This window comes from Dipteris shenzhenensis, chromosome 13 (genome assembly GCF_047967505.1).
Source record: "Dipteris shenzhenensis isolate YYH24624 ecotype China chromosome 13, Dip_SZ_1.0, whole genome shotgun sequence".
NCBI classification, from domain to species: Eukaryota; Viridiplantae; Streptophyta; class Polypodiopsida; order Gleicheniales; family Dipteridaceae; genus Dipteris; species Dipteris shenzhenensis.
In genome coordinates, this window is record NC_141608.1 from 50,341,576 (window position 1) to 50,413,664 (window position 72,089).

At 42.1% G+C, this 72,089-nt stretch overlaps 1 protein-coding gene across 2 annotated transcripts; it reads left to right on the plus strand.

Annotated features, from left to right (window-relative positions):
- Positions 1–897: 897 nt before the first annotated feature.
- LOC147895536 (uncharacterized) lies at positions 898–24,918 on the plus strand. Of its 2 annotated transcripts, XM_087384105.1 has the most exons (3): positions 898–1,011; positions 1,045–1,074; positions 24,587–24,918. In XM_087384105.1, exon 3 carries the CDS (start codon positions 24,593–24,595, stop codon positions 24,767–24,769), a length of 177 nt encoding a protein of 58 aa, XP_087240231.1. In that variant the 5' UTR covers positions 898–1,011; positions 1,045–1,074; positions 24,587–24,592; the 3' UTR covers positions 24,770–24,918. The 2 variants fall into 2 exon arrangements, with proteins under 2 accessions (XP_087240231.1, XP_087240232.1); XM_087384106.1 differs by lacking the exon at positions 1,045–1,074 and having other exon boundaries at positions 898–1,010.
- The last annotated feature ends 47,171 nt before the right edge of the window (positions 24,919–72,089 follow it).

The window sequence follows — 72,089 nt, forward strand, 5'->3', positions numbered from 1 at the left end:
CAGGATGAATGTTCAAAGAGGGTAGTTGGCGTGTTGCATTCGTCTCAACTGATCAGTGTGTGATTCATTTCCTCGTCTATGCCCAACTATTCTTTTCTTTCTCGAACGTTAGAGCTTTTGATGCAAGATCGCCTTTACTTACATGAACTTGTATCGCCACATTATTCGACTACTTTTGTACAATATGCACCTATGGCCGTTGTGTATTAGATGAATCATTTCGTTGTGTATTCATTCTGTTGCGCTCGTTGTGCGCATTTCGTAGTTTAACTTACATGATTTTAATTCTAGCGAGGCCGTAAGGAGCCTGTGTAGGCGTTTCACCAGGAGATAAAATCATGAAGTTGAGCAGCAGAGAATGCGAAATGTCCAAATCTTAGCATTGGGAAGGTTTTGTCCTCATCAATTACAGAGCTCCCGCTACGCCCAACATTCGCTTGGAGCTTACCTTACCCTTTTGTCCTCATCACTTGGGAACAAGCGTTATGTCTGTCCAAGAAATGTCTCTTCAGCATCCAAGCAAGCTGTTGGTCGTGCTGCGAATCACTTTGGTCTTGTTTGAGGCCTCCCATGAGTTGTTCGAACCAAAATTTGGTTTACAAGGGCATTTTGGCCTGCCACGGTTTCAACCACAAGCTTGACACTACCTCTCCCTATTCAACTAAAGAGATGGTGGCGCGATTCTCTGCAGAGATCAACAAGCTACAGAAAAAGATGGACGGGGGAGAAAAGATGGACAAATACCCCTTTGCAAAAAGCAAAGCATCCTTTTAGGATCACGGCTTTAGTTAGAATGACACTTGGCTCACAGCTTGAATTAGGTTGCCACGTGGCTCAACCACGGCTTGGCTTTTGAATTGATCCCGGTATGTTGCCTACCTAAAAACACTCGACATATCCTTGGTCGAATGTTTCTGAGGATGGCGTTGGGACGGTCATGTTAGTAGGCCACGTCACGAAATCTTAAACCTGGGTCTTGTTCTACGTGGAGAGGCTTTTTCGGAGGACAAGTAAATCTGCTGCCCTCAACTGAATTTCCTACGTTTCGCTTTGCCGATTTGAATTTCAATCCAGGCATGTGCTTGCTCCTTCCATGTTCGTATTTCTTCCCTCCTTGTGTCTTTCTTGGTTCCCGTTGTTTCTTGAATGACATCGTTTTGCTTTACAGAGAGGAAAAAAAGAGAGTTTTATGAAAGTTAAGAATTCTCTGCGAGAACATGACCCGATCGGCTTGTGGGCCACTCCGAATGTCGTCGAGATTTCATTCTATCAGGCCCTCTAAGCTAGGTTTTGAGAGTATAGATTTGTTTCGTAGAATTTTTCCAGAACTGCCGTTTGTCACCTCAAGCTTTTGGAAATCCCGTGGAAAGAAAGAGATTTTGAGCGCTTGATTTGGTAAACTCCGGTGAATAAGAAAATAGATAAGCAGATTCATTTCAAAATTGGTACGTGGTCATCCGTCAACAAGACTCTTGCCTTTTACGATTGAAGATGAAGAGGGGACTTAGGGCGAGTTCAGACCAAAAAGATGGAGTTTCGACCACCCGCGTGGTCCCAATGGATGAAGGGAACCCGCCGGACTGGGCGGGAGCAAAAAGTTGTCAGGCTGGGGGAATCCGCCGAAGGCTGCTGGGCGAACTCAAAATATGGCGCGAAGTGCCCTAATTGGGGACCGAACGTCAAATGAGATTCTCTCACCACCAAGCCAATCAACCTTTGCAGCACTCATTTAAATCATGTCCACCCATGGTGTGAACTGCGAGACCCGGGGTCCATCTTCCTCCCCATTTTCTTCGTGGGCGGGCGGGTGGGTTGGTGTGAACTCGGCCTTAGTTGATTTAAAGCCTAACAAACAGGCAATGGTTGAGAAAATAATGCAGGTGAATAATATTAATACTGGAGGGGTCAGCAAGTAAGCCACACGGAGGCGGACGATTTGAATAAAGTGTATACGACTTAGTTTTTGAAATCTGATCTATCTTGCCTTTGAATTATTTGCGTATCTCCACTGCAACTGACTTTGCCTGGGCCTTCAGCAGAGTTGCAAGCTGGAGTCGTCTTGGGCTCTAGTGAGCTTCTTTGCTTGCCTGGTATGACTGGGTGAATGGCTGCTGCTGTGATTGCTAAAGTTGCTTCCTGTAGGCCACTTCTTTAAAATTGCGGTTGTGGTGTCTTACTAAGCTTTCACGAAAAGCTTAGCCTCCCCCTCTCAAAAGGCAAGATGCTAAAGAAAGGGTGCACGGCCTCTTACAAGACACAATAATGCAATTCAAACCCCCCCAGCACCCGTCCCATCCCCCGCCTCCCCCCATCCCCAATTCATGTCAATACCGACGACTAAAGGAACTGGTAGATACGTAGAGGGTCTTCCAATCCCCCCCCCTCCAAAAAAAAAGAAAAAGAAAAGAAAAACTCTCTCTAAGGTCCCTGGTTTGTGCCACAACGTTAGAGTGCATTTTAATGCTAATCAAAAGCAGTCACCTCGAGTTTTCTTAGAGGGTTTACTTAAGAATCCAGGTAATGCGCACTAGCAAGGTATACAAGATATGAAATTGCTATTGCGGTCCGTTCTTGATCCTTAAAAAGATCAATGACGCGCGGCTTACAAGCTGCAATTACCTTATAGAGTTTGGGTGCATCTAGTCTTTCACCTCAGTAGACTGAAAGAGGTACAAGGTGTTGGAGAGAACTTGGTCTTTGAGGATGAACTTGAGGATTTGACCACTTATGTGCCCCATGAACCACAATGTCTTTTGGACTAAAGGGACTGACAGCAGTTGGAAGGCAAGCCTTGTGTGGGTCTAGTTGCGTTTGGTCATGTCTAGGTCAAGTGAGTGTTAGGTTAAAGCAATTGCCAAGTGGCACTTATGCATGAAAGCTGCATGGCGCGTCTCTCTTGATTATGGCAAGATTCTGGCAAGAGTTTATGCTGTAATTGAGGTGCCTGAGGCGGTGTCTTGTGCTGCTCATATACAGTCTATGGCAAGAGGCTACAAGCTAGTGTTCCTTCCGAGATGTAATCCTGCATGCAATACGAGTTTAGATTCCATTGATCTCTTCCATGTTTTGTTTCCATTCTGTTTGTGTAGTGTGTTTGTGATTATTTCAATTCTTTCAGTTTAGGAACATGGTTGTTCCAGAGCTGAAGGTTAAGTGGAAAGATGGCTCAGAAGAGGATAGTACTTGGGAAGATATTGATTCTCTTCGGCTCCAATTCCCCAAAATATGTCTTAGACCTTCTCTCAATAAGGAGGGGAGAACACGTGTAGTAACTAGTTATGGAAAACCAGAGAAACTAGATAGCATGCATAACAGAAATAGGAAAGAAAAATAAAGAAATCTCTCTTACTAGGAAGAGACGAAATGGGATTCAGGCACCTCCCATGTGCTGGCTAGCTCAAGTCCTTGCATTTACAGCCATTCAAGGCTGATGCTTGAAAGCACCAAACAGTGGTAGATTCAAAGTTGAATGTCTTTTACAAGTACAGCTGAAGCCCCTTTTAAGGGCCTAGGTAAGTGGGCCAGTACCTATTGTATGCACGATTATTGAACAGGGATGCCACATGGCTTGCCCTCATGAAAACCCTCTAAAAACTCCTATACAAATATACTGAAGAGATTACAATATAAAGTAATAGGGCCCATTATCGGACTGACTACTAAACTCAAACTTAGAACTTTCAGAGTCCCCTTGTAGTTATAAGAATTTTGTCCTCAAAATAGAAAAAGTCACACAATTGAGTAGAAAAGAGGATATATATGTACAATAACTAGATGTGGATAGAAAGAGATCCAACTTGGCTCATCAGATAGGGAAACTCTTGAACAATAATCTCAGGCTGCCACGATGAGTTCTCTTCTAGAGTATTCCACAAAGACTTTTATGTTTGTATCCCAAAATCGTTTCTGGTATGTACTCTATCTGCCCTGATTCATCCATGGGAGGTAATTCTGCAGCATCTTGAACATCTGCTCTGTCATGCTCTTTAAGCAAGGACACATGGAATACATTGTGGATCTTGGTAGAGGAAGGCAGGTCCAACTTATATGCCAAATCACCTACACTCTTAAGAATTTTGCAGAGGCCATGGAATCTTTGAGCCAGCTTATTGTTGTATTACCTTTCTATGAAGCGTATCTATGTGCGTGCAACTTGAGATATGCCAAGTTTCCTTCTTGGAATTCCATATCTCTTCTCTTCCGATCTGCATACTCTTCCATCCTGATTGCGTAAATTGTCTTTGGCCAGCTGTTAAGGCTGCATGCATTCTGTTGAGTGTCTATCTCATCCTTTGCATGTTGATTAAGGAAAGTTTGATCTTTGACTGTAGAAGGTAGCTTAAGTTGACATCCATATAAGGCTTCAAATGGGAACATCCCTATGAAGTGTGCGTTGTAGAATTGTAACAGAACCCTGCCAAACATAAGCACTTATCCCAATTCTTGAAGTGTGCGTTGTAGAATTGTAACAGAACTCTGCCAAACATAAGCACTTATCCCAATTCTTTTGTGTTTCCAGCCACCTATTTACCCTCTCAGTTGACCATCAGATTGGGGATGGTAAGTGGTAACTCGGTACCCATTTGAGAAAACAACTTCTTCGAAAACCCACTCATAAAATTTAGCATCTCTGTCACTAACTATCTCTTGAGGGACACCATGCAACCTAAATCTATATTCCATGAATGACTGGCTGCTTGAGAAGAAGTATAAGTGATTTTAGTTGGCACGCAATGGCTGTCTTTGTCAGCCCATCCACAAACACCATGATACTATGATACTGCTCCACCCCGTTTGCTGTGGTGGACAACCAGTTAGAAAAGCCATGCCTATATGAGTCCACTTACCCTCTGGAGTGGGCTGGGGATGTTAGAAAATAGGAGGGAATCACTCAATCCTCCACCCAAGATCTCTCCAACTCTCACACACTCAACTCAGATAGATGATCACAGAGGCAACAAACACACACTCAGAAATATAGACGGAGAGAGAGAGAGTATATTCATCCACCGGATGGTGGGCAGAAAATGGCTCCAAGGGAGCAATACAAAACTCAGCAGGGTGCTGGAAAACAATGATGAACTCTCTCTCAGAAACTGCTCCAGATCTGAGTGCAGAACACAGCCTTGGAGAGGGGCTTTCAGTTTTGCACTGGATGCTGGAGTGAATGGAGAAGTGGGCCTTTTATAGGCACTGCCCGGGCCCCTTCAGATGACCGACCAGCAGGGTCGGTACCCTGTCTGGTGGCCACATGGGCCCCATTAAACCGCCCAGGGTTGGCCCTGGTCAGTGGCCCTGGTTGGGCTGACTTGGCCTGCCACAGGCCCCTATATAAGGGTGCCCTGTGCAGCCAGTCTGCGCTGCTGCAGGAGCCTCCACGTGAGGCCTAAAGCCCCTATATACCTGCTGTTGCAGACAGCGACCAGCCCGTGTGCTGGTCGCCTATTTCTGCCATGCTGTCCTCCCTCTGTATCTGGCCTGAGTCTCTCTCCCAGCCCTCCTACCTCTCATTGCCCCTTGTTCCCTCAAATCGGGGGCTCACAGGTGGGCACAGTGAGAATCTAACACCCCCCCTCAATGTCACAACTGTGGGCCAATCCCCACACGTTTGATGAGGTGCTCCATCTGTTCTCGAGAGAGTGCCTTCGTGAAGAGGTCGGACAAGTTGTCGGCGGTCGGGCAGTACGTGAGCTCGATCACGTCGTCGATGATGAGCTCTCGAACAAAGTGGTAATGAACTTCAATGTGCTTGGTCCGCGCATGGTACACTGGATTCTTGGCAATGGCTATGCAACTCTGATTGTCGCACATCAGCACTGTTGCGCTCTCCTGACACACGTCCATGTCCTCCAGAATCCACCTCAACCACCGTGTCTCACAAGCTGCTGTACACGCAGCTCTGTACTCTGCCTCTGTAGATGAAAGGGCCACTGTGGGTTGCTTCTTACTCAGCCAAGAGATGGCACTAGATGCAAGTAAGAAGCAATACCCTGTTGTTGATCTTCTGGTGTCAGCATCACCCGCCCAATCACTGTCATAGAACCCGCCTAGTTCTATGCCTTTGGTATAGGTGATCCCATAGATGCAAGTACCCTTTAGATACCTCAGCACCCGTAAACCTGTATCCCAATGACTCTTCCTGGGAGAAGCAAAGAACTGGCATAATAGCCCAACTGCATAACAAATATCAGGTCGAGTATTGGTAAGGTAAAGCAAACTTCCTACCAATTGTCGGTACAAAGGATATCGACCGGCTGGGATGTGTCGTGAACACTTAGCTTGAGCCCGACCTCCATGGGAGTTACTGCTGTCCTGCAATCCTCCATCTGGAATCTCTTCAGAAGTTCTCTGCAATATTTCTCCTGTGAAATGAAGATCCTGTCTTTGGCCTGCTTTACTTCTATCCCAAGGAAGTAGTGTAATAACCCAAGGTCAGTTATCTCAAACTCAGACATGAGTAGCTCCTTGACCTGAGAAATCTTCTTGACATGGTCACCTGTCAAGATAAGATCATCAACATAGAGGATGAGTACCAATCGCAACCCCTTCTCAATGAACAAGTAGAGGTTTGTCTCATAAGGGCTCCGACTTAGCCCTATCTTCTGAAAGAATACATCAATCCTTTGGTACCAAGCTCTGGGGGCATGTTTCAGCCCGTATAACGCCTTCTTCAACCTGTAGACCTTTAATGGGGACCCTGGATCTTGAAAGAGCAGTTTTGAAATGTCAATTATAGCCAGCAAGCGCATCCCTCTCTATCTGGTTTTCAGGTTCAGGCGCTCTTTTCTCTTACTATGCCTTTGTAGTAAGAACACTGCCTACTCTTTTTGTCGTGATCGCATTGTCGACTACATAGCATCTGTAGGAAATATGTCACTCCATCGAAGCTTTGTGATGGTATTGTGGACTCTTGGAATCACAGGTACTCATTTGTTGTGCATATATCTAACAGCAACATGAAGTGCAAGCCACAACTTTCTACTGTCTTTGTGATCAATGGTTTTTAGATTCTTCGCTATACCCAACAAAGATACATTTTTTGCTTCGGGAATCAAGCTTGGCCCTTTCTTCCTTGTGCACATGCACCCATGCGTTAGAACCAAAAATGCGAAGATGAGTGATAGAGGGCTTCTTACCATAAAATGCCTCATATGGAGTCTTGTCCTTGACGGCCTTCGTCTTGGTCCTGTTGAGAATGTGTACTGTTGTATTGACAGCTTCACTCCAATAGGCTTTAGAAAGGTTCCTCCCTCGGAGCATAGCAAGCCCCGTCTCCGTGGTGGTTCTGTGCTTCCTCTCGGCTACCCCGTTCTGCTGAGATGTATGTGCCGTGGTGAGTTGTCGCTTGATCCCATGCTTGCGACAAAATGTGTTGAACTCATTGGAGGTGAATTCTCCCCCCTTGTCTGTACGGAACATCTTGACATTCTCCCCTGTCTCCTTTTCAACTCTGGCCTTAGGCCTTGAACTTCTTGAAAGCCTGTGACTTTTTAGCCAAGCAATACACCCAGGTCAGTCTACTGAAATCACCCACAAAGAGAAGTGAGTACTTGGATCTTGCCCATGATGTTGTACACATTGGGCCACAAATGTCGGCATGAACCAACTCAAGTGGTTTGCTGGCCCAAAACGAGGCCTCTTGTGGGAACTTGTCCCTGTGTTGCTTGCCTTCTAGACAAGCCCTATATAGACACCATCATTGCCTGTAATAGGTGGAAGTCCATCCACCATCTTCGATTTTGACATTTCAGCCAAGGTTCCATAGTTGACGTGACCGAAGCGCTCGTGCCAAAGTTTGGACTTTCTGTTGTCTTCATGAACCAACATTGCACTGAGGCGGTACAGTCCGTTTTCTTCAACTCCTTGGGCCACCATCTTTCCATTTGCTTTGGATGTCACGGTGACCTTGCCGTCTTCAAAGAGAACTGACATGTTGTTCTTGTCCATCTGACTTACAGACAGTAAGTTCTTGCAAAGGTTGGGTACATAAAGTACTCCAAAGATATTCTTCTCTTCACCCACAGTCGTAATGAAAGGAATGCTACCAATGCCCTTCACAGGACATGTCCGGCTATCCCCGACAGAAACTTTGGAATCCGGGTGTGTACTTTCGATGGTTTTGAACCAAGTCTTTCTGTTAGACATGTGCTTTGAAGCACCGCTGTCAACATATCAATCCTCTTTTCCTTAACTGACTGCATATGCTGAACAATGTTCACTGATTAAAAACAACTGTCCAGTCGTCACATTGGCAGAATCATTCTTAGGCTCTTCTTTGTTCCTGGCTTCTCTCTTCCGCTTCTAATCCGCCGCCTTCTTTCGGCATTCTTTGGCGGAGTGGCCAAGCTTTTTACAGTAAAAGCACTTCATTTTCTTCTTTCGGTCAGCGTCCTCTGACTTCTTGAACTTCTTTGGCTTGCCTTTTCCAGGCTTGTCTTTGGCCACTAATGCCTTCTCGTCGGTTTGCGTAAAGAGTTTCTCTCGAGCCTCCTCCTGAAGCAGGAGTGGGCCAAGCTCCTCAAAGGTGATTGGCTTAGTCCGTTGACCCGTAGTGACCGTAGTCACAAAACTTTTGAAACTCCGTGGCAACTTGTGGAGTGTGAGTAACGCCAATTGACTCGAGTCCACCTTCTGACCAACCGCTGCAAGCTGGTCCTGCACGACTTTCACCTTTGTCAGATGGTCATGCACACTATCACCCTCATTCATATCAAGATTATAAAGTTGATGCTGAAGAGTAATGATACGGGCTGTATTATCGGTTTCATGCAGCTCCTTCAGTATGGCCCACACCTCTGAAGACGTAGAGGCCAACTGGATATGAGGAATCACAGCATCTGCTGCCGTGCCAATTAGCATTGCTAAGGCTTGAGCATCCCTCTCCTCCCATGCAATGAGCTCATCCACATCTGCTTCAAATAGAACATCACCTCTTGTGTCCACAATGTCCTCCGGCTTCATCTCGGTCCCAATCACTATCTTTCATAGCTTCCGTGCCACCAGATGGCTTCGGATCTTGACTTTCCAAATTGGATAGTTTGTCCCATCGAGCTTTCCAGCTTCACCAAAATTGGGAATGAATGAAGAAGGAAGATGACTGGAAGAGGAGGAAGGACGAGCAGTGGGTGTAGAGGCTTGTGAACGCTGATCCATCTCGGTGAATAGCAAACTGAAAAACTGAAGCAAAAGTTACTGACCTCCCGTGCTCTGAAAACAGAATCGCCTTTCTGCCAAGGGACTCCTTCCTTCAGAGAGTGCTTTGATGAAGAAGAGTTGAGAGCCTATGGCTCTGATACCATGTTAGAAAATAGGAGGGAATCACTCAATCCTCCACCCAAGATCTCTCCAACTCTCACACACTCAACTCAGATAGATGATCACAGATGCAACAAACACACTCAGAAATATAGACGGAGAGAGAGAGAGTATATTCATCCACCGGATGGTGGGCAGAAAATGGCTCCAAGGGAGCAATACAAAACTCAGCAGGGTGCTTGGAAAACAATGATGAACTCTGTCTCAGAAACTGCTCCAGATCTGAGTGCAGAACACAGCCTTGGAGAGCGGCTTTCAGTTTCGCATTGGATGCTGGAGTGAATGGAGAAGTGGGCCTTTTATAGGCACTGCCCAGGCCCCTTCAGATGACTGACCAGCAGGGTCGGTACCCTGTTTGGTGGCCGACCACATGGGCCCCATTAAACTGCCCAGGGTTGGCCCTGGTCGGTGGCCCTGGTTGGGCCGACTTGGCCTGCCACAGGCCCCTATATAAGGGTGCCCTGTGCAGCCAGTCTGCGCTGCTGCAGGAGCCTCCACGTGAGGCCTAAAGCCCCTATATACCTGCTGTTGCAGACAGCGACCAGCCCGTGTGCTGGTCGCCTATTTCTGCCATGCTGTCCTCCCCAGCCCTCCTACCTCTCACTGCCCCTAGTCCCCTCAAATCGGGGGCTCACAGGTGGGCACAGTGAGAATCTATCAGGGGATGTAACAGACCTGCTGGATGAGTATTGTCAATCTTGTTTTGCTGACACAGCATACAACTTTTAACATAGTTTGGCAACTATGGCACAGCCTCCCACAACCCATGCCAATAGAAGCTCTTTTTTACCTTCTCATATGTCGGTCCCAAACCAACGTGCCTTGACCGGGAGAATTATGCAACTATTTGAGAATCAGATTCTTGAAAGAAGAATGTGGGACCATATTCAGGGCATACTTTGGATAATCCATGCAATGTGGATCTTGTAAGGCCACAGAGATTTTAGCAGTCTCAGGATGCTCCATATGTTCTTCTTGAATGTCATGAATCCAGTCTTTGTAAAGGCTGGAAACCACTTTGCATTGATAAGACCATAATCTGAACAAAGCATCAACTACTACATTTTATTCTCCTCTTTTAATATTGAATATCAAACTCATACTGAAACAGAACCAGCCCTAACTCTGGCTATCTCTAACTATTTCTGACCATTAGCTAATCTCAGACTAGGCCACTCCAACAGTAGAGCAGAAATGGCCAGATCTAGCAGGGAGTTCTAGTGCAGCAGCTTCATTCATTAGTTTAGTTTATAGTTGCAATGCTGACATAAACAGAGTACCTTTCAGATTTGGGAGAATATAAGTCATCGGCTGGACCTACCACAAGAACTTGTGATGATGGGCTGCACAAGGATGGTAAATTCCTTTTGAATATCCAGCTTGAGCAGTGAGCTCTGCTGTACAGTCCAATTTCATTAAGAGGATGGTAATAGAATCTAACATAGGTACAAATGGGACAGCCACATCTTTTATATAATTAAGGTGGGCTGTTTTAGAACTGTTTATGCGAGATAATACTCAAAAAGTGCCACATGGCATTACCTACTTTGCCTAGATTACATAGCATTAATGATAAGGCCAACTAACTAGCCAACTAAATTAGCCCTTTGTAAAGTCCACCCCCCGCCCTCAAATTTTAAGAAGTCGCTGGAAAAGTAAGGGAAAACAATGACAAGGATAGATGGAACCGCATCATCTCCATACAGCAATGATGATGCTACAACGTCCCACATAGTGCATCAGCTGAGCGAATAGGGATATTGCTCCACAATGGATGATGAATGCCAAGAAGACTCATCATCTGGAAGGCCCGTCTACCTGATGTAGTACTCCTCGTATGATTTTATTTTTGAGTACATGGTCTTTGAATCCAATAATTTTCTCTAGAATGTACAGGATGTGACCTTCCCATCCATGGGAGGAACTGAAACCGGCCTTTGGGAATACCAGCTGCACTTCTATGCATGCTCTTTCCCGCTTGAGCTCACGCACTCGCAGAGCCTTAGATGATGTCACATGCACCCCTGCACTTGGGTGCAAGGTGACAATTGGCTTCTTCGACAAGGTTCAAATAGTTCCTATGATAGGATTTTTTGTCATATGCCATGACCCATTGTGAGCTCTCGTCCAGGGACAGTCAGGCACGAGCTATGTAGGTCGGTCTCTCAGCCTTAGCCTTTAGGTCAAGTCAGAAAGTTAGTTTTTGTTCACTAGTACCCACTGGAGAACAGTAGGTAGTTAGTGTTTCCATCTTAGGTTAGGTTAGGTCTACGTCTTAGCCTAGGATAGGAGCCCTAGAGGAGCCCCCAAAGGCTGACCATGGACCAAGAGGCAAGCAGGGAAGGCAGCCTGCAAGGGCTGCCTAGAAAGCCCCCTGGCAAATGAGCCGTTTTATAGGCAAGGGGCAGCAAACCAGAGGCTGAAACCGACTGCTCAGTTGGTTCAGCCTGGCTGGTTGGCTGGCTCCCCAGCCCCTATAAATAGGGCCCTTTGCTACCCTCTTTTGGCATTCAGCTCCAGCCTTCTCCAGCAACTCTTCAGCCCTCTAGTGCAGCCCCCAGAGATCCCTGCACAGCAGCAGTGCAGATCAGCCTCTAAGGGAGGAAGTACACATAGCACCACTGCAAGGCAAAGAAAGGAAGGTTTAGTGTCTGTTTCAGCAGCTACAGTTTTCTTTTACAGTTTACTCAGCTCACTTCGCAGCTCTTATCAAACAGTTTTCACTCAGTTTCTCAGCTCTTTCTTTGCTTCCATTATTCTCAGATTTCCGTCTTCCCTTCATCTCGAACACTTGCGCAGCTCTGCGGGGACAGCACAAGCCTCTTCAATAGCTTTGCATGGTGGTCCTCATCTTGTGTGTGGGCAGCATGGTCTTGGTTGAGGTTTGGGTTGCTTCTCAGGCATTCGTGGGTCAGTTCTCCGTATCGAAGGGTCATCCTCAGAGTTGTCTCATGAGCTCGCTGGAGTGCCAGTTGTATTCTTTTGCAGTTCTCCAAGTTATAAAGTAAATTCTTCCCCATTTGAGGAGGGGGGCCCTCAGTGGGTACAAGGACCCATCTGGTGTCGTCTACATTCTCTCTCAAAGCGTACTCTCTCTATATCTCTTATGGTGCATAGGCATACGCCTCGCACAAAGGTTTAAAGGTCTTGCTGTGCATTACATGATCATTCACCGTCGCATGTTACATTGGTTTTAGAGCTTCGGTCTGTAATCCAACGTGACTACCGCGAGTTGCATGGTCTCGTTGAGATTCGGAAAGGACACACAGGCCAACATCATGGAGCAGCAAAGAGAAGAAGAGTAGAGCTTCGACTACCAGGAAGAAAAAGTAAGTACGTGTCCGCCAAGCACTCAAGCAATGTTAGAGAAGCTCATGGAACAGAACAAGCTCCTCCTAGCCCATCTTGACGAAACTCCATGGGAGTTGGGCGAAAATGACAAGCAGCTGGAGGAAACGCAGAAACAGCTCGAAGAAAAAAATACTACAGAGGAGGATAAACCTCAAGGGACTCTTAGAATTCGAAAACTACTCTTGCTAATGCGCGAGGAGCGCAAGCAAGAGGCGGCACTTCGGTGTGACGAGATGGCCTAAGCTGAGAAGCATTACTGACTCGACCGGGAAGCCATGTTGCTCCAGTGCAAACATATGTTAGCTACTATGCAGGCTAGCATGAGCACTGCTTCCTCCTTGGGTTTGGCTGCACCAAAGGTTACTCCACTCACGTGGTCCACTCCAAATTTCACGAAATACAATGGTAAGTGCGACCACTCAACCATTTTGCAGTTTATTCATCAATTTGTAGCTCATTTTCCGTTAGTTCGTTTTCATGACGAACAAGACAAAGTCCATCTAGCCACCCCGAAGCGGTGACCATTGGTCTAAAACTTACACGAATCCGACCACACAAGTCACTAGTTTTAAGTAGGATATGTTTGTGACCGACCTCAAAGCTCGGTTTTTGCCGTGTTTTAACATAATTGAGAATGGTCTGTGAGTATTAACCTATAGTAATAAGGCTATTACCTTGGCCTAGCAGTTAGGTGTGTGTCTGACACCAATGAGCTTAAGGAATTCATTAGGGGGTTGGACTCTAGCATTCGATTCCCAGTCCAGAATTTCGCCTCGTTGACTTACGAGCGTGCACTTTTCCTAGCTCTGTTAAAGGAAATGATGTTGACCGAGGGAAAGCCTAAGCATGTCCAACTAGCAGCCAAAGCCCCGCAGCAGTCCACAAAACTAGCGGGGGTAAAGGCCCTCAGTCAAAGGACAATAGCTTTCAGAAGAAGGACAACCAACAATCAGCTCGTCAAAAAAAGGAGTCTAAGCCTAAGATGACTTCAGATGAAAAAGCTAAGGTGGGCATCATGGGAGGATAGTTATAGCTCGACGAACAAAAGCAATACCACGCGGAGCACTGTTGTTTTCATTGCCACCACATTGCTGGGCATGGAAAGAAGGATTGCCCCAAATGGTTGGTTGAGAAGGTTGTGAAAGCGCCAACTTCTACCGTCGCCACTGCTTTGGCACTTCTAGCTCCATCTACAACAACTACAAAGGCAGTTCTATCTGCTTCGAACGCCGTACCCTCAGTGGTCTTTGAAGGGAAGAAGGAGGGCATGCTCGACGAGCAAAATAAAGCCCTCATCAGAGCCTATGGCACGGTGAAGGACAACGATTTGTTGTCTTATTTGCCTCTGGCAAAGGAGTCCTCTTTGCATGCATAGCCGACATAGAGGAATGGTCACTCTCTGACACTGTATCTCTACCCCTCTTTGCTGCCAGTGATTGACTTGAACTACCTTCCTTGTCATTCGATGGCTCGGTAGAATTTGAATCTTTCAAACGCTTCGCCTCCATTCTTCAAGGCTCTCCTTAACATCTTGAGGGACATAGGGGCGTAGCCCTACGTCTTTGCTTGGCACATGGGCAAGATGGTCCTTTACACGGATGATACTTCCCGTTTTTTCCATTCCACAGAATTTGCATTTCCACTTTTTAGAACCACTAGACTCCCTCATAGCTCCCCAATTTCTCTACATGTTTTCAAAATGCATCCGGAGTCCGAGCCATGTAGGCTGAGGGTAGGGGCTGAAGGCAAAAGCTGAGAGGACAACAAGGAGGACAGGAGAGGGCAAGGGTTGAGGAGAGCAAGGAGAAGAGGGTAAGGGCTGAGGAAGGAGAGGAGAGGGCAAGGGATGAGAGGAGAGCAAGGTGGACGGGCAGCCGGTTGAGAGGGGGGCTGTAGGATGAGAGGAGAGCAAGTAGGAGAGACTGGAGAGGGGGAGAGCTGTAAGGCTGAGAGGACTGAAAGGGTTAGAGGGCTGAGAGGGTTGAGAGGAGACGAGCAGAGGGTGGAGGCTGGAGCGGAGCAGCACATGGGAATGAGGCGTGGCACAGGGAAGGTCGCAGATTTGGCCCCCCCAGAAACGCCGTTTTCGGTTTTGAAAACGGTACGCTGTAACGTTTCGAGTTTCGAGAAATACCGTTTTTGGGCACAACCAAGTTTGTCTTGGCATCTCTAAAAGAGTCGTGGCAGGATAGAAACCAGCAAAACAACCAACCTTGGCTATTCCTAGCGGTTATCTGCAGCAAGGCAAAAGCTTCTGAAGGTTCTGATGCCTCTGTTGGGCTCATAGGAGGAAGGCGTCTATTTAGGAGGCTTTGGAAACCCTGGAACAACTTCAGTCAAGTAGGCGATTTCTCTTTTGGCAGCTTTCAGGCACCCCACCATAGATGGTGAATCTTCTTGTCTGCAACCAACAGCCCTGCAACTGATTGTGAATCACCTTAGTTGCTCCCTGTTTAAAAACAAATTTCCTTGGTAGGTTCCTAGCTGAAAAACGAAATTCTCTGGCAGGTCTCTGACTGAAAAACGAAATTCCGTGGCAGGTCTTGACTGAAAAACGAAATTCCCTGGCAGGTCCCTGACAGAAAAATGAATTCTTCTAGAGGCTCTTGGCACAAAAACGAATTCGTTTTGGAGCTTCTGGTAGCCCTGGCAGCGTTCAGGCACCCCACCATAGATGGTGAATCTTCTTGTCTGCAACCAACAGCCCTGCAACTGATTGTGAATCACCTTAGTTGCTCCCTGTTTAAAAACAAATTTCCCTGGTAGGTTCCTGGCTGAAAAACGAAATTCTCTGGCAGGTCTCTGACTGAAAAACGAAATTCCCTGGCAGGTCCTTGACTGAAAAACGAAATTCCCTGGCAGGTCCCTGTCAGAAAAACGCATTCTTTTGGAGGCTCTTGGCACAAAAACGAATTCGTTTTGGAGCTTTTGGCAGCCCTGGCAGCTCTCAAAAAGCTCACAGACTGCTCTGGTAGTCAAAAATCAGCAAGACGATTGACCCATGGAGCTATTTTTAGAATTGGGATTTTTACCCCTCTCTTGCTGCTGAATTTTGTGCCTTGATCCCATGGAAATAATTACACTGAACTTGCCTTTTGACATTTAATTCATCATAAGGCCATGATATTCACCGTAAATTACCCTAAGGTTCAGAATCTCATGTCCTGGTGACAAGGAAATTCCTCAAGGACTTGCCTCAAAGGGCCCAAGTATTTCTTCAGCAATGAGACATGGAATACATATGCATTCTAGAAGATGGGGACAGTTCCAATTAGTAAGAAACTTCACCAACTCTCTTCAGAACTTTGGAAGGGCCATTGTACTTGTGAGCAAGCTTAGTATTAGTGTTTTTCTTCAAGAAAGCAAACTGGGACTTGTGGAGCCTGAGAAACCCCAGAAGGCTGTTATCATCCATAGGGCTGACTGCTGTTGAAGGCTTGGTGCCAAATTGGCCAATTCCCAGATTCTCATCCTTCAAATTGTACTTGGGCGCATACAATTCAGTCAGCTGCATAGTCTCCTTGAGATTGCCTTGGATGAACAAAGCTAATTTTCAGCGCTGTCTGATATAGTTTTGTAAGCACTGGGTCTACCCAAGAGATACCGGAATCTTTCGAAACCCTCAAGTAGAGCTCGTGGCATTGCGATGTTGGGATTGGGATCAGTAGCTTCACTTCAAAGTAAAGAGCTTGCGGGCAACAATCAGGTTTCTATGGAAGCTATCCGTGTTTTGTATCATTTGGTATCAAGCTTGTAAGATCATCATGAGAAAGCAGTCTGGTAGATAGGGGATATTCGTTGTGATTAACGTGGTTGACGAGGCTCCAAAGTTTGAGTTGGACCGTGAATACTGAGCCCTTGGCTCATACTAGCACTGGCATATCATTAGCGGTTAGCTCTAACTTCAGGCATTAATAGAGTAGCTTTACTTTACCCTAATTAGCTCTTCTAAGTCCAATCCACAGTATCTAAACCTTGTCCACACCAGCTCGAGACTCAACCTTAGATTAATCCAAACGGTAGGTTAGACTACGTTCTATCCCCAGATCCAACACTAGATCTTAGGTTAGCCTCTGCTTGTACATCCTAGTCTGTCCAATCTTGGTTAGCTCAGTATGACATAACATTCTCCTACCTTTGAAATAGATTTATGCTGGCATAAATCAGGGTAGGAAAACTAATACGTGATCCTCAGACCACTTCTCACCCAAATCAGATTCTAATAGTAGTATATGTAATGTAATGTTTGTAATGACCTTGCATTCCTATTAGTTACCATATTAAGTAAATTGAGAAGGAACCCTTTAGAATCCTCTGAGTAAACTCAAAAACTGATCATGGATTGCTTACTCTATCCTCATTCGAGAATTGAGTAGGCATATGTGTGTGTGTGTGTGTGTCTTTTTGGATATCTTCATTCTGATTCATCTTAGAATCATAACAATTTTCTTATCAAATAGTATTAGTGTTGTAATCATTTAATATCATGTGAGAGTTCATAAAACTAGTTCGGTTCAGATTTGGTTTCAATTTAGTATCCACAGGGTAGTATCTACCCAAACCCCATAGAATCCATAGAGAAGTATTAGGTTATTATGCACATAGAAACTAATTACTACACTCTTACTAGTTTTCTTAATAGAAAGATAAATAAAACAATAGTGACAACCTTACTAAATATTCATGACTATTCAGTAAATCCTTGCCGAAAGGCAAACCAGGATACTATAAAGTATCAAGAAAACAAATTTCTCAACCAAAATTTCTTTCATAATCACATTGCCTTAGTAAATTGATCAGCTCTTGCAATGAAGGAGGCAGGGGCTGAATTGGTGAAGGCCAGAGATGGCAGCAAAGGGGGAAGAGGAGAGGGGAGAGGAAAGGGGAGAGAGAGAGAGATAGGAGAGAAAGGGGGAGAGGGAGAGAGAGAGAGAGAAAGGGAGTGAGAGGAAGAGAGATGGAGAGAGGTTGGGAGAGAGAGTGTAGGCAGCACGTAGGAGGAAGGAGGTGGGAGTAGATAGGATTAGATGTCACATCAAAAGCTGTACAATGAGTGGTGGATGGAGACTTATATAGTCCCCCCACATGTCCCACCTGAAATCCCTTTAAAGGGCCTCTAAATTAGCCCATTTCTCCCCTTCATTACAGCCATCCCTTCCCATAGAATTTTGCCCACAAATTTTTACATCTTGGCTGTCCAAATGGTGCAACTACTAATGAGCCCGGAAGGAGATAGGGGTGGTCTTGGACAATGCATCCTGGCTGTCCAAACGGTGCAACTACTAATCAGTCCGGAAGGAGATAGGGGTAGTCCTGGACAATGCATCCTAGCTGTCCAAACGGTGCAACTACTAATCAGCCCGGAAGGAGATAGGGGTAGTCCTGGACAATGCTTTCTAGCTGCCATGAATTTTCATCCTCAGGGGACCTTGCCATTTGATAAGATACTCTACGTAGATCTTGTTTTTGAGCACATGGTCTCTAAAACCCATGATGCACTCCGGGGCATAGAGGATGTGACCCTCCTCATCCATAGGTGGTAGCTCAGGAAGAACTTGGACATGCTGTCCTACATGCGGCTTCAGCAAGGACACATGGAAAACATTGTGAATCTTGGGGTAGCTCCAACTCATATGCGACCTCTCCAACTTTGCGGATGATCTTGTAGGGACCGTAATACCTGTGAGCAAGCTTCGTATCGGTGTTACCTTTCAGCAAGGCATAACGATTCTTATGGAGGCGTAAATGCACATAATCTCCTTCTTCAAAAGACAGATACCTCCTGCGTTCATCTGCATACTTCTTCTACTTGGCTTGGGCATCCTGCATATTCTTCTTAGCCAATTGCAGCAGGGCATCCATTCTTTCCAAGTCATTCCTTGCTTGCTGATTTTTCACAGCTATGTCTGCCATTAATGGCGGCAACCCAACCTTGCATCCATACATTGCTTCAAAAGGGCTCATGCCAATGGAAAGGTGTTTGGTACTATTGTAGCAAAATTCAGCCAAAGCCAACCGCTTATCCCAGGTTTTGTGTGTATCATGACAAAAGTGCGTCAAGTATTCCTCCACCCATTTAAGCCATGATGCTTAAAAACATGCTCAATAAATTGCCAAGCAACTTGTGATGCTGAATACCGGGTCTTAGTGGGTATGAAATGAGCCTGTTTTGTCATTCGGTCCACCACCACATAAATGCTATCCCATCCCTTCTATGTAGAAGGCAACCCTGTGATGAAATCCATAGCGATATGAGTCCATTTGCCTTCTGGAATAGGGAGAGGCTGTAAGAGACCTGTGCCGTGCGGGTAGCTGGTTGTCCACCTTATTCTGTTGGCAAGGCAAGCATGCAGAGCATATTTAACCACATCCCGCCACATGCCATACTAGATGAAACTTTGTCTGATTCTTTCATATGTCTTAGTGATACGAGCATGTCCTGCTGTAGGAGATGAGTGCATTTCCTACAAAACCAGCTGTTTATGCTTTGAATTTGGCACAAGATAAATTCTGTTTTTGCAAAACAACAGTCCATTATGAAGATTAAATTCAGCATGCCCTTGGTTTGAAGGCTCTTGTAACTCCCGAAATATGGGAGCTGCCTTTGAATCCTGCATATACTCTTCATGAATCCCACGAATCCAATCTTGATAGATGGTGGAAATGGCAGACAGACTGCAAGCCCACATTCTAGACAAAGCATCGGCAACCACATTTTCTTTCCCCTTCCTGTACTTAATGTCAAAATCGTAGGACTGGACTGCAGCCAACCACCTCTTCTGCTTCATGGACAAATTGCGCAGTGTAAGGAAGTACTTGAGTCTTAATCCTGCTACCGTACATATAGTGGTGCCATTTCTCGAAAGCATGTAGTATGGCCAGCATTTCTCGAAAACTATAACTCCATGTTGCTGTCTCAGAACAGCCCCTAGGCCTTTGCCACTTGCACCCGCCTCTACAATGAAAGGGCGTGAAAAATCAGGGCACACTCATACAGGTGCATTACTCAAGGCATGTTTGAGGTCCTCAAAACTGAATTGTGCTTCTCCTGACCATTTGAAAGCATCCTTTTCCAACAAGTCAGTGAGAGGGGCTGCCCTCTTGGCAAAATGTTTAATTAATCTCCTGTTGAAGGAAGCTAAACCCAAAAAGCCTCTGAGTTGGGTGGGATTTTGCGGCTGTGGCCAGTCCCTTATGCATTTTACCTTGGCTAGATCCACCCGAATTCCATCCTTGCTCACAATGTGGCCAAGATATTTAACCTCTTCCTCCATGAAAGTGATTTGCTGGATTTAGCATAAAGTTGATGCAATCTCAAGATTTCCAGGACTTGTTTGACATGTCTGATATGTTCCTGCTTGTCCTTGTTGTAAATCAGGATGTCATAAAAAAATCCCAGCACGTATTTGTAAAGAGGAGGCTGCAAAATCTTATTCATGAGTGCTTGGAAAGTAGCCGGTGAATTGGTCAATCCAAAAGGCATAACTTTGAACTCATATAAACCTCTTTCTGCGCGAAAGGCTGTCTTGTGCTCATCTCCTTCTCTCATTTTGATTTGATGGTAGCCTGACATCAAATCAATCTTAGTGAGAAATCGAGCACCCTTGAGTTCATCCAACATGTCATCTATCGTAGGGATTGGAAACCTGTTCTTGATAGTAGCCTTATTCAAGTCTCTGTATGAACCGTCTTTCTTCTTCACCAGGAGCACTGGGGATGCAAAAGGAGAAGTGCTATGAGAGATAAAATTCTTCTCAAGCAATTTTCGCACCTGTGTGGCCACTTCTTCTCGTTCTACCTTCGAGAGACGGTACAGAGCTTTATTAATTGGCTTGCTACCAGGCTCAAGCACTATGGCGTGATCAACATCTCTTTGTGGATGCAACTGTGAAGGCATATCAACAAACACATCTGTAAATTCTGAGAGCAATTTTTGCATATCACAATCCTCAACTTGGGAAGTGCTACCCTCTAGAGAAACTGACACATTCAGTGCATACATGGCACACTCCCTCTTGAGCTCTCTAGCCAGCTGCTTCGTTGAAATGACCTGCAATTTAGGGGTTGCAATACCATGCAATGTTATAGATCTTCTGTTGTGAACACAGCTGAGTGACAAGGCATTTAAGGATTTCAGCCAATCACAGCCCAGGACAGCATCGATTGGGCCCATATCCAATGCCAAGAGATCACCTGCAAAACCGTAATCATCCTGGAACTTGATCATTGCATCCTGGCAGCTATATCTGCTATCCATGTGCTGTCCATTTGCCACCTCTACTCTCAGCCCCCGATCGATTTCGGTAGCAATCAGTCCCGCCTTCTGTAAGGTTCTGAAGTTAATAAAACTGTGAGTACCACTGCTGTCCACCTACACGTGAAGTCCTGCCATTAATGATCCCTTGCAATCTGATAGTTTCAGCACTTTTGGCACCCATCAAGGCATGAAGAGAGATGGTATAAAGTGTTGGCTGGGTGTCCCAATAAATTTCTTCTTCGTTCACAAGAGCATTTCCACGAGAATCCTCACGTGCATGAAAATCCTTAGCAACCTGATGCTCCATAAGAAAAGATGTAGGTCTACGACCTCGTATGCCACGAGTGGGCTGAATGTCCAGTGATGGCATATCATGAATATCATGACTAGTTGCACCACCTGGATCAAAAGGGAAATCAATCCCCTTTGTGGCTCCATTGTCAGGAGCCTCATCCGCATCATGTGATCTTGTTGTCTCATCATGAGAGGCATCGAATGAATATGTGGCATCAACCAAATCCTCATCGTCAGAGATTTCAACGATCATACTGAGCTTGGCTGAACCAATATTCCACATCTTGCAAACATCTCGATGCTCAGGGGTCCATTTCTCCCCACACTTAAAGCATAAGTTTTCCTTTTTTCTATTGTCCATTATGGCCCTGGTATACTGCTTAAGTTCTCTGATTTTTCATTTCCAGCAGTAGGTTTAGTTCCTGGGTTGGCATCTAATGGCTTGTATGGCCTGGCATAGGGGTTTTTACTACCTGAAACAGTAGGAAACATTGGAAAGGGCGCTGCTGCAAATTTTTTATCATGCCAGTCACCCATCTTAGGCTTCATCTCAGCCTCATATGCAGCACCATGTATGCTGCGTCTTCCACAAAGTTGTACAACTGAGTGGTGGATGGAGACTTATATAGTCCCCCCACATGTCCCACCTAAATTCCCTCTAAAGGGCCTCTAAATTAGCCCATTTCCCCCCTTCATTACAGCTTTACTAAAAACCCAAGTAACCTTAAATAACATTTAGGGAGATACCAATCCACCTAAAAGGTATTAATTGAATTTGAGGGCCCGTTGGTATTGGCTTCACACTCCTATCATTTAGGAAGTCCGGTGCCTCCATCAATAGTATGTGTAGTGTCCCATGCCACTATAGACTATCCATCCGGATGACCTATCTGGGTCATCACAAACATAGACCTTTGTAGGCCCCAAATCTAAAATGAAGGTCTAGACAAATATATCTTGGACTTGTGAAATAGTGAACCTACTGCTGGATTCTAGAAAATGTTTCCTGACTTTCTCTTCTCTTCCCACAAAATAATAATAGGGCTGCCCAAACTTGTATAGAACCAAAATACCATGGCCATGAGAGAGTCATAGGGCTGGAAACCTAGTCAAGTACGCAGCTTGACTTCTCAATGTCCATCTTGACATGAGATTCACTCAATGCCTATTTCCTGACATGAGTATAAGTGTCTACAAGGTTTAGTCTCATAAGAGTAATGTTAGCCATATGCAAATCTAACGACTTTATGCACACCAAAGTAAATTTTTTTATATTCTTGTGAAAATTGGCTCTAGCATGTAATGTGAGCTTAGCATATTTTCATATTTGGAAAGTGAACCTTAACTTAGATCTAGCTTCTTGCAATCTGTGCTTGCATTCACAAAGCATAGGAGACCCTTATTAATGTAGGGTTATTTATAGCCTAGGCATAGCATATAGCAAGAACTCCATAATTCATCTACTCAACATTCCTTTACTTGGTGCTCAGTCCAAAGTACCAGAGGAATTGAGAATATGTATTTTCCCTCAATTTAGTTGAGGCTAGAGTGAATCCACGCTCCAAAGCACCAGCTTCAATTGAGTCCATCACAGAAATAACGCAAGCACGTCACCTAAGTCTTCAATTAAGTGGTTTATCCCCAAGGTTCTCTCGTACAGTGGGTTATCCAACCACATATTGTTCTGTTGTCATTACCAAAGTGATGCAAGCAGCCAATTCCATGACTGACCTATTAATTCTTGGAAAACCAAGTAGTAACTAAACTAGACTTTAACCACTGTCGGGCGCTGATGACGGGGATGTCATAGTAGCTAGTCCCTGCTATGCACGATGGAGTTTATGGTTTTCAACCTTGTGAGTGACTGTCATGAGATTGAAACTGCACTATGTTGTGTTTTTAGAGGATGAGTTTGGGAATGCTCCTGGATTCAATCTAGGTATATATTTAACCTCAGACTTCCTACTTCCTAAGCTGAGCACATTTTAAATTAAAATACTTAAAACCTTTACTTACAAGTCTTCAATGAATATGGAAGAAAAGATTCAGGAATAAACATATGTGAAATATATATATAAAATATGTAGTGGACAAAATATTCTCCTCCTACCAAAAGGAGACAGATCTACACATGGCAGTAAATTACCCATTCATGGGCTAACAGTTCAAAATGCTCCGAGACTAAACGAAGGGGTGCTAATACAGCCCATCCATCTTGTGGATGTTGTACACCATCCTTCCAAGTTTTCTGAAGGATTCTTGTTGTTCAGCCAACGAGTGCTTCAGATCCAATGATCTAATCCTTGATCTCAATCAAAGATTGATTTAATGATGGCATAGTATTGCTTACACAAACTGCCATAATCCCCTTTGGAACAAGTGATTAGAACGTGTCCAAAGATCACCGTTTCAGGTCTGAAGAGAAGCTGAAATGGATGGAGGCACTAATGAAAGGAATCAGCTGAGCAACACCAGCTTCAGAACTAAGAAACGCTAGCTGGACTGAAGCGAAATCAGCAGCATCTGCTGCTGTGCAAAGAAAGCCATGCATGCAGCTGCATCTATGCTTGCATGCTCATGCATATGCATGCAGCTCTGTATGTACATGCATGCTCTGTGAGTTTGCATGCATGTACATACAGAGCTGCATGCATATGCATGAGCATGCAAGCATAAATGCAGCTGCATGCATGGCTTTCTATCCCATGCATGAGCATGCAGACATTGAATGCAAACTGATAGATCTTCATGCATGGCTCTCTAGCCTCATGCATGAGCATGCCATCACTGCATGGAAGCGCAGATAATCAATGCATGCTACCAAGTTAGACTCTAGCATGCACATGCAACTCCATAAGCATGCAGGCGTACCAAAAATTTGAAGTCCCAATTAGGTGAAAACTTGCAAAACAAGGTCTACAAGGTACCTAGGTGCATGCACGTGACTGACAATGTTTGGAAACGTTTTCAAATGTTTGATCTTAGGAGGCTCAGCTCATTTAGGCTTAAAATGACACATTAGGAGAACTTCTGGGAGTCTCAGGATGAATGCCAGCTCATCATTGGACTTAGCAATCATGCCGACGCCAATTACTTTTTTTGATTATCATCGCAATGGTTGAAGTTATAATTTGACAACAAAGAACATGCAATTAAGGATTAATTTTGAGATTTAAACCCAACTTTGAATGTAATAGATGCTGCAAGCACATGCATATTATTTAGTTAAAAAAAAGAAAGGCAGTGTGGCTGTCTGTGGATTTAGCACTGTTAGAAGTAGTTCTGGTCATCGAGAAGTCTTCTGCTTGCTCTTTAGAAAGAGAAAATCAAAATTGACAGTCTCTTTGCATTTGTTCAATCAATGCTCAGGTCCTGATGGAGGCCAAGCCAACTGTGGCTCTACGGGCAGCAGCAGCAGGGGTTTTGGCAGTTTTTGCCAAAATGGCTGCTGCAATAAAAGCTACAGGGGGTGTAAAGCTAGGTGCTGCAGCCGCAGCCATGACTGCAGCCACCACTGCAGCAGTTGCAGTTCCCAAAAAAGAGAATCAGTAATTTAAGAGGAAAGTTAAATCTAGTCTGCTGTATGTTGGCTACCTTCTGCATATGGATAATTTTCATGTTGAAGAGGCACATTGGAAAATGTATTTATTTCAGAAAATGCTAAGCTCTCGTCTGGAAAAAAGGTCTTTAGGCTTCTTTTATGGACGCAGTATTGTTTGGAAAGTGTGTGCTGTTGAATAATACGAGTCTGTTCCTTATAATTGGGAAAAGTGAAGACAAAGTTTGGATTCAAACACACATGTCATAAGTTTTGCTACCTTTATCAACAAATATTTTTGCGATCGCACAATTAGAAATCTGAAGAAATTTGATTTTCCAAGCTTGCTATATGACCATGCATATTTTTTTCAGAGAAACACACAATCATGGGCTTAGAACCAAATAATTGTTTGTCTCCCTCTCCTTTCCCACCCTGAAAAGGCAGTTTCAGCTGGTGATTGTTTTGTTGAACCTTATTCATGGGACCTTATTCACAGTTTATATCGATGAATTTATGATGTAATTCAAAGAAAAGAAAGCATCTTGTTGTTTTGGAAACTTTTGGCCAAGCTACCCGATCGACGCTCCCCCCTGCGCCCGCTTCCCCCAAACATAAAAAACAAAAACACTCTCACCCTTTCCTCACCGTTTTCTCCTCTCCCCTCCTTGTCCACCTTCCGCTTCTTCGTGCCTCAGGTGCTCCTTCTTGCCTCCTAACTGCCCTTTGGGCACATTTGTAGCTGCGCCTTTGGAGGCCCTCCAGCCGCCGGTGATTTGTCTGAGGCTTGTTGCATGTTGGAAGCTGCTCGCGACTGCTGATTAGAGGCCGCCTGCAGCCCTTCCAAGGTTTGGGTGTTGCAGGAGCCTCCTTCGTCCTTTCGTGGCTCTCCTTTGGTCCCCCTTCTGGCCATAGGGGTCCCTAGCAGCTGGCTGTTCATGCAGCTTGCTGCTCATGGAGTGAGCCTTTTTCCCAAGGTCGCAGGTGCCCCTGGAGCTGTGCAGCTGCTGGGTGTTGGACAGCCTGACCAGATTCAGCAAGGTGCGGTACCTGCGTGGGTCGTTTTGAGGCCTTCAAGGTGTACTTTGGGCTGCTTTTCGAGTCCAGGCTGCCCCTTTAAGCGGTTCGAAGCTACAACAGGTGGTTTTTTCAGAGCTGTCCATTCAGCATAGCTGGTGCCTCTTGGGTGGCTGTGAGCTCTCTCTTTTTCGGCGCTTTGGGCAGAGGTTTCCGGAGGCTTGTGGCTTCCTATATTTGTGGGCAGGCTGTTTTTCGAAGCCTTTAGAGCATCTGTTAGCTGCTCCGTGCGCAGCCAGCGGATCTTGGACCCTCTATTGAGGCTGGACGGCAGGCCCTCTGGAGAAGGGCTTGCAAGCTCTTTTGCAGCACTTTATTTTCAGCTTCCGCAGGCATTTTGTTGTTTCTTTTCGCCAGGCCACTTAGCTTTTTTTTAATTAATTAAAATAAAATAAAGGTGTGAAGTGGCTGGCTTTTTTGTTTTCTGCTTTTCCTTCCCTTCCTCCCTTGCAGCCGTGGACAGTTTATTGCTTTGATTTGGAGGAAAAGCGACCCTCGAATCCCCAAGCCGTTAAGGTTCTCCTTTCTACAGCAGACAAGCAAATAGGTGAAGCAGGAAGCTTAGTCACTCCAGGACAAGACAGTAGTGGGTGGAATAGCTTAGTCACTTTAGGACAAGACAATATTGGGTAGAATAGTTGGCCACGAGGAGACAGGTGAGAGATGAGATTCAGCCGAGCTTGTCACTAGATTGGGACCGCATTCAGGAGGTCTCTATGGGAGAGGGGTCTTCCTCCTCCAATTGATCTCCTCTCCCTCGTCACCGGCACTTGTGGAGCAGAGCTCCATTCTCCTCGGTCATCATATGGTTTACCTTTTTCCCTGGTACCAAGTTTCACAGTGGAGGACATGGACTTGATGCACCATGTCCCCTGCTTTCCGGTGATGCACCGATTCTCAGGGCTCCCACAGGAGTATAGAGCCATCCTTCCATCGGATAGGCGTTTGGTATTGTGCTGGAGTCCCCCACGGAGTCTACAGCTTCAATTGTAACAGATGATGGTGTCCCGTGGCTCAGGATGGTCGTGGAGAGGGCAGAGTCCCTTTTAGAGGTGATTCTTCTTGAGACCCTTGAGGGAGAGGAATGCTCCGACAGAGGCTAGAAGTTTTCGGATTACCAAGGCAGTGTCTTCAATGCAGGCAGATGAGTCACTTAATTAGGGACTGCACTAGCGGTTAGAGTAGCCCCCCCCCCCCCCCCTCTCTCTCCCCCCAGGATAGACAAGAGACAACAGCAAGAGCCCCAGGCGGATAGGACCTAGAGGTCTCACAATCAGTAGCAGTAACAGGACTCCTAGAGCCCTTGGGTGGAGCCCTTCGAGGGAAAGTGGATTAAGGTCGAGAAAAAGAATCCTAACAAGGAGACCTTGAAGAACCGTAGGCAATGGGCTAATCGCAAGAAGAGAGCGCAGGTAGCATGTCGCTCCTAGGAGGATCAGGTAGGGAACCCCTCCCTTCAAGATGGCCCTCACCTCCAGAGGGCGTGCTCGTTGCTCCTCCAATAGATCCCCTCAACATAAGTAGTTTATTGGAGCTAGGAGAACTTGGTGGTTGTTGCTCCTCCCTTCCGTCCCACCTCCATTGTAGGGGAGATTCAGGGCTCTAAGCCACCCAAGTAGCAACAATCCCCTCACCCCCCGTCCCTTACATCCCCTCATCCCCCCCCCGTCGCCTCGCCTACTGTTATCACCCTTGTTATCTGTCCCTCGCCTCTTACCTCCCTACCCCTGAAGTAGGTTCACCTGCTTGTCCCTCCTCCCGTGCTTCCTCTGGATCCAGTCTTGATCCCCCGCTCTCAAGCAAGGGCAAGGCCGTTCCCTTTTCTCTTCCTCGCTTCAACAACTCATTTTCCCTCCTCTATAGGACATTGCCTCTTCGGGGATGCTAGGGGGAGGAGGATCGTCTTCCCAACTTTCAGCTTTGAGACTACTTGATGGGCTCTCTCTATCGAGGGATTTTTGGAGGCTGGGGCTATAGAACTATCTTGAGATCAAGACTCATATCCCATGGCTTTTGAGTTTACAGTTTTGATCCTGCAATCCTGTAAAGGGGGTTCTAGTGTGGTTGCATCCCTTTTGGGGTATTCAGTTTGCCTTTACAGGTGTGGAGAAGTGGACATCAGAGTTCTTCTTCAATTTATTTTCAGCTTGGTTTTACCCAGAGAGGCCGGGCTCGGTTTTGATAGTAGTGGTAATTTGCCTGTCGTCGAAAGTAGTGCTTACTCATCCACATTATTGGACGCTTCAACAGTGCGCCAAGTTGCTTGGGGTATATATCTCCTTCATGGTGCAGCAGGTATGGAAGGTAGGTATTGAGCCATTTGTAACCTTGGTACACTGGCACACTACAGATTACTTGCCCTTCAAACCCCCTTTAAAGTCACAGAGGTCTGGTTTTCAGGAGCAGGCTCTTGCTCATAAGTTTTGTCGAGCTTGCTCATAAGTTTTGTTTTCTTCCACCCCTTGCTCATAAGTTCCGGTGAGTGGATTTAGATCGTGCATGCACGTAGTCACAATATCGATACTTTGACAAGAGTTGCAGAGAGCAGTGATAGGACGAACAATAGATTCTCTTGATTCAGGAGCACATGTTTTCAGCAGAACGGAGATGTCGCTATCACCTCCTTGGAAGGAGTCGAGAGGTTTGATCTTCAGTAGTAGGATGGAGTGGAGGGGTTTGCATCTCAGTCTCCCAGGTAATGGCCTTGAGATCTTTGATCAGGGCGAGCTCATTACAAATCGTGCAGTTTGGATGGGTCTCCGTGCAGGAGAGTCCAGGATTGGGATCGTGAATGTGTACGCTCCCGCTTGCAGACAGCACTGCTTTGCTTTCTGGAGGCGGTTGACAGAGAATCTTCTAGATGTTGACTCTTGGATTGTTGAAGGTGGCTTCAACAATCTAGAGTTCGCGGAGGACAAGTAGGAGGGAGTCTCTTTCGTTGAGATGCCTACAGTAGAGAGGAGCATCTGGGAGTAGTTATCTTTGGGATTAGTGGCAGAAACTCTTGGATCAGAATGAGAGTGCACGGCTTGACTTGCAACCACAGAGGTTCATCAAGCCGAGTTCTCATACCACTCCTCTCGGGCCAAATGGGTGCGGGAGGGGAACATGATGATCATGTAGTTCTTCCAAACCACGGGGCTATGATCAGCAGGGACTCAGCTTAAGCAGTTGCGGGACGCGTAAGGGCAGATGCACATGGACCCTCAAGAGGTCCTTGAGTTGATCTTAGACAATTGTTTCATTCTGAGGAGTTGCCTGCAACTCTAATAGCTCGAGTGCTTTTGGTGTTTTTGGGAGCTTATTTGCACTCTGTTTAGGTGAGATTTTTGACTAAGGCTCCCTTTCGTAGTCTTTGAGTCGAGTATGATTTTGCTTAATCTCAAAGAGGGAGGGGGGGATAGATTCGACATTGTCAATGGAGATTAATCACTCTATTGGATACTGCTTACAAGCCCTTGGCCAAGGTCTTAAGTTTGCGGTTGAGGCCCTACCTCCTACCTAGGAACGTCGTATCCTAGACAACATCACTTTTTGGGAGGCAGTAGATTGGGCCATGGAGTCGTCACAGCCTCTTGCCATCCTTCTCTTGGATTTCAAAAGGCTTATGACAGAGTGGAGTGGTTTTTCTTGGAGGGTACCATGCAGAGATTGGGATTCTCGGAGTGGTGGATTAGAGGGGTCTCAACTCTTTATGTAAAGAGTTCACATGAGCGAGGCCTTACCTCTTTCTCGCTTGGTTCGGCAGGGCTGCCTCCTCCCTCCCTCCCTCTTTCTTTTCGTAGCGGAGGTGCTTGGCTTTTTTATGCGCTCTCAAGTGATAGGCCTGAATGGGATAAGGCTTGCGATTCAACAAGAGGAAGAGTTGCTAGACTTTGAGTTTTCAGATGATACAGTCTTGTAGTGGAGGGATTAGCTGTGAGCCTTGAGATGGTCCGAGGACCTTGGCTATCTATTGTTAGGCATATGTGGATCATATCTAGACCAAATCTATTTGGCCTCTTCATGGGCATAGAGGAGGTCTTGATCTGGGGGGTTTCTTTGGGCTTTCAATGGATTCCGCGAGGACAGACAACGAGATACCTTGGTTGCCAGGTGGGTGTAGATATGTGAGCAAAGCAGTACATGGCCTTGAATCTATATAGGAGCTAGGCGAAACTCTCCCTAGCAGGCAGAGTGCTAGTAGTCAATCAGGTCCTCCTTGCCACTGCTTGGTACATAGCCTCTTGTTGATGCTTCCACTGGGGATGCATGGGGCAGTTGTGATGTTGATGCATAACTTTCTTTGGGCAAGATGGAATGGCGCGCATATAGAGAGCTAGAGTTGCATGGCAGACAACGATCATGCCACGAGCACGAGGAGGATTGGGTATCATTGATGCAAAGATGCAAAGACAAGTCCTCCTGGGGAAGTTAGTGGTACATGCTGTCACCCTAGGCGTGCCTTGGAAGCTTCTGCTCCAATGGGGGCTTCTGGGGAACACTCCTGGCACAGGCAGACATTGGCAACAGTCTCACAAGTGATTTTTTTCAGAGACTCACTCTAGCAGGAAAGGACTCCCCACTTATAAGGAGTCTTTAAGGGGTTTGACAATGTTTGGTGGAGGGACTCATTCGGGCCAGTCCCTCTTACTGGGAGGAGTTCGGAGACAACCGCTCATATGGCACCTCTGAGGGGCATAGGCTAGGACAACTGACACACATTAGATGGGCGCAGTGGGATAGTGGCCCAGCTAGGTTTCTCGAGGTTTGGAGACAACTCCGGAGGGATATTGAGGACAGAGCGCACGCTCTCTCTCACCTAAGGGGGGCAGGTATTTGGATGGTGGAGATTGATGTAGTGATACTTGCTTCCTGATGAGAAGGGTTACTTAGTCCTTGAACCCCTCATTGCTAGTTTGGGCAGGTCTTGCCGACAGGTGTGCCTCTTAGTGTTTGGTTTTTTCAAGTCCCTTGGGTCGTTTCGTTCGCAGCTTCTACAGGGTGGGGCTAGGAGGACTTTTGCAAGCTGAGACAAAGACCGACAGTAGGGATGAGGCAGCTTTGGATGGTTTGGAGTGGCATCGGATCAGGATAGTGGGCAAAGTTTTACACATTGATCCAGATGCAATCTTATGAGTCCTAGTTTGATGCCTGTGGCTTTGGAAGGGTCGACCTCTCCATGATATTCAATGGGACTCGGATTGCTTTTGGCTAGCTCAAGTAGGACACTTGGACAGAGTAGAGGAGGTGCCCTTTTTCTTGTACACGACTTGCATTAGACGCCGCCTTTAGCTAGAGGTAGTAGCTTGGGTCCCCTCGAGAGAGCGCTACTGGGTTGAGCTGGATGTCTCTTGAGAGTTTGCCTCCCACTTTTGGCCTCGTCTTTGGTTGAGCGTGAGACCATGAAAGATTTCTTACTTCTTTTGGTGGTTGCTAGCTTATGGGGGATTGCCCATTGGCCCTTGGTTAGAGTAGATGTGAGTAGACGACATATTCTTTTAGTACGTAGAGGGAGTTTTAGAGATGATTCCCCACTGCGTGTGGACTGTCCTGCTGCACAAAGGATTTCGCTAGTAGCCTTTAGGATTGTGGCTTGCACAGCAGATGTAGTGGGACTTTACATGTGGGGATGGTAGCATGGCTCATGGAGGGAAGGCATGCGTTCTCGATTGATCCAGTTTCATGAGCCTACGGGATCCATGGATAGTACGTCTCTTGGATAGAGATATATGACACATCCTCGCCTTCTTGTGCATGCTCGACGTTTTCACTAGAGGGCATTTGTTTGAGAGATGGTGTCCAACATCACATTTGTCACTTGGTGTAGTCAGGTGATGGGTGGCCAACAGGTTCCTTTGGCAGCTATCAGTCGCCATCTGGTAGGACATTATCTTTACTTTGAGCACCATTTGGGAGTGCAGTACTTTAGATTCGAGAGCAACCATCGAAAGGCGGGAGTGTTTCAAAGGCTTGGCCTATAGGTGTCTTTTACACCCTTTCCGTGAGCAGCTTTGTTGGATGTATAGACCATCACCCTGGTTGCCAGCCCCTATTTCGGAGATTCCCGAGGTAGTGAGCTAGGTTCTCCTATAACAAGCTCGTCCTTTTTTGACAGCTAGTTTTCTCATTGTACTTAACACTCTTCGCTTCCTTTAGAAGCTGATTCGTATGGTGTTTTTTTAAGCATTAATGGAAGTTCCTTTTTTGGCAAGAAAAGAAAGAAATCATCTTGATTTTAGCATATAGGTACGGTAGTATATGGTAATGTACAAAGCTCTACTTTGTTCTTGTTGGTCTAAAAATGTCAAGTATTTGAATCACAATAGTAAATTAATAAAGTCAATAAAGGACAAGGACCAAATCTTTGAAGCTGCATTGAAAAAAGGCCACCTTATCTTTAGACTATTCAATTTTTGGAAACACTTTTGCAATTAATATTGAGAGATTAAAGTCACCTCCAATAAAATCATCTCATAGGATAGAACCAGTTGGGATAGCTTATTGAGCTAATTGTTTGACCTTATGGTATTTCTCATATTAGGTGTGGGTCGTGAAGGTGTTACCACCTACTTCCAAAAACATTTGAGAGACTTTTCTTTGGATGGCATAAGCTTCAAGAAATGATTGTCGTAGTGGAGAATGGCAAGATGGTATTAAAAAAAGTCCCCTTCCTATCGTCTTGCTTCCTTAGTGAGATCTCTCTCTCAAGAAAGCAAATACGGGAGTTGGTCCAAGCCATATGAAAAAGGTTGAGATTTGAGAGCAATAAACAATGTCTCAAAATCATCAAATAGGTGATGCAACAAGTGTTACTAACACCTTGGCCATTACATGACATAGTACAACTTTGACCAAAACCCTATAACATAACTTAGTGCTACCTTGCAACGTGCATGAGGAAGATGCATCGAGGTGTAACACTAGGCTTGGAGAAGATGCATCCTGAGACATCATTCTCACAATGAGCATTTCTATTGTAGGTCATGTGCCTATATACTCCATTCCATGTAAGAAAGTTGATGTGTACTTTGCATTGCAAAGTTAGTAATGCATACATCATAAAGAGAAAAATAGTGTGCTTGTAACCTTCACCACCAAGCCAATTACCATGGTTTGGCTCTGTAAGATTTCTCCTTGATTGGAATGTAATATTCATATAATCCTCCTTTGGCAATTAACAACATAATGAGTGTTGTGATTATGACCTCCATGTTGATATTCCTCAAGAGACTTGCAAAGGATATTAAAGTTACTCGAAGCACGAACTTCCCCCAATGGGACACTTTGTAGCGCCACAGTGAAGCCAACTATCCATGCAAGGAATATTACAATTTGAAACCTTGCCATTAGCCAACCATGCCTCTCCGTGTCTCATTTGAGCTAATGCATCATCCTTCTTTGTTGCTTAACCATTTTAAAGAAAGTCATATTTTTCTATATGCTGATTCAAACTTTGTTTCCAATGAAACAAGCAAGAATGCTCTTTGCCTTCCATCTTCTTATTGTTTCCTCTACATAAGACCTCATGTATTGTTGTCCAATTAGCTCCTACCTCATTGTTCCTAAACCAAAGAAGTTTGTAGGTTGATAACCATGCTTCAACATGATTTGGTTCACATTTTGCTAGAAATGACTTGGCGGCTGTGGTTCTCTTCTTTGAACTCACAAATTGCAATATCAAAAGCTCTTGGATACTATCTACATAATTACAAACATGACAAACATAGATATATAATATAAACCAACAAAAGAACAATGCTTGTATAAGTGTGCTCCCCTTTTTCCATTTACCTTGGATCATATACATGTGCTCCCATAGTTGCCTAATCGTCAATTCAATGTACACGACCAACATTGATCCAAGATCTTTGAGGAACCCCATTACTCTTAGCATGGATTTTATTAATAATGTCAACAAAATCTTGATTCAACTCCTATTGTTGATATTTTGAAGAAGAATGCTCATTTGGTTGGCCTTGATCAAGTAACTTACTTTCATGGAAAAATTGATAGTAGCAGTCCTTTTGATCTTTACAGTGGCATTCAAACCATCCCCCAATGGATTTATTCTTTTACGAAGGTTGAGGACCATTTTCTTTGCAATGCACATTGAAACTAGCATTGCAACATAAGCCTTTGAAATAATGAATATAATTGCACTAATATTAAATGAAACTCTAAAAAAATAGTAACTTGAACAACAACACTACTTATTTTAATAGTTGCTTGCACTTCTTGGGAGAGCCCATAGAACTCCCCTTTAGACCTATGTTTGCTAGTTTGCAATACCATATCTTTCACTGCATAGATTTTTACTTTCTTTAGACTTACTTGCTTGTCTAATGATACTATATGTTCAACTAGATCCTTTGCATTTGTATTGTAGAACATGACATCCGGTTTTTAGTATCATGTGATATTGTCCTTGGTGAATCAAAAGTCTACTATGAGATGGTTTTCTTGGCAAAAAGTAATACACATAAGCAAAACATAAATCAACATTGCTGTGGTTCATGCAGCCAATTTTTCTCTTAAAATCTTCATTTTGGGATTCAATAGGTTGCATTTGTTCTTGTGGAACCTTTTCCTCCTCGATTACATCAAAGATAGACATGATCTCTGGTTCCCATATTGGGATACTTTAAGAGCTAGACCCTCCATGGCTTGTGGTGAGACGGATGTAAAGGATTCTTCTTGTTGGAGTTCTACTACTAATAGATGAGAAATATAGCTTTTTTGTTGTAGGTACTTGATGTGCATTTACTTAATAACAAGGCCATGTGCTTAGTCCAATTTTTTATCAGTGAGCTTATGAGGGTCAAAGAGTATGTGTGTGTTCACCTTTTGCAGAAAAAAAGTATGATTTCACCCAAAGGAAAATTGTGTGCACATGTGCGTTGTGTGTGTGTGTGTGTGTGTGTGCATGTGCACATGCATGTGTACATGCACGCATGTGCGCATGTGCGCTTTCGTGCATAAAATGGTGAATATGGTTGAGAATGAACCATACTGCATGATTAAACCACATGACTTTATTGAGGCACTATATCCCAATATTATTCCAATTACATTTTAAATATGGCCTCATGTAGTTCCATACGTCAAGTACTTTTTTGGTGGAAAGAAGAGTCTTATGGCTATAGACTCATGCCATGCTTTGAACTACAAAAGGACTCCTTAAGCTCATTTAGTTAAAAGAGTTCCGAGAGGATAATAATATCCATATGTGCCGGCTTACACGATGAAAACTCTAAGATCATTTAGTTCCATAGTTTACGATCGAGTGGGTGTGAAAATGCCCTTCTAATATCCTCCTTGGTATGAGTGGATTAATAGAGATGTCTTTCCCATTGTCAATACTGTGTAGGAATTTCCTTATCCTCTTGTGATAAGGAATCAAAGGGAATGAGAGAGTGCATCTTAGAAGAGAAAGGTGTAACTGTGATATAACATTTCCTTCCTCCACTATTATCCAATGAATATTCCACATTGTGGGCCTTCATAATACCATCCAACTTCTTTTTGTAGTCATCATATTGTGGTTCTACCAATGAGCTTGGACAATTTTTGTACCGTATGAAGAGCATTATCAGGATCTGTCTATAGAAGTTTACCATCATGAGCCCTTGCTCTCCTTGGTCTCTACTTAGCCTCTCTCTCTCTCTCTCTCTCTCTCTCTCTCTTACACACACACACACACACACACACACTTTTTTTTTTTGGTGGGAAGGAATATTTTATTGCTGTGAAATAATTACATTCATAGTTACTCCAAAAGTGGAGTAACTACTACTCAACTGAAAATTTCAGTATAAGCCATATATACATCATCATCAATCAAATGAGTCTGAAAGAAATCATAAAATGATTGCCGTAGAGATCGTTTGAAAAAAACGAGAGATGGAAAAGTAGGATCACCAAAGACTCTATGATTTCTGTCCATCCATAGAGTCCAAAGTGCCTAGTAGCGCACCCAGACAAAAAATAAATCAAGACCCTGTTAAATAAAACTGTGTATATCCTTAGATGCAATGATAGATAATAAAGCTTGGATCCCTATTTACGGTGCAGGAAGGGAATTTGTATATCCCATTTTGATTTAGTCCTCGTGCCAAATATAGTGCTATACAGTGGACATAAAATATAAGAATAGATATATGTCATGGATGGCAATAGATGAGATTTTAGCAATCCTCCCTTTTCCATCCCCCAAAGTGTGTGTTGTGTGTTGACATACAAGACCAACATTATCCATTCAAATATTTACTAGACATAGAAAATACAAGATGAGAAGGCAAGTGGCATGGTAAAAAATTGCTACAAGCACATAATGTACAAATACCATATGATATAGAAGGAGCTCCACTGACCTGCATCCATCCACATAAAAGACATGTTAGAACAAGCACCTTTTTATGTGGGACTATAGGCTTCACAACACAGCTCCACTTTTATTGATGTCACAATATCATATGCTATATATGCTAGCCATTCTCAATCAACCTTGGCAGGTGGTGCCTCATGTTGAACCTTTGTACTAGATATCTTGACATGCCTCCAAAATGCTTCATGTATGTGGGTCACATTTGTATATCCTCTCTCAAACACTAAAGCAATAGGTTAAGCCTCTTTAGCATGATATGAAGGTTAGTTTTCTTCTCCTCATGATCATGCACTTTTACAAGCAATTTTTTTATAACAGTTTTTGTGTGGCATGTATGTGGCAGAGAATCATTCATGAAAAACACCCACACTATCCAACTTTACCTCTTTAATGGTATATTAAAATGAGAGGTTATCATTTTTGGTATTTAGGAGTCTATCCTTTCAAGATCAGGGACCGAATGTGTATAAGAATAATCTCTAAAAAATCATAGTATAGAATGTTACCAATAGTGCGCTAGCTTTATCACCACTACAGACTTTCCACTGCCCATATGATCCTTCTTCTCACTTCTAGGTTCTCAAGGCCATCTCTATTCTTGGCTTAGTGGAATGCTCACCGAGAGTAACATCCACTCTCAATTTTTGTAGATGAAAACAAGCTAGGTGGTCGAGAGCTGTAGTTAATCGGTACTCACGTAGCTTTGAAAGAATGTGGAAGGCCAATCATTTTAGATGTTTAGCATAAACTAATGTATATGTATCCCATGCATGCTATATATTGTATTATTAACAATGAAAAAATACCTCTATGTAGGAATTTTTCAGTTGTGAAAGTGACCTGAGCAACGGCTAGTCGTGATCATGTGGTTGCTCACTTTAAGGAGCGTTACATGTGATATAAGGAATTTGAATGAGAAATGCAATTATAACCTTAAATTGTGTTACAAGGCCACCATACCAGCATGAAATAAGCTTCGACGAGTAAGTTTGATCTACTTCTACTCATAGTGCTTGATTGTTCTTGAGTGGAAACTGCGGGATGTAGTCATGGCCATATGTCAACCATGCTCAACTTGTAATAGCTTCATGAAACTCAAGACTATGGCTGAGCTGCTATTAGAGATGGTATTGACTGTCAAGAGACTCTTGAGAGACAAAGAAATGGTCTATTAGAAGGGTAGAGACATCATATATATAGACGTGCTATTGAAGCGACTGACCATCTAAGGTTACGGCTACATCTCTCAATAGTCTCTCATGGACTATAGCTAGGCTGACTACAGTTGGAGAGAACGTTCTACCAATTATTTGAGGTCCCATAGCTTTTAGTGGAAAAAATAGGCCGACTACAGCCAATTTACGTTAGACCCACTTAGCTGATGAAGTGGGTCCCAAATGGCATCTGATAGTGTATTTAGTCTTGTGCCACACATCGTCTGAAACTAGGAACATTTTGGTCGAACGTACTCGGTCCAATATATAACATAAAGCACCATGCTTAGTTTGTATGTAATTGTCAGTTGTTTTATATTACCCTATATAGTATGCCATACACTTTTTCTCATCTAATACATAGACATGGATCTAATAGCCCATCATGTAAGAATCTACTCCATAATGTACATCACATTTCAAATAAAGAGCCAATGAGATACACACTCTAAAATGTACAATGTATTATTGAAAAAAATACATAATTAGTAGTATGTGTGTGTGTTAAGATTAGACTAGAACCCCTTAAGAAGGTCCAAGAATATATGCACCACATTGAACATGATGTGATTATAAAAAAAGAGGTATTTATAAAGAATCAATATAGTTGAATCCTTTAATATATATATATATATAGGATCTAGTTAAAAAATTCCATGGTAGGACCTTTGTACAAAACCTCGACCAACAACGCTAATACCTGTCACCATTCAACAAGCTTAAGTTAAGCTCCTAGATTAAACCCAAAGGGAAGATAGGTGTCATAGCATTGTTGGACTTGTTATCGATGTCCAAAGTAAAGTAAAAGATTAATCCACTACGAAAAACATACGGATTGGAAAAACACACAAGTTACTAACGTACATAAAAACAAGAATGGCTAATTAAAGAATGCCAAGTATAGGTAAAGTATTGAGGATGCCAATGACCAAAGTGGGCAACTTCAATGATGTCCTTGAAGGGGAAGAAGTATTTCCCTTCTATGTACTATTCGAGTCCTCTTTGATTTACCCCAGCCCTTATATACTTTTCTATCCAAGAACATATGTAGGAGGAAGGCCACTAAGAGAATGGCCCCAAATAGGAAAATAGAAGTATGTAATAGGGATAGAGCCATAGGTTTAAGAGAAAATCCTATGGAACTATCTTAGTGACCAGTGCTTATATGGGTAGGGGTTTACAAAGAATCAGTAGAAGGGACTGCCAGGCAGTGTGTGAATCCCTATTCATATCCGACACTCCCATTGTACTTGGCATCAAATATGTAAAGGCGATGTATGAAGAGTGTGCATACCCACATCATGCATGAAGGGATTTGCAGGACATAAGACACCTTAGAATAGAGCTATGTCAACAAAGTATTTGTGTGTCTTATACACCATGGAAATGCCTCGACATTTAGCCTTGGCTCCAGAGAGTGTGCCAGTGGGCCGCGTACTTAGTCAGAGCATATTTGTGCTACTTTGTATGCTGCTAGCCATGCCATGTGTAGTAGTATTACCCAAGCATAGAAAAACCGTGGTTTTCATACCTCAGAGTGTGCATGACATTTTGATGTAGGCAATCTTACATAGCGCCAGACCAGCCGATCTCTATACATGTACATAGCCATGCTAGCACTACAATCCTATGCTACCATAGTTAGCGTGTTTTAGTCAAATTTGTAACCTGTATAGAATTCTAGCAAGGGTGTAGTCAAGTAGATGAGGCCACATGAGCTGCTAATGTAGCGGGCAACTCCATTGCAACACCTGGCTTCTAGCACATTGCAACTACTTGCAAAGCATATGTGATAGAGGAACCTACGAGAGCATACGTGACAGAGAAACCTATGAGAGCAGCCACCCCCCCCTTGCATTCCCCTCCCCTCTCCCCAGCTTTGTATGATCTTCACACAAAGAAATAGAGAGAGTCGTGTACATTGTAAACTCCTTCTAGGTGCAACCGACTTGCCAAGATTGCATGCAAGTCTTCGTAGATATCCATGCACAAACCCATCAGACTGTTAATCTATAAGAAATAGAGCCACACAATGCAAGCATACCTTGAACAAACTTGTAGTCATGATCCTTCCACCACGGTTATGTGAGGAGATTTGATGTAGGTATAAGGAAGCAAAATTCCCACTCTTCAATTTGCCTCTCTATAAATAGCTCCCACAAGGTGATTCGAATGCTGATGCGTAAACATACGCTTTTACTGTGAGGGATGGGGACTCACTTAGGAGGAAAGGATCCTCCCCCTATTCTAGCTCCAACTATCTTTCCCATCTTCGAATTGACTCCTGAGGTGACACCTCTCTCCTTCATGCATGGATTTTCTATGGGATCTTTGTTTGCTCATCATGAGAAGGATGCTTGGAAACCGAGTTTTGAGGACAAAGAGCTGGGTACTTTTGTCCACATTTTGCCTTTGCGCAATGCCAACAATGATTCCTTTCAAGGCAAGCAAATCAACTTTTCCCAACTGCCAAATACTAATTGGTAGTGGATAAACACAAAAGGTTGCTAGGCCCTCGTAGGTGGGAGTTGTCCAAGAGTTCAAAGGAGGGTTGTTCATGCCCCTTTCACGCATGGTGCTCTTAGCGATGAGCGAGCCAAAAAAGGAAGCTACATAGGTGCACAAAAGGTTCCCCTTGCAGGCACACAATAAACCTCAAACAGAGGTTTTCGTGGAGCTCCAGGAGATATAGGTGAAGGATCCAAAAATGGAAGGCAATCGTCCGGAGGAAGAAAGACAATAAAAGCCAGGCAAAAGCGCATGTTGAGTAGACCTCCAAGGATACCGACCATCGATGATTTTTTCATATTAGTTTCGTTAAGAAGTGAAACTTTTATATTGGTATCGAAAGTTTGCATGCTGTAATAAAAATAAGTGTTTGAAACATTTGCCAGGATTTGAAACTTTTATGCAAAAAGATTAAAGTATTGCCAGGATTTACATCTTTTGCTTCAAAATTATGAAGAAAATATATAAAATCATACCAGGTGGAGAATTAGCGTGACAGACAAAAATACATAATCTTTCTATTTACTCGTGCTCTAAGATGGTCTCTAGGCCCATTCCTGTTCCATGGTGGTAGGCAACCCTTTGACAAAATGATGGAGAACATTACCTCCACATCTTAAGATTTAGATCCAAACCATTATCATATATTATTATCACCTCATTGCCATGATTGTCGATCCCATGTCTATGCCATGGTGTTCTGCCTTAAACCACTCTAAAAACTTGGCAATTGAGTCACCGAGCTTTGGATGTCAAGCTCGAATTTGTAGCGGAGCACTTCAAGTTCCTCGCAGAACGACTTACCTTGGCATTCTGCTATTCCTTGAAGTTTTGTAGCGTCGTCTATGAAATTTGGCTTGGCGTTGAAGTCTTAAAGCAAAGAACGGATACAAAAACTGAACCAACTCGAATTGCAACATCATCTATAAAAATTGGCTTGGCGTTGAACTGCTCAACAAAATATTTGAAGGCCCCAAAGTGATCTACTACCCACAAGAATCATCCATGAAACTTGTCAGCTTGCCTTCTTCTGGGTGGATGGCAATGACTTGCTGCACAAGACTTTCGTTTGCTTGTCTTCTTTGCCCATCAAGAATGCAACCTTCAGGCCCAGGTTTCCCTTGCTCTACACCCAATTGAGATGAATATCCAATATCGTAATCGAGCTTGCTTGAAAAAGTTGCATTTTAACATGGGGAATATACTAGGACGGTTAGATAATCACTTGCAAGCTAGCTTCTCTTGTATTTTGTAAGCAAAACATTCGGGCTTAAGCAAACCGGTGTCTACTAAGTGCTTCATTTCTCATGGCACCGCTTGAATAAATTCTTCAATTGGATGTTTTGGTTGGAAAGTTTTTGGTTTATTCTTTTCTTTACATGTTTTTTTATGGGCAAGGAAACTATTGAAGCAATTGCACCTAGGGAGGAAAAACCTATCCTTCTCGGAGTGCATGACGATTTCGCTATCGTGTACTAATATTAGATGATTTTATCTTGAGCCCAACCTTGAAGAACATGTTTCCTTTGATATCAATCCAAACAACCACTTGTCCAAACATCCGTTGGCCATGTGCACATACACTAGTAGCCTCATCCCTTCTTCTATGCATAATCCTCTCAGCCTCACTAGATTGACGTGCCATATGCTCCCAATCATTGAAACTTCCACCCGAAATTGATCCCAGCTCTGCTGATCTTGTACTCCTTCTAGTTTTTTGATGGCTAGCTCTTAACAAATGAAGCTCAACAGCAAAGTGGGATGGCACAACGATCACTTAGCCACAATCAAGGAAAGTAGGACACTCAAGGAAAGCAAACACAAGATGGCTTTTCTATAGCATTAGATCTTAACTTACAGCTTTTCATAGAATTGTAACACATTTTGTTTCTATTAGATGCTTTTATTTTGAATCAATGGCCCCAAATCAAGCTTTTGTATCTTAATCAATGATCTAGAATCTTACACGTGGCTCAAGGAGGGCTCAAAATCCTTAAACTTCCCCCTAGGTTGCCTGCCATTAAAGAAAAAGAGGAGAAACCTAATTGAAAGGGCCTTTATTTTTCAATGGGAAAATTCAATTGATTTTTAGGTAAGATAGTTTGATTTAGTTAATGACCCACTCATAGGGTTCATTCCACTAGGCTACATGCAATGTTTGATGTAAAAAGGTTTTAAACTCTTACCCTCGTAAATAAGAGAGGAGGGAGCCCCTTCAAGTCCTCATAAATCATTCTTCTCTTTCCACCCTCCCCCCTACCTTTACCACACCACAACCCCCCCCCCCCCCTAATTAGTTGATCTTTGAATTCCTTTAATTGGGGGGACCTATATGTTAAGAGAGCCTATTGGTAGCCATCGTTCATTTGAGTTGGATCAATATGAGTAGACCTATATATAATCTTATGCTATGCATCTTACGCATTTTTTAAAGAAATAATATGCATGCACTAAATGGATGATATCAAGAGATTTTGAGGCTTTTATTTCATGCAATGCAAACAAAAGGGCGTAATAACAATCATTCAATGAGTCCTCACATTGGCAGAACATTTGGAGCTAAGTCAAGTGCTCTTTGTAATTACTCAGCTCAAGAAGACTTATTATTAGAGGGAGTATGTCATTTCCTAGTGGATGAGGGGTGAGCAACATTCTAATGCTCAAAAATGAAAAAGTGATGCATAAGCTTATATCCCTTTTACTTAAATCATGTGAATAATATTTGCATAGGCAATCTTGCTTTATTGATAGTGTGTACACTAGCCTCAAAAGGCAACTTTGGTCTATTTGATTCTGAGAGTTCACTATGTGTTGTCTAATGCCCATGATATTTTCTAAAGCCTACCTACTTGGGGACTAGTTTGTAATGCATACCATGAGTTCAAGACTTAATTAACAGCACAAGCCATCAAAATTTCAATATAATTTAAGTACTTCTAGGGCCCAACTTAAAAGAAGAGAATAAGCCTCTCATGCTCATAGAAGATGTTTGTTGAGAGTTCACGCTCAACATCATGTGATCACGTGTGCATAGCACCATCACGTGATCATATGTGCATAGCACTAACCTTATAGAGTGCTATAAAGGAAAGGGTTAGATCCCCTAACCCTAACCCTATCCCTAACCCTAAATGGGTTTGTATATATTCTATTTTTTCAACTAAATCTAGTGTACAGTTAGTCATTTGTGGTGTGCTCTAAATGTGCCCTCTCTTCTCCTCTCCCCTCTTCATATTTTGTCATGGTATCAGAGCTCCCTTCCCTATCTCCGACACATGGCAGATAAGGGGCTACCCTTATCCCCTGATTGACCACACATTTGGTTAGAAGTTTGACACGTGGCAGCGACTGCCACATCATCTCATTTGACACCTCAGCAATTGCCATGTCACCAGCCTCGTGAGGCTACCACATCATCACCTTATCCATCCTGCCACATTATCCTACCAGCTCATCAGTGCCACATTAGTACCACGTCATCTGCCAGCTCATCAATGCCACATCATCTACCACGTCATCAGTGCCATGTCATCTACCACGTCATTAGTGCCACATCATCAGTGCCATGTCATCATTGCCACATCATCTATTGACATCATCATTTGTGCCACCTTAGCTGTTTAGTCAGCACTAACCTCTCCAGGCACACACAATGCTCCATAGTCACTTCATGTGACCACTCCTGCCACCTTAGCACAGGGCTACACTAGCACACCTCTTGCTAGGCATAGTGCCACATCATCATTGCATGTAACCCATAGTGACACATCATCATTGAGCACCATTTGCACTCCTTTTGCCCCTCCACCTAGATCAAGCCATAGCTCTTGATCCAGGAAGAATTTGAGGGCGCTCCAAAAAGGAAAGTCGCTCGTTTTTTCATGCTCTACACGCTCATCACATCATTGCACATTTTGGCACAAGTTACACTCACATTTGAGCCTTACCGACAAAACCACTTCCTTCATGCACATTCGCCTCTACATCGACGCATCTAACCCAGCACTTAAAAAGAACAAAAGAAAAGGAATTATTTGATGTTCTTTTATCGATCGACAATTGGTATAGATCTAGATCAAAGTAGACTAGATCGCTATAGAGGGGATGCTTTGAATTTCCCCAAGCCCAAAATTCCAGACTAGTACCTACTCGGATTCAGTCCATACACTCACATATGGTTTCACATCATTACATTACTTGAAACCTTACGTTCATCAATTCAGTGAGCAGACTTCAGAGAGTACAAAGGCATTGCAGATTGTTTCAGTGGGCAGATAGCACTTGATTTCACACACACATGCCACCATTGTAAAGCCTATTCGGCTATCTCATGGCATTGTGCACATCATTTCAACCTTGTAAAGCCTCTTGGCTATTCCTGGCATCATTGCCACAAGCCTTGTAATACATATCAGATTTTATATATTGCAGTTCTATCTTCACCGATGGTTCAGATATTTCACCTGCCATAGTCAGTGTATTTGCAGTTGATTCGTACAGAGATTTTCACGACACTTTTGAGTATATATTTCTTGCACCATGTCTACGACTAGCAACCTCAATCTAGAGGCATCTGCTAAGTTAGACAACTCCGATTATGGTACATGGAAATACCAAATGGAGACCATTCTTGTCCTTCAGGACAAATGGGAGTATGTCGATGGGTCTACACCTAGACCATTGGACGATCCAGCCACAAGTAGCTCTACTCCATCTATTGTCATAGCACCAGCAACGGGATCTACAGCTACACAAACAATTTCCGCACCAGTAGCAGCTCTTGCCATTGCCCGAGCTCAAGCAGAATGGGATAAGAAAGACAAGTACGCCTATCATCTGATCAAGTAGAATGTGCAAGATATGCTAGGATAGCTCAACACAGTCAAGACATCGAAAGAAGCAAGGGATATGTTTGCAGCTCTCTACAAGTCCAAGAACACATCCAGGATTCTCACCCTGAGAAACCAAATCAGCCAGAGTTTCCGCAATAGCAGTGAAACCGGTCATGCTTATGTACTTCGCATAAAAGACTACAACAATCAACTTGTAGCAGCAGGAGAGACTATGAACCCCACAGAAATGGTTCAAGTCATTTTGAATGGACTAGGAGAGGGATACGAGAATCTAGTCCAGAGTATTGCCATCCAATGCCAAATTTCGACACTGGAAGGACTTCAGTCAGTCTTACTTGGTGAAGAACTCAGGACTAAGCAATTCAAGCACGTAAAGGTCATTCTAATGATCAGGCATTCACAGCTTCAGACAGAAGCAAAGGCAGAGGTAGAGGTAGAGGCAAAGGTAGATCATACCAGAAAAGTGGTCATCATCAGCAACAAAATCAAAGTCAGCATCAACATCATCATCATCCTCAGCAACGTCAAAATCAACAAAGAGGAAATCATTCTAATCGAGGAAGATTTTAAGGATGAGGGAATGACGAGAGAATGCATCCACCAATGTGTCAAACATCCAGTGCAACTACTGTCACAAGTTTGGACACTATGAAAGAGATTGCTGCAAGAAGCAGTACGACCAAGGCGGTCAATCCAGCATTAATTGAGGGAATTTTCGAGGCAGAGGAAATCATCATGGTGGAGATTCTAGTCATAGTCATTTTGCAAATGAACATGGAAATATGTTTCTTGCAAGTGAGGAAATGCATCAGACTGATACAGTGTACCTAGACTCTGATTTCAATCACAAAGAGGATTACAGCTATTAAGTCGGCCATTCTTGGTATATCGACAGTGGTGCATCATCTCACATGACAAATCATCAGGAATACGAAAGGATTAGTGAAAGATGTGCTCTATGTTCCGAAGCTCAGCAAGAACCTTTTGTCAGTAGGTCAAATGATGGAACACAATTACAGAGTCATCTTCGACGGTGATAAATGCACTATCAGAGACAAATCCAAAAGATGTCAGCTAGTAGCAAAAGGTGTCAAGGAAGGATGCTTATACAGAATGCTAGCTACACTACCAGATAAGCATGCCCTGTCAGCTCAGCTACAACAGATGCCACTATCTACAAAATGGCACAAGAGATATGGTCATGTCAACTTCAAGTACTTGTTAGATCTCAAGAATCAGAATATGGCAATTGGGATTTCGAAGCTACAGTTTCTTGGAAAAGTTTGCAAAGCATGCTGCTTTGGTAAACAAAAGCGAACCGACTTGGTCAGAAGTACCTCTCATGCACGAGGTATTCTTGATTTGATACATACAGATGTATGGGGTTATGCCCAGACCTGTTGCATCAACGGTTCACTTTATTACTTGACTTTCATCGATGATTATAGCAGATATTGTTGGGTCTACTTTCTGAAAGAGAAATTTGAAGTGTTTTCTAGATTTCAAGAATTCAAAGCCATGGTAGAAAACCAGACAGGCAAAAAGATCAAAGTCATGAGATCAGATAGAGGAGGTGAATACATGTCTTCAGCATTCATGAACTTTTGCATAAGTCATGGCATTCGAAGACAATTCACATGTACAGATACTCCTCAATAGAATGCAAGAGCTAAAAGGAAGAATGGGACTTTAGTAGATAGCGCTAGAGCAATGTTTAGTGAAAAGCATCTTTCGAATCAGTATTGGGCAAAAGCAATAGCTATAGCAAACTATTTGCTTAATCGGCTTCCTACCGAACCAATACATGGTATGACTCCTTATGAAGCATTCACTGGACACAAGCCACACATTGGGCATCTCCGCATATTTGGTTGCATAGCATATGCCCACATACATGATGATCATCGCAGGAAATTGGATGCAAAGTCACGCAAATGCATCATGGTTGGCTACAGCGAAGAAAGCAAAGCATACAAATTGTATGATCCCATCAACCGCAAGGTCATTATCTCTAGAGATGTAATCTTTGATGAGGAATCAAAATGGAAAACCTCACCTACACAAGAGATGGAAGCATCAACTTCACAGTCATCTACAGAACAGGTTGATGAAGAAGAGCAAGAATTGCCAACAACACCCCAAGCAGAGCCACAGCAGCTTAGACGGTCTATTAGGGAAAGCAGAACTCCAGCTAGATTGACATATGCTCAGAAAGGCAAAGCAATTCAGGTGGAAACCACCAACTATGCTCTTATGACTACCATCATGGCTATAGAAGAGCCAATGTACTTCAAAGACGCAGTAGACAAGCCAGAATGGCAAACTGCTATGAATGAAGAAATGGATGCTTTGTATAAGAATAATACTTGGGAACTATGTGACCTTCCACCAGGAAAGAAGGCCATAACAAACAAATGGGTATACAAAGTGAAGTACAATCCAGATGGTAGTATTCAAAGATACAAAGCTAGACTAGTTGCAAAAGGATTTGCACAGCAATATGGTCAGGACTATGATGAGACTTATGCTCCAGTAGCAAAGATGGATTCCATATAGTTCTTGATATTACTAGCGACACTCAGCAGATGGAATGTGTATCAGCTTGATGTCAAGAATGCATTTCTCAGTGGTTATCTAGACAAGGAAGTCTACATGCAACAATTAGTAGGTTATGTTGAACCAGGAAAGGAGAATAAGGTTTGCCATCTCATGAAAAGTCTCTACAGCTTAAAGCAAGCACCCAGAAGTTGGTACAATAGAATTGACAAGTATTTTGCTGATCTGGGATACATTAAGTCCAATGCAGATCATACTCTCTACTACAAAGTTCAAGGGGAAGACATTACTATTGCTCTTTTGTACATAGATGATCTGATTGTGATAGGAAGCAAGGATAGCTTCATCAAAAAATTGAAACAAGACTTATCTGCAGAGTTCGACATGAAAGATCTTGGACTTATGCACTATTGTCTTGGAATTGAGTCTGGAGATATTCAGATAGCACATTCATGAGTCAGCTCAAGTACGTTGACAGTCTCCTGAAGGAGTTTCATATGGCAGATTGCAAGATTGCAGCCACTCCCATGGAACAGAGTTTGAAACTTACTAAAGATTCAAAAAAGCCTACAGTCAATGATAGATACTACAAGCAACTCATCGGATCTCTTATATATCTGATAATCACACGGCTAGATATTTGTTATGCAGTAAGCTCACTAGCACAATTTATGGCAAATCCAAAACAGTCTCATTGGAATGCAGCCAAAAGAGTCTTGAGATACATTAGAGGTACAGGACAATTTGGGATAGAATACAGAGGAAGTCATCCACGGTTGCATGGATACTGTGACAGTAACTATAGGGGAGATCATGAGACCAGGAGATCGACACAAGGATATGCATTTTTCCTTGGTCAAGGTTATCATGGTTGTAAAACAAACAACCAGCTGTTTCTTTGTCTTCAACTGAAGCAGAATATAGAGCACTCACTATAGGTGCATGTGAGGCTATATGGCTCAGAAGACTATTGTCAAAAACAGATTACTTTGATGAGTCAAAGCCAACAACAATATACTATGATAATCAATCGGCTCAAGCATTGGCCAAGAATCTAGTATATCACTCCAGGACAAAGCACATTGATGTCAGAGAGCACTTCATCAAAGAAAGAGTGTTACTTAGTGACATCACACTGCAACATTGTGATAGCAAAGAAAATGTTGCAGATATCTTTACCCAATCACTCAGTAAAGAGCTATTTGAGAAACACTGACTAGCTCTTGGTTTGGCGCAGAGGAAGGACAGTCCCATTAAAGGGGTGTGATGGAATGTAATGCTCAGTCCTTCTTCGATTCCCCAGAATCATCATCTTGAGGGAAGGCCTACTTCATGATGTTGATCTTGAGGGAAGGTGTTGAGAGTTCACGCTCAACATCATGTGATCACGTGTGCATAGCACCATCACGTGATCATATATGCATAGCACTAACCTTATAGAGTGCTATAAAGGAAAGGGTTAGATCCCCTAACCCTAACCCTGTCCTAAATGGGTTTGTTTTTTCAACTAAATCTAGTGTATAGTTAGTCATTTGTGGTGTGCTCTCTAGTTGTGCCCTCTCTCCTCATCTCCACTCTTCTCCTCTCCCCTCTTCATATTTTGTCAATGTTGGCATCAAATCTATAAAAAAGATGTGCTTTGGTGTGTTTTTCATTAATTGAAATTGAGAAAGAACTTAGCTTTCTCTCTATTCTAACAAAAAGTTGGTTAAGATGAGCTAACCTAAATGTGCTAAAAGTTAAATTTTGATTGAATTGAGATGTCATCCTAGTTAATGAGAAAAAGTGGTGTTACCTCTTTTTGGCACACCCTCATGTAGGAGATCTACACATGTTCGTGGGTGTGTAGGCCATGGTAATAAATATCCAATATGTCTTCAAATTTTAAATAATTGTAATGTGTGGTTAAAGTTGCATTTGAAAGATATTATGTATATATCAATGTCATTTTAGTTAATGACACGTGAAAATAACAATCAATTCTTTTAAAATCTCAAGCATTAAAAATTTTAAGGCATTGAGCTTTTTTTAAAACTCAATTCTTAAACGACATCAGGTACTAAAGTTTTCCAAACATTTTATTTCTAAAAAACATTAGGATTAAAGTTTGTAAGGCGAATGCCTTTTTTTATTTTTGCTTTATAAGAAAATATGTGGCCAAACATTTGAAAATATAACTCAATGAATTAATAGGATGTAGCTTTTTTAAGGATTTTGAATTGGATTTACTTTTTATAGTATTGCATTGCTTTTATTCAAAGCTTTATTTGTTGTTATACAAACAATGTTTCCACAATGAAAAAGCACATCTTACTTTATATGATTTACATTAGAAATACACCACCACACATCAACAAAGCTATATATTGTGTTGTGTGGTGTTGGTGTTTCCATTTATTGACTAGGAGAACCACTTTGTCTTGCTGGCTAGTTTGCTCTTTTGAAATGCCTAAGGAATATGAATGGAGGCTACATTTTTGTCAGTGAAACCCTTGTGGCACTTGTGGCTATGTAAATTTGCAAATGGGAGTCATGGCCATGCAAGTCCAAAGCCTATACTAGAATAGCAGGAAAAGTGACAAAGGCGAGCTATAACAAGGAACTAAACTTGTCGCATGAATGATGATGAATCGTGAGTCATGAATTATGAGCCATTTCTCTATGCCATTGAAGTCGAGGTAGTAAAATAGCTTCTCTTAGAATGTCGTCAATGTTGTGCATTGCATACACAAGATCCATAAGGTCCTTCAAATTTCCTGGTGGAGAGGAGGCATGTGCTATCAATGTTGTAAAGGTTACAATCATACTACAGACAAAGCTAGTTACACAAGTAGAACCTTGGGACTATAGAGCTAAGAGTATTGTGTATTGCAATTCATTCATCCACATTTAGATCAAAAGTGTTATCGGGTGCCCCTAGCTTTCTGTTGCATGCTATGTGACTTTTTTTCCCTCTATGTATGAATGCTTTGTGGACTTTTAATTCCTTGTTTGGCCTAGATTGTGCCTCTACTTCAAGCAAGCTTCAAGGAGGTATTACCAATAGCCAACTCGGAAGGCTGATTTTTTAGTTAAGTAGAGCCTTTCTTTAACAATGCAAGACAAGCTCTAGAGTGACACTTGGAGAAAGCTCCGACAAGGTCTGTTGATTATAGGACAAAGCTTGCAAGCTACAAGCAATAAGCTTGCATGCAACAATTTGAATCCCTATAAAAAATAAAGGAGCAAGAAATGCTTGACCTAGGAGATCCTTTGAATTTGAAAGGAAATTTCACCCTCCACCTGAACTTCTAAGCTCCTCAAAAGGACAAATTTATGATGCAATGACCATATTCTAGAATGAAAACACTTAGTTAATCAAAGAGGTCAACCAATTAAAGGATGGCATGAGAGGTATCTCACAAGATCTAGCAATTGAAATTGAAATGAAGACATGGAATACCAAAGTCAATAAACATGGAATAGTGAGAGTGCTCTCAACGGAAGTAAGAACGGAAGAAGGAGAGAGAGAGACAGAGAGCCACACAAGTTTGGTGGGTGCAGAACCACCCTAATCTTCTTTTTCATTCATTTATATATGTGTTTGAGTATTGTACATAACTGGGTTTAAGGCACAGTGACCTTTAACCCCACAACCTCCCACTTAAAGGACAATGTGCCTTTAAGGGAGAACAACCAGTGAGCATACTATCCAATGCCCATCAATACACGACAATACTCAAACCGTTGACTAGGTAGACTCTTCGTCAGCATATCTGCAGGGTTATCATCTGTATGAACCTTGACAAGCTCTATGCGCTTGTCCTCAAGTACCTCCCTGATGAAATGGTACCTGACCTCAATGTGTTTGGTCTTTGCATGAAAGACCGGATTTCGTGCTAGCTGAATAGCACTCATGGAATCACTATGCAATGTCGGTACACCTGTATGAATCCCCAAATCTCCCACTAGCCGATCAAGCCATATAGCCTCCTTGCAACCCTCTGTGGCTGCAACATACTCAGCCTCTGTGGTAGACAAAGCAATGCACTTCTGTGCACGAGACATCCACGACACTGCACCACCTGCAAAGGTGAACACATAACCGGAAGTGGATCTTCTACTATCCACATGCCCTGCATAGTCTGAATCTGTGTACCCAAGTACACACATGTCTCCTTTACCAAAGCAAATGCACATCTCCTTGGTACCCTTCATGTACCTCATAATGCACTTAACTGCCTCCCAATGCCTCTTTCTTGGATTAGCCATATACCGGCTAACAACTCCCACTGCAAATGCAATGTCTGGTCTAGTAGCTATCATAGCATACATAAGACTCCCAACTGCTGATGCATAAGGAACCTTGGCCATCATGGCCCTCTCCTCATCTGATTTGGGACTATCTGTATGACTCAGTTTCACATATGGAGGCAATGGAGTACTCACTGCCTTCCCCCCCTCCATATTGAAACGCTGCAATACTTTTGTAACATACTCTTTTTGTGAAAGCCAAAGGAGTTTCCTACTCCGATCACGCGTGATGCGCATACCAAGAATATGACCTGCAAATCCCAAATCCTTCATATCAAAGGCCTCATGCAACTTGGCCTTTAATGCATCTAGCTCATAAGTATTCTTGCTAGCCAATAGCATATCATCCACATATAGTGCCAAGATTATCAGGCTATTATCCTTAGCCCTTTTAGTGTAGAGGTAGTGATCAATTTCACTCCTTCTAAAACCCTGGGACCGAATGAAAGCATCAAACTTCTGATACCATTCTCTAGGCGCTTGCTTAAGACCATAGAGACTCTTCTTCAGCTTACAAACTAAATGCTCTTTGCCCTTTTCTTCAAAGCCTTCCGGCTGCACCATGTAAATGTCATCATGCAAATCCCCATGCAAGAAAGCTGTCTTGACATCCATTTGCATAAGCTCCATATCCTCTACTGCCACTAGTCCAAGCATGCATCTAAGTGTGGTCATCTTCACAACCGGAGAGAATATCTCATCAAAGTCCACACCCTTCTCTTGCTTGAACCCTTTAGCAACCAAACGGGCCTTGTACCTAGGCACATCATCACCTGTGACCTTCATTTTGTAGACCCATTTACATGGCAATGCTTTCTTTCCATGTGGCAAAGAAACCAAGTCCCAAGTCTTATTCTTCATAAGTGAACTCATCTCTAATTGCATAGCATACTCCCACTTGCGTTGATCCTCACGCATCATAGCCTCTTTGTAGCAAGAAGGCTCCCCGCAATCAGTAAGCATCACATAGTCTACCCCTGGAACAAACCTATCAGGCGCCTGGGTCTAGACACTCTAGATGATCTTCTCAATGGCATTTCAGCTTGCTGTCCCACTTGCATATCAGCCACATTTGGCTCATCATTTCCACCAATAGATGATCCATCATCTACCCTTGATTGTATACCTGTGGGAGTACTTGGTTGTACCATTTCTTGCACATTTGGTGCATGGACAGCTTGCTGTCTATCAACATATGCAGGTGGATTCACATCCTGGAAAGTGATTCTCCTCATTTCCACATCCCTCATGGGTGCCTTATGCATCTTCTTCTCATTGAAGACCACATCATGGCTGCGTATGATCTTCTTTGCTTCTGGATCCCAGAGACGATAGCCCATCTCTCCACTTTCACCATAACCTAGAAAGATGCATTTCCTAGACTTAGGATCTAGCTTCTTTCGAAGCTCTTTTGGCACATGTGCATATGCCTCACACCCAAATATACGCAAATGAGAGTAAGAGGGCTTCTTGCCACTCCATGCCTCTTCAGGAATACCACCATCCAAACTCTTACTAGGTGATCTATTGATCACATGCACTGCAGTCTTCATTGCCTCAGCCCAAAAACCACCAGAAAGACTTGCATTGGAAAGCATGCATTGCAATCTTTCTTGAATGGTACGATTCATCTTTTCTGCAACTGGATTTTGCTCTGGAGTACGAGGGGATGTGAGCTCCCTCTTAATCCCACGAGTATCACAGAAATGCTGAAAGTCATGAGAGAGATACTCTCCACCATTGTTAGTCCGTAGGCATTTAAGCATTCTACCTGACTGATTCTCAACCAAGGCCAACCATTTTTGAAATACCTGGAACACATCACTCTTCCGAGCTATAGCATAAGCCCACACTTTCCTAGTTGCATCATCAATGAATGTCACATAGTATTCAGCCCCGCCTAATGACCGTGTAGGCATGGGACCACATACGTCTGAATGCACCAAATCAAGCATTTCAAACTCTTTCTTTCCCCTTCTTTTATGGGCTGATTTAGTCTGCTTCCCATAGAGACAGTGCTCACAAAATTCAAAATCAGAGAAACTCAAATGCGGTACATAACCCAAACGGCATAAGAGTTTCATTCCATTCTGGCTCATGTGCCCCAACCTGCAATGCCACAAAGAAGTGCTTGGCTGCTCGGTTATTGCAACAACATGATCAAATACCCCTGATACATGTAAGGGATACAAAGTCCCACACTTGGCACCCCTAGCCAAAAGCATAGAGCCCTTTTGAATTTTCCAACTCTGAAAGCCAAAAGTGGTGTGAAAACCAGCATCATCTAGCTGACCCACTGAAATAAGACTCTTGGTCAGCTTAGGCACATGTCTCACATGTTTCAAAACAAATGCAGACCCATTTGCAAAAGAAAACTTTATGTCACCTGCTCCCACTATGTCACATGCATAGTCATTTTCAAGATGCACACAACCTGTCTTTCCACTGTCATAAGTGGAGAACCATTCCCTATGGGGAGTAACATGGAATGAAGCACCAGAATCCAAAATCCAATCCTGGGAATATGCATCATCTGAAGTGGTAAGCAACTCTGTAGATAAACTAGACATGAAGAGAACATCATTGTCACTATCACGTGTGACTGCATTGATTTCCTCGATCTTCACTTTTCCTTTGTCCTCCCTTGGACTCTCTTCCTTTTGATTTGCACCCCAATTTGCATTCTTTTTCTTATCCTTTTGCTCTCTTTTCAGCTTGTAGCAATCCTTTTTCATATGGCCCTTCTTGCCACAATGGTAACACTCAATGTTCCGTGCCCTGGATTTGCTACAAGACTTCCCTCTTTCTTGGGACTTCCCCCTGAACTGTGATCTGCCCCTTTGCACATTTAAGGCTGCATCCTGCTTGTTGCCATCCATAGACTTCCGTCTAATCTCCTCGGCCAACAAGCTACCCACAACATCATCAAATTTCAGTACTCCACCAGGTGCAGAGTTACTGACAGCTGTACGGAAGGTATCCCATGAGGATGGCAATGAACATAAGAGAAATATTGCCTTAGTCTCCGCATCAAAATTCATTTTCTGAGCCTGAAGCTGGCTGAAAATAATATTGAATTCATTCAAGTGAGAAGCAATGGAGACCCCTTCCTTCATCTGCAGCTCAAACAACCTCTTCATGAGATAAACTTTATTAGAGGCAGTTTCCTTTTCATAAGTGGCACACAGTTTCTTCCACAAATCTTCCGTAGTCTGCTCATTTACTACTGTGAAATAAACTGACTCTGCAAGATGAAGTCTAATAGTAGACTTTGCTAATGCATCCAACTCATTCCAATCATCCTCAGACATATCCGCAGGCTTAGCTTCAATACCTGCCAAGGGTTTAATCTGCTTCTTTTGAATAAGCACATCCCTTATCTGTTCTTTCCACAAAGAAAAGTTTGTCCCATCAAACTTTTTAATGCTGAAAAACTCCTTTTCAGGCATGGAAGAGGATGCCATGATGCAAATAAAGCAAAATCCCAAATGCTAGTGCCTGCAAGAAAGAATCACACCAAATACCAAGTGCACCCAAATGTGTATGCCACAATAGAGTGAAATATTACCAAAAGCTCAAAGCTCAAAGCATCTAAAGATGCATCTAACTCATCTGCATATACTATGCATCCATATGAGCAAATCTGGCCCAAAAGAAAATGCCAATAAGTGCCAAATGACTCAAGCATAAACACCGTCCACTGGCATATGCATCAATAATGTCTCATCCAAGAGAGCATAGCACTATCAGTGCATCACCTGCAATGTTTCAAAGCTGTCCCTCAGGTTAAAATAGCATCCATGTGCAAAACGTCCATAAAAAATAGCATCCGACAAGGCAATTTGGGCCTATCAGCGCATCCAACAAGGACCGCAATGCATCCAAATGGCCTATAAATCATCCACTGCAAGGCAATTTGGGCCTATCAGCGCATCCAACAAGGACCGCAATGCATCCAAATGGCCTATAAATCATCCACTGCAACCCAATGCATACCACGAATGAGCGCACACTGCTCAAACTGCAACCAGAGTGATCTGCATAAGGTATGCTCAAGAAATCATAGTCCCATGGTAATGAGCGCTACTGAAAATAGAACCTGAGATGCTTCAAAACATGGGCGCCATTGCATAATCGGACTCACAAGAAAATCTGCAAATATCTCTCTTCTGCCAGAACTCCAAAATCCCAACCGATGAATGAGAAATGGGAGTCAACACTTATCCACTGCCATGTGGCATAAATCTAAGGTTTCAAAACCTTAGCATGAAAAATGCATAACAGAGAGACGAAATCGAATACACAGAGATTTATAACTCTGAAAATCCTCCACCGAATCACGCAAGAACTGATAGGTAGGGGTTTTTGGGCGTCCGGAACGCAATGGGACAGACGGTTTTGAAAACCGTGGTCTCAATCACTGGGTCCAACACACGGACTGAAAAACGTTTTTGGAAACAGAGCTATCTGTAAACTCCACCGGAGTGTGAATGATGAGCAACATAGAAGTTTTAGGACCTCCTGAGTCCATCGGAACTGACAGATCTGCAAATGGTTGCTCCAAACTTGAGTTCCAACACCCGGGCAAAAAACGCAGGAATTGACACAGTGAGTCAGAAATCCAATGAAATGATCCCAGATTCAAGAATGAAGGTGTTTCCAAGCTCCTGAAGTAATGTGGATACCAAAAGCAAGCAATAGTTGCCTCCACAAGTCAATACGGAGTCTCTGTCATCGAACGGAACAGGGAAAAGCTCAAAAAACGACTTTTTCTTTGAAAGCTCTTAGCAGGCTCTCAAAACCACTTCGTAAAGCCAAAGTGACTTTTCCAAAGGTTCCTCCAAGGTCTCTGCACACTTGGATGCAAGTAAAGTCGCCCACAAAGCTTCCCACAGAGCTTCTCCTTCCTCCCACAGAGCTGCTGAGCTTCAAGCATTCACGCACGCTCAGCTAGATCACCCGAGCTCTGATACCAGTTGAGAGTGCTCTCAACGGAAGCAAGAACGGAAGAAGGAGAGAGAGAGACAGAGAGCCACATAAGTTTGGTGGGTGCAGAACCACCCTAATCTTCTTTTTCATTCATTTATATATGTGTTTGAGTATTGTACATAACTGGGTTTAAGGCACAGTGACCTTTAACCCCACAAATAGAAAATACAATAGAAAATGCCTGAGAAAACATTATGTTGGGGGGCAACTCAGATGCAAACTCCACACATGCCAAAACCACAATATTTATCACCACCATTAATGATATAGTGAAGAGCGTAATGGATGAGTTAAACTTAACACTAAGAGAGCAAAGGAGCGGCAAGACAAGCCCCTCAACCTCAAAATTTGTGAGGGTAGAAGAGAGTGAGGATGAGGACATGGAAGCAATCCTCACCCATGTCTCCCAAAAGACAATGCACATGAGATGGAAGGACACCTTTAGAGTGGGGAGGAAATGGGACAAGACAAGACAAATAATTATCAAACTCTAGAACATATAGTCCCACTTTAAAGTGTTAAACCATAAGCATCACCTCAAGGGGAACTCAATGTGCATAGATGACCCATAAATGAGGACCTTACAAGAAGCCAATCGTCCCAAAATCTCAATGAACTCCTACTTGAGAGATGGAAAAGGCACAAATCACTCCATGAAGCTCTCCTCAGTCACACCAACTCCTCCATGAAGCTCTCCTTAATCATGCCAACTCCTCACTCATACACATCACTACTGACCACTCTCCCCCCTGATACTCACACATGCATGCACACGCACATGCACGCACGTGCATGTGCACACACTCACACATGAGAGAGAGAGAGAGAGAGAGAGAGAGAGAGAGAGAGAGAGAGAGACTTTATTAATTTCCAATGGGAGACCAGTTGGTCTATGGGACGACAAAAAGACCCATCAATTTAATATTTATAATTCATGAGAGAGAGAGAGAGAGAGAGAGAGAGAAATATGGATTGTATTTATTTATCGATAAATAATATTTACTTAAAAGAAAATCTTCAAAACAAGGATGACCTTAAACTTGAAAATCATGTAGAAAAAACATTTAGTACAAGTTTTCAAATTTGCCTCTCAAAACATCATGAGTGTTTAACCCTTGTCCTCTTCGTCCTCACTTTTTGCCACTAGTATTCTCTTCAAGGCCCAAACTTTATTGGGCCTTTGAGACAACTATTTTTAGACTCTTTATCTTATTTAGACTTCTTGGTGTCCAACTCCAAATAATGTTCCTAACATGCTAACAACATTGAGGGTCATTTTCATTACACCTCCAATGCTTCTTCCAGCAATCTTCATATGCCTCTGCATCACCCACATTCTTCTTTCTTATGATAGTACCAATGTTGAATCTTCACTCTCATATGTCTATTGAGTGTTTATCCATATTAACATCCAAAATTGCATAGTTTATTGAGTGTTTATCCATATTAACATCTAAAACTGCAACCCACAACCATATTGGATATATTGTGTCACTTGGCCATATAAGAACAAAATTGTCTTTTGTCACATTAACTTCTAGTTTGAATCCTCCCTTGGCTTATGGCATGCTTCTCCACATAGTGTCCTTGTTTTCTCTATTTGTAGCATCTACCACAATGTAGAGGGCTCTTATAGCTTGTCCACCCAGCCATGGATCCTCAAAATCTCCCATCTCTCTGTTGTTTTTCCTTGAACTCTCAATGATTTCTCTTTCTCTTTGGCTCTACTCAATTGGAGCTTTCTCCAAAACCCTCCCTCGTGCCCAATTTCTTCCGTGGCTTAGCCTTATGGTGCTATGTGTCCCCCAAGGGACCCTTGCAATAGAGTCCTCCCCATATGCTTCCCTTTGCACCTCCTCACTTATGTGTTAGTCGAAGGATGACCCTAGACCCAAACCCTTTAGGCCCCACTTATGAAAACATTGTCTAGCCCTCATGGTTTCTCCCCTTGCCATAACCAAGCCATGAGCTTTTGTGATTATGTGGCTGATGTAACATTCCCTTCCCTTAAGAATGGTTTACATCCTCGAAACAAAATTGGAAAATCTCCTCTCGAGATTGCGTTCTCTTTCCCATGATGAACTCTCTTCAGACCTATCCTTCCACTTAACCAGACATTCTTGCCATATTGTATGTTGCATTCTTTTTTCTTGTCAATGTAAAATTTTTTCTAGTTCATGTGGTAAAGTAGCAAGTTCAATGATTTCAACTGGGACTTCATTTCCAACGAGATTATTCAAAGAAGTTTCCAACCTCATAAACACAGCCCTCCAAAAATGGTTGTAAAATTTGCTATCTTGATCACTAACAATACTGGCTGGTAGCCCATACAATTTATATAAATATGCTCCACAAATAGCCTAGCTTCCACCTTCCCCACACCATGTGTTAAAACCTCCCTACCCTCTAGCTCCTACTAACCCGCACATCTTAGTGGGGATTAATTAGGAAAATAAGAACCAATAATGGAGAATTTTGATGCTTTATTGATGGGACCAACAGCGGGGATCTATGAATGAGTGACGATTAGTTTCAATAGTGATGACTAGAGAACCATGTGTGCTTTGTTAATGAGATCTATGAGTAAGCATCAAATTCAATAGTGGTTGAGAGCCATGTAAACATGGATGTAGTTTTGAAAGTGCCCAAATCATTGCCGGTAGTTCCTTTTTTGTCATGATTGTTTGTTTGTATCAAAATGGCTTGCAGCTATGAATGTACATTCTTCTTAATGAAAGGTTCTTTTACACAAAAGCACACATGTGTATTATCAAGGTGTGATAAGCATAATCACATGTGTTATAAAAGTTCCTAAGAAATCAAGTGATCTTTGTATGAATGAAGATGATACGAGTGCTTGATGGAAGAATGCAAGAGTACATTGTTTCTTTATTCAATACATTTCTTTTAAGATACAATGAGAGAGAGTGGCTCATGTTGACACATGGACACTAGCATACATCAACAAGAATTAAATAGCATGTGGTAATGAGATGATACATGATTTTATATGAGTAATACATAGATTAGTCACTATGGTGAGTGGAGAATGATCTTCCAAATGATGAGCCATTTATGATAATCGTGAATTTTTAAAGGCACATGTGACACTTTATTGGATGTTAGGCAATTTGCACTTTACTAGAAAAGAGCATATATATATATATACATATGCTACTGAGTGTTCCTTGGATGACATACTTGTTCCCTAGAAAACGCATGCTTTTCTCCTTGGATAATATGCAGCTTTCTTTGAGGACCATGTGCAGTAAACCATGGGTATTCATATTGTCTTGGAATGTTAACACAAACACAACTTTAATTGAAGGTGTGGTGTGGGTACAGGCACAAATCACATGTGCTAAATTACACTATTAATATAGTACACTTGACATGTACATTCAGTGAAACATGTTGAAAATGCATTAGAGTGACTAGTGATACACTATAGTCTGGCGGAATTCTATTACTTTACAAATGCATCTTTCTCAAATAGAGACTGGTGTATTTAAGGTGTGATGATGGTACAAGCACAATTAAATGTGCGATAAATGTTCCAATACTCTGTACCTATTTCGGCACCTCCCTCTTTTCCTCCTACACTTGTCTCTTTATCTTAACTTCTAAATCATGTTTATCTCAAATTTTTATTGTTCCATCTGACCTTTTCTCCTTCTCACCTATTGTTTCCTCCTCACCAGTCCCTGCAACCTTCTCTTTCACTTTGTCATGTGACACTCGAGAGCTTGATCCCTCAACATCATTTTTCTTGGTTCTTTTAGAAACTTTTTTATTCTTTTTATTGTCGTGCTTTATCCCTTTTAAATACTTGATCAAAGCGTTCTAATTTTTGTTTTATTGGTTGGTATAATTTTTTGGCTCAATACTCCAACCCATAGTTATCATCATGTCCTCTCCAGTAGCATTCATCCTCGCATGATCAAAACAAGCAGGATCCAATGGATACACAGTGCCATACAATGTATGAATATTGAGACAAGGAAGGCTATCTTTCTCAACCTTGGTATCCTCCATCTCCTTAACTTGCCCCACATTTTCAAAAGTTGTTCCTTGGATGTTCACAAAGCAATGCACTTTAGGGAGCCTTTGGAGTTTGCTATTGTATATATCTAAATACCATACTCTTCTAGAACTAACCCCATCACAAATTGACACCTCTTGAACCTTTCTCTTCCCCTTGCTAGCCATTCTTGCAATCTTCTATGAACAAAAGAACCAAGGGAAACAGCATCAATAAAATGAGCAATGAAATGGACAATAAAAAATCATAATTTTATTGGGAAATGTTACAACCAAAATGTAACTTCTATTAACAAAAGAAACAAGGAGAAGCAACATCATAAATGCATTATGAAATACTACACCCACAATGCAAGCAAATATACACCATGCTTATGAAGAATAATGGCCCCTTGGTGCCATTATCCAATAATCATATGATGTTATGGAGAATGGCACCAATACCATTCAAGACATGGATTGCAGAGAATGGCATTATCCACAACTTCATTTGATCCTTTAGAGAAAGGGATTGAAACGAACATCCATTGGTGTTATTCTCCAATTAATCACAGTTGTGGAGAATGGCACCAGTGCCATTCACTACATGGATTAAAGAGAATAATTGTGCCATTCTCCATTCTCCATGTGATGAATGGCAATAGGTCCATTCTCCCCACCATCATATGATTATTTGTAGAATGGCACTAGTGCCATTCTTCACTTCTTATGATCTTTTAGAGAATGGCACTAGTGCCATCCTTTGTGTGGGCTTTTCACCAGATGTCAAGGTTATCACATGAGAGTTTTCTCACAGGAAATTTTGATGGAAGCTAACAAAAGATGGTTGGATAATGGTACTAGTGCCATTCTTCACAAAATTATATGATTGTTTGGATTGTGGATTATGGCACCAATACCTTTTTCCATTATCCATGTGATGAATGGCACTGATGCCATTTCTCCAAGTAACTAAATGATGTTTTGGAGAATGGCACCAGTGTCATTCTCCACAAATTCATCTACCAATCTCAATGTGAGTTTGTGGAGAATGGCATCGTGCCATACTCCATGAGGGTTTGTGGAGAGTGGCAGTGGTGCCATCCTACATGATGTTGTGGAGAATGGCACCAATGCCATTCACCACATGGATTACAGAGAATGGCAACATTATCACATTAGAGTCTTCCCAACATTATCACATTAGAGTCTTCCCAAATAATGTTTATAGTAACCTAACACATAATGATTGTGGAGGATGGAACTAATTCCATTCTCCATTCTCCATGTGATGAGAATGACATGAGTGCCATTTTCCAAATAATCGCATAGTGTTGTGTCTAATGGCACCAATGCAATTCTCTAAAACTACATCTGATCTTTTAGAGAACAGCACTGATGCTAATGTTCGTGTGAGTTTGTAGAGAATGGCATTGGTGCCATCCTTCATGAGAGTTTATGGAGAATGGCTCTAGTGCCATCCTCCATGATGTTGTCAAGAGTGGCACAGATGGATTGCAGAGAGTGGCACCAATTCAGATGCCAAGATTGTCACATGGGAAAGGAGTGGAGAAATATATATACATAAAAAAAGGAAGGGGGGCCGTGGCAAATGAGGGAAAATTAGGTGTAGTAGGGATAAATTAGGAAAATAAGAACCAATAATAGAAGAAAGGAGGGGGGGGAAACAAATGGTGTGAAATATTTTAACAAATTTAAGGTTTTATTAAAGTTAAAAGAAATGTGAAAAGGGATCACTAAGAAAGGGAAAACAAAAGGGCAATAGAGAGGGGAGGGGAGGAAGAGAAAGGGGTCTTAAATAAATAGAGTCTAGGGAGGGTAGTATGTTTATAGAAGGGGGAGAGATTTATAATAAGACTTAGTTTTTTAAGAGGGAAGACCAGGTGGAAAGAAGGACCGAAATGATTTAGAAGGGGGAGGAGATAGAGTAGGAGGTACCACGGTACACTAAAAAGAAGAAATGAAGATGTCTGACATGCGAAAGCAGGGAATACCTAGTAGTCCATGGCATGCGAGATACGAGCAAAGAAGAGGGGGTCATTTTAAACTACGCGGACATGAGTGGGATGTCACAATTCGAGGTAGAGTTAGAGTCAGAGCTATTGGTATTAGTAGTACTCTAGCACGGAGTCCGAAAGAGGCGGCCCACAAACAAAGATAGTGGAGCAAGGGGGCAGACTGTAGCAGATGCGAGTAGAGGTTGTGGGCAGTGGGCACTAGGTAATGGAAGAACTCGGAGTGTGTGAGGGGTAACACTTAGTAGAGGGGGTTTAAATAGAAGAGATGAGAGTAGTCGGGAGGGTCAGGTAGGAGAGGAAATCGAGGCCCGAGATATTTGGGGTGGCCGACACTCAAATTGATGGAAGGGTTTGCAAACATCGAGGAGTCGGGTGGGTAGAGTAGTATGCAGTGTAAGACGTGCGGGTTAGTAGGAGCTAGACGGTAGGGAGGTTTTAACACATGGCATGGGGAAGGTGGAGGTCTAGTGTATATTTTTTTTAAAGGAAAAGAAAAGGAGGGGGTGTTATTTGTTTTAATAAAGGAAAAAATTAAAAGGAGGGGAACAAGGAAAGTAAATGAGAGGGGATGATTAATAGAAAATTTTAAAAAATTAAAAACCACAAGGAGATATTAATAAAAAGTTGTTTAATTAGTGAGAAAAAAAATTAGGGAGAAAGGGAAATAAATAGAAATTGGGATAACTTACGAGAGGTAGGTGTGAAGGGTGGGTGGGGGGGGGGAAGAAAAAGGATGGGAAAAAGAAAAGTAAATGAGGGGATGATTAATAGAAAATTTAAAAAACAATTTTAATAAGTGAGAAAATGTTTGGGGAAAAGGGGAAATAAATAGAAATTGGGATAATTTAAGGGAAGTAGGTGTGAAGGGGAGGGATTAGGGGGGGGTGTTTTAAGGTGGGAGGAAAAAAGGAGCCAGGGTTTCTCAAAAGTTGCCCAATGGGAAAATTTACACAAAGGATAAGTGTTTTTCAATGCACACCCAAAACATTTTCTATAAATCAATCAAGATCTTGATCCAATTGATTGCTAGCTCAACATAGATGCATGTACAAAAAGGTAAGCTAAATAATAGGATCATAATTGCTAAATATGTCAAGAATAAGCCTAGCTTAGAGATACTCCTAAAATCAGAGATTGGCTAACAAGAGATTCAATGTATCAAAACATCTCCACACTATCCAAAAACATCTATGGGATCCCAACTAGGTCATCTAACCTCCTTTACAACATTCACAATTGGTGCAAGTAACTAGGCACCATTGCTCAATGCATTGAAAAAGCTACAAATGACAAACAATCAAGCAAACACTAACAATATTCCAACACACCAACTAGTCCATGATGACCCAATCACTTGTGCACACTATCATGGCCACAGTATCAGAGCACTTAGGAAAAACATAAGAGAATCTTTGGACAAATACAAGATTTTTACTTTGCACATTTGAGTTCCAAAATCATGGGAGCAAAAGCAAATATGACCACATTTTTCCATGCATAAAGGATGCCCCTAGTTTTGGAAGAGAAATAAAATAAGAAATCAAAAAATTTTATAATCAATTTCTAGCATGCGTCTATGTAGAATGACTATATCCAACTAAGTCAGCCGTTATGAAGGAAAATGGCTATTTAAAGCTCAGGTTTACCCTGCAATCCATTGCTCTAGTCTCTTCAAAAAATCACATGTACTCAGGCTCCATGATCATCCATCTCTGGGCCCTAGGGTCCTGGAGATACTCCATGCAACTAGCCATCAGGGATCACACAAACTAGTCCATGATGGCCCAATCACTTGTGCGCACTATCATGGCCACAATATCAGAGCACTTAGGAAAGACATAAGAGAATCTTTGGACAAATACAAGATTTTTACTTTGCACAGTTGAGTTCTAAAATCGTGGGTGCAAAAGCAAACATGACCACATTTTTCCATGGATAAAGGATGCCCCTAGTTTTGGAAGATAAATAAAATAAGAAATCAAAAAATTTTACAATCAATTTCTAGCGTGCGTGTATGTAGACCGACTATATCCAACCAAGTTAGCCGTTATGAAGGAAAATGGCTATATAAAGCTCACGGTTTACCCTGCAATCCATTGCTCTAGTCTCCTCAAAATATCACATGTACTCAGGCTCCATGATCATCCAGCCCTAGGCTCCTGGAGATACTCCATGCAACTAACCATCAGATCCCTATGTGTTTTTGTGAGCTAGTTTGGCTACCATTCGACATACCTTGAGCTCCTTATTTTGTTAAATCCTCATTTGTCGAGCTTTATCTTGTGAAGATAAGACGAGCTTTTTATGGTAAATTCATCAACCAGCTTTACAATCAATGCTTGCTATGAGTAGATCCTCTGCATACACAACCATATCCAAGAGAAGTGCTTACGAATTCCTATATGGTGTTGATGATTGTTTGGCTTAGTTGATGCTTGCACTGCCAACACATGGTTTTGGAAAGACCTATAGAACTACTTGTGCTAAAGAGCTTTGGGTGCGAGATCTTTAAGTGATATAAAGTGTATGGGACTCAACTTGTGGTCGTGATCATGAGGAATTGTGACATGATTGGATAATTCCACAAAGAAATCCCACGATGCATGAGGTGCTCATGGATGGGCATGTGCTGGTGTATTCCCAAAGGTTCCCATACTCAACTGTTGAATGGTGGGCCACCTTCATCAAAACCTTAGCAAGCTCGGCGACATGCTAATATATACAGACTGCCACCACGACCCACGAGCTTTACAAACTCTACGCAGCTTTGAGAGTTCTCTAGCACCGAGCACTTGGTAGCTTTGTGAGCTTTGAAAACTAGTCTTGGAGATCTGATTGGGGGTCTTGGGTGTATGGAAAGATCATGACCATCTAAGCTATGACAATCACCTTGATCTTAGAAAATGAGGTACATGCACTAACAAGTGCATATAATGTTCCATGAAAGCATAAACAAGCTTGATGTCACATTGATCTTGTAATATTGAGGTATATGCACAATGATAAAGTGCAAAAAATGTTTAATATTTCATGAATGAGATATTATGATCATGGGAAGTAATGCTCTATATATGATCATCTCTTTCCAAAGGTTTGATTGAGATATCATGTGGATATAGTATGTACATAATGTGATTGTATGATTAATACATCACATGGGCATCCTTGGCATAGGCATTATATACACTTATTTTTTTATGTTATTTTATTTTTTCCCTTTGAATAAGTCCCTTTATACCAATATCAGTGTTGACTCCAAAAGGGCTACATAAAAGAACCCCTCAGTATGAGCTGAGTATATATTCTTTTATCTCTTGACAATACTTGAAAGTGATGCCTCAAGGATTAATTTCATGTGAGCATTTGTAGGGAAAACATATTCCCTTATTGGCCATGTTACGTATTATTTGCATGTATAGCCTACACAATGGCTATTGCTTAAGGCACATGTGTACAAAGCCTTGAACTTTGACTAACTATGTATGGATGTCACCCTAAATGACACTAAAATCCATCCTTCAAAAGATATTATCGACATGAGAAAACCAACCATGATGGAAAGAATAACGCTAACTGAGAGTGATCGACCAAGTCTGACCTTGAGTAGTAATGCTATTCATACATGGTTAGAACTTGGAAAGTTGCTTGCATGTAGACCGACTATATTCAACCAAGTCAGTCATCATGAAGGAAAATGGCTATATAAAGCTCACAGTTTACCCTACAATCCATTGCTCCAGTCTTCTTAGAATATTGCCTATACTCAGGCTCCATGATCATCCATCTCTTGGCCCTAGGCTCCTGGAGATACTCCATGCAACTGGCCATCAGATCCCTATATGTTTTTATGAGCTAGTTTGACTACACAGTTGACACTCCTCAAGCTCCTTATTTTGTTAAATCCTCATTCGTCAAGCTTTATCTTGTGAAGATGAGACAAGATTTGCACGGTAAAATCATCAACCAGCTTTACAATCAATGCTTGCTTTGAGTACATCCTCTGCATACATGGCCGTACCCAAGAGAATTGTTTGGTTTAGTTGATGCTTGCTCTACCAATACATGGTTTTGGAAAGACCTACAGAGCTAATCTTGCTGAAGAGCTTTGGGTGCGAGATCTTTACATGATATTAAGTGCATGGGACTCAACTTGTGGCCTTGATCATGAGGAATTGCCACATGACTTGATAATTCCACAAAGAAATCCCACAGTGCATGAGGTGTTCATGGATAGGCATGTACTGGCATATATATTCCCAAAGGTTACTATACTCAGTTGTTGAATGGCCAACCACCTTCATCAGAACCTTAGCGAGCTTGGCAACACACTAGTTTATACGGGCTACTACCACATCCCACGAGCTTTACAAACTCTGTGCAACTTTGAGAGTTCTCTAGCATCAAGCACCTGGTAGGTTTGTGAGCTCTCAAAACTAGTCTTGGAGATTTGATTGGGGGTCTCGGGTGTATGGAAAGATCACAACCATGTAAGCAGTGACAATCTGATAGTGGTGACTGGCATCAAGCAATTTTACAAATTGCTTGCAACAATTTCATGCAAAACATGCACAAGGTATATCATGCAAAGATTTCATGCAATTCATAAACATACATGGTACTCACATGAATATATTGTTGGTGATCATGATGATATAATAATGGTTTCCATACTAACTTCATACATATACTTATTTAGATAAGTCTTTTCTATATACTAATGGAAGTACTTATTTTTCTTTAAGTGTTATAAACACCTTTGTCATCGTCACTCCAAGCTACCGTATATGGTGAAAATGATGAAGATGATGAGATCTTTCTTTCAAGGAAATGGCCTTCTCTCTATGGAAATTATAATAACCTAGTCAACACTACTTTAATCTCTTTCACCTTCTAGAGAGAGAGTTGAGTATATTACTTTAGTTTAACCTTTAAAATTGCATGTTTCAATATATCATGTCAAAAGAAATGTTAAACTCACTTTACATTTGGAAGCCTCCATTGATTTGATCTTTTTATTAGAAATAATGCGATAGTGGAGCAATAATGCGAGAAGGGGAATGCGTAGAATACACTATATAAAAAACACATAGAATGGAAGAGAAAGAGAGCACATATATATGTGGTTCACCCAATGTGAGATATGTCCATGGACAAATAGGCAGTCCTATGTTTTTCTTATCTTGTAAGTGAAAGATACGAGATCCAAGCAATATATCTGCTACTCTCCTCCTATGTGAGCCACACCCTTATCTTACAATTTCAATCACACAACTCATGCACCAAATTTTATGCATTTTTGGCTTTACGGGTGTTGCCATCAAACCCTTGGCAAAGGGGGCCTAATGCATGTCACTAGCCCCCCTTGGAACCCCCCGGCGGATAGTCCTAAGGGGGGCATTGCCCCCCCCCTACCCTGCTTCACAGAATGGGTATAAACATACTTGGGTCAAAATCATAGCAAAAAACAACCTCTAAAAAAGATCAGACTCCACATACAACACTTTTAATTATGAGTTTTAAACCCAAAAGCATCAAATCATATTTAATAGGAGACCTCCTACCTAAGAAAAAGTTTATCCATGCAAAATGATGAAACAAAGATGATTTGAAAGTATGCAGATAAACACTCTTACATGAATAATTATAATATTTAAGTGTATATAATGAAATATATTAAAGATTACTCAATAATACATTAATAAAAAGGACTCCAGTTCATTATTTAAAATCATTATAAACAAAATAAAAAAAATTAATAATGAGGAATTGTAAAAAACTTAATTGTACTGACACATGGACAATATAAAAGTAAGGGAAAAGAAATCTTATTTAATAAATTAAAGCTTACAAGCTTAATACATTTATGGGATAAACACTCCAATTCAATAATTTAGAATTATTAAGAACAGAGTAAAAATAATAATAACTGAATTAAAAATTCAAAAACTTAAATGCAATGACACATGAATACTATGAAAGAAAGGAAGAGAGCTCATATTAATTGAAATTTCATACTATTATTACATTAGATATGTGTCATTACATCAAATGAAACATCTCAAACACTAAATGTGGTAAATTTGATCATTAGGATTCTCATTGGTTTGTTGGTCTGATTACTTTTTAGATTCAAGAACAACCACTTCAGCTATTACTATTAAATCAAACAACTCTGCTAGCTCAGATTCTTCATATTAAAAGTAGGATGGGGCTCTCTAGATGCTATTTATACTACTACATTTTCATTGCTATATTTTGCGCCAACTTCCTAATCAAAATTCAGGAAGATCATTGACTACACATACCTTTTGCAAGATGAATGCATCTTGCAAAGGATTCTTCTCTACAGCTTTACAATTTCTATGTTTTTTCAAAGCACAAGTAGTGGTCCTTCCTTTCCCAACAAAAGAGTCACAAGCCCAATCATTTGGTACTATAAACAAATTCATCAGATCATTGATTAGATGTCATGATTTTTGGTATGGATTTTGATGGATTTGTTACTTTCTTCATACTTAAACTTCCAAGTGATACCAAGGAAATGAAACACATTGTTAACATTTCCACGAGGACAATGTAAAATAGTTTTACACATCTTTGTTGTAGAGAAGTAACCAATGGAAATCATCTCAAACGCATGTATCATCATCATATGTCCTAGTACATGCTCTAGACTGGTGTTCACCTTGTTAATCAAATCAATAAAAACAAACATTATTATATGTTCAAAGTGTCATAATAACTCTCAATATACATAAATATTGATAGACAAAGTTATAGATGTCATATTCTCCCATGAATGGGTATGATCCATCAAAGCTTTTGTAATTGACTTTGCCTAGGTTGTGAATGGACAATAATAAAGCTCCAAACAAACCAGAGTTGAAACAAAGTTGGTTTATGTTCCTTGAAAGTAGGTGCCAATGGCATCAATTTGTTTGTATCCAAGAGCACTAGAATACACCACCATCATTTTAGATCATGCCAAACATGCACATATAAGAGCAAATAAGAAGAGGTTCAAATAGTGATACTAAAAGCCATGATCAAACATTTATTGCTAAAGGGAAAAGGATTTCATAGAGAAAAGGGCAAAATTTTAAATAGATTCAATAATCAATCTAGAGCAAACTTATCACAAAATGTTGATAAATATTCCTATCAATCTTTATAATCTTTCTCACATTATCATAATCAATATCAAGATCCTTCCATTTAGAGAGGGACATCTCTCTCTCTCTCTCTCTCTCTCTCTCTCTCTCTCTCTCTCTCTCTCTCTCTCTCTCTCTCTCTCTCTCTCGTACACATCCATATGCATGAATATCTTATCTTGATCATCTCTCACACTTATCACATGTATAATCTTAGGAGCAAGCTGATCCCAATATGTGTCATGAGTAGTTTGATGAACCAAGCTTTACAAAACACTTGCAAGGTCGCTAGCAAGAGTTACCAAATGTGTGCTATAGACCAGCACACAATCATCTCAACAAAATCAATTGATTAAGGTAGCAGATTTAATGACCGATCACAAATTGGAAGAGCAGTTTTGATGGCAGAAGAAAGATCACAAAATCCTATTTGGATGCATTTCAATCATGCCATATCATAGATCGAAGGATGCCCCTATGGAGACAATCCTGTGTTCAGATGTAGGATCATTCAATCACTATTGCCGTGTATAATTTCGCCCTATATAAAGAACAAAATGGAAAGAAAAGGGTGATGGAAATGCCCAAAGGAGTAGACAAATACCCAAATGGTACCAACTCACATGGAGCCACACTGATTCGTGTTTCTACACGGAAAGGGCATTGTTTGTCATATGAAACATCAAAAAATCCTTAAAAACATAGATGATGTTGTTGTAGTTGCAAAATCCCAAAGATAGAAGAGGAGGTGGAAGTTATTGTGTGAACGAGCTTGTGGGCATGAAGGGGAGATGGCAGAACTATCATGCAAAACTACCATACACCTTGATCTTAGAAACTTTGTGGCTTGTGAATGATCCCTCACCTCAATTCTTTCCTTAGTGCTTTGATGTTTGTTCTACTCAAGCTTCCAATCAATCTTATCAGCTTTCACCCTCCACCCATGTATCCTCCACTTCCTTGCCATAGCCACAAATATCTGCATAGCCCTCATGAACAGAGTTCCTCCCACCCTGTACTTACAAGTATAGAGAATTATAACCAATCAAATCATCTTCTAGAAGAAGAAACTAAGTACACGCAAAGGGGCAACACCTTGTAGTCAGGGAAGGGCGAATGTTCTAAAGCACATCTTGACTAGAGAAAGGGCCTTATCCTCCATGCTCTCCCTTTTGTTGCCTCCCACTCTTATAGTAAATTAATTTCATACATGGGCCATACATACATACATTAATTTATTTATTTATTCACACATTTAAATTATTTTTAATAATTTAAATTATAATAAATTAAGTAAATAATTAAGAAAAAAATAAGTCTTTTTATGTAACTATTAATGAGAGTTTACAAGTGTAAACTCTATCCCGTTAAATTTTATGATTTTGATTTTATTTCCTTCACAAAACTCTGAAGAATTACTTGTTTTTATGTTTTTATGTTTTTATGTCAACCATCTACTTATTTTGTTATATTCGTCATTTGTAATTGCACAAGCAGATACAACAACATTCCAACTTTGCTTCTTATTACCTCCAACAAGGGTACTGAAATATGCTGCAACTACTGCCTTGGAGAACTTGGTTTATTTTCATCTTCCTTGTAGCATATTCCATATCTATCAATGGCTCTATCTTCTTTGACTTTCTTAAGACAATACTATGCTTCATTATCTTATCTTATATTACTCAAATGTTGTCCTCAGATAGTCCCTCCAAGTAGCAAAATAAGGTTCCACAAATAGGAGTTGTATGTGGTGCTTGCCAGACCTTTGCAAAGTTCTCTCTCTCTTTGATCACATCTTTTGCTTTTTGGTCTTCTTTCACTAGCTCAATCTTCCCCAATCTATTAGGTAGTTGGCCAGCTATGCACATTTTTGCAATTGTCATCCACTTTTCGAAGATATCTTCTAAGGACGTGATCATGTGGATGTCGTGTTTAAATGTAAGCTTGTCATGGCTCATCTTTGTCATCTTGATGAATTCTGTCATCATCACATGGTAGAGTTATTGAGAAGTATTGATGCATTAGAATATGTAAAGTAAAACATAAATATAAGCACCTCCCATAGATCACTATGATCACGTCCTTTTGTTGGCCTGGCTGGTTTTTTGAAAGCTTCCCACTAGCCTAGCATGTGCCAGCTGGTCTAAGTATGGGGACCTTCTCATAGTTTTAGTGTAAGAAAACAATACAACGTCTGTGCTCAATAGATAACAAGATCTCGTATGCAAGAGAGAAAAGCAGATTTTATGGAGAATCGAAAATTTG

What these genes read in the sequence shown, in the direction of transcription:
- LOC147895536 (XM_087384105.1), top strand. Translation starts at nt 24,593, where the DNA reads ATGGAGGCCAAGCCAACTGTGGCTCTACGGGCAGCAGCAGCAGGGGTT.